The sequence below is a fragment of the Clarias gariepinus genome, chromosome 16, assembly GCF_024256425.1.
Source record: "Clarias gariepinus isolate MV-2021 ecotype Netherlands chromosome 16, CGAR_prim_01v2, whole genome shotgun sequence".
In the NCBI taxonomy this organism is placed as follows: Eukaryota; Metazoa; Chordata; class Actinopteri; order Siluriformes; family Clariidae; genus Clarias; species Clarias gariepinus.
The window spans coordinates 1,175,188-1,247,276 of record NC_071115.1 but is presented as its reverse complement, the minus strand read 5'-3'; the positions used below and the strand labels follow the sequence as shown (position 1 = coordinate 1,247,276).

The 72,089-nt window shown below is 39.6% G+C and overlaps 4 protein-coding genes and 1 pseudogene across 4 annotated transcripts in view; 3 read left to right on the top strand and 2 right to left on the bottom strand.

Moving 5' to 3' along the window:
- The window catches only part of coro1a (coronin, actin binding protein, 1A), an 11,355-nt gene extending 7,319 nt beyond the window's left edge, over window positions 1–4,036 (bottom strand). The window contains exons 1-2 of the mRNA XM_053514642.1: window positions 3,876–4,036; window positions 821–1,024 (exon numbers count right to left, since the gene is read on the bottom strand). Coding sequence (XP_053370617.1) covers window positions 821–1,018 — 198 coding nt within the window. The 5' untranslated portion in view covers window positions 1,019–1,024; window positions 3,876–4,036. The remainder of the gene's footprint in view (window positions 1–820; window positions 1,025–3,875) is intronic.
- On the top strand, window positions 1,017–13,471 carry LOC128544914 (craniofacial development protein 2-like; annotated as a pseudogene).
- A 15,201-nt stretch (window positions 13,472–28,672) lies between these two features.
- paqr4a (progestin and adipoQ receptor family member IVa) lies at window positions 28,673–44,370 on the bottom strand. Its single transcript, XM_053514954.1, has 3 exons — window positions 42,590–44,370; window positions 35,418–35,636; window positions 28,673–29,389 (listed from the first exon to the last, which is right to left on the bottom strand). Exons 1-3 carry the CDS (start codon window positions 42,894–42,896, stop codon window positions 28,956–28,958), a joined length of 960 nt encoding a protein of 319 aa, XP_053370929.1. The 5' UTR covers window positions 42,897–44,370; the 3' UTR covers window positions 28,673–28,955.
- Window positions 44,371–48,007: 3,637 nt separating this feature from the next.
- LOC128544622 (perforin-1-like) lies at window positions 48,008–53,206 on the top strand. The gene is made up of 5 exons (XM_053514855.1): window positions 48,008–48,077; window positions 50,911–51,466; window positions 51,583–51,721; window positions 51,888–52,102; window positions 52,207–53,206. Exons 2-5 carry the CDS (start codon window positions 50,937–50,939, stop codon window positions 53,084–53,086), a joined length of 1,764 nt encoding a protein of 587 aa, XP_053370830.1. The 5' UTR covers window positions 48,008–48,077; window positions 50,911–50,936; the 3' UTR covers window positions 53,087–53,206.
- Window positions 53,207–68,628: 15,422 nt separating this feature from the next.
- LOC128544733 (perforin-1-like) lies at window positions 68,629–70,932 on the top strand. The gene is made up of 4 exons (XM_053514980.1): window positions 68,629–69,161; window positions 69,252–69,390; window positions 69,551–69,768; window positions 69,947–70,932. Exons 1-4 carry the CDS (start codon window positions 68,647–68,649, stop codon window positions 70,824–70,826), a joined length of 1,752 nt encoding a protein of 583 aa, XP_053370955.1. The 5' UTR covers window positions 68,629–68,646; the 3' UTR covers window positions 70,827–70,932.
- Window positions 70,933–72,089: the final 1,157 nt, after the last annotated feature.

Below are 72,089 nucleotides of genomic sequence, written 5' to 3'. Positions count from 1 at the left end.
ACGTACAGGAACAAGTGCAAAACCCGACCTAGGAGCAGCACGATATACCATGTGGCACTTTATTAGGAACAGCTGTACATTAATGCAGGGATCTAATGACGTGACAGCAACATCAAGCAGAAATTAAACCCAAGAGTTTTATTTAGCGAACATTCACATCAAGCAAAAATGAAGAAAAAGTCTCATATGTGTGATTGTCACGGCTGCTGGTGGAATGAACTTCCTCTAGAGATCTGAACAGACACTGGCACTGACACGTTTCCTCAAATACATAAATAAAATGTCAAAACATCGTCCCACATATGTTTTAGGCTGAACCTTCTCTCAGTCAGTCACCCAGTGGACGGGGATCAGGATGTGTTTACTGCCAAACACCAACTCAACCAAACTGCACAGGTGAAGCTTAGAGATAAATAATCACCCGGTCTGTTCCATGAGTCTGGATTGGGCACCTCAGGCTGCTGTTCTGGTCTGACAGCAGAGGGACATGATGTGGTCTCCAGCTCATCCACCTCAGTGTGTCTCATGTGGTGTCTCATGTCTCAAGCTGAGATGCTCTTCTGCTCACCACGGTTGTGAGTAAAGAGTGTGTAAAAGAGCTCAGACTGGCCTGAAATACTCAAACCATCACCAACTGGCACAAAGTCACAGAGATCAGACTTTTCCTTCAATTCTGAGGTTTGATGTGATAAACCTTGATTTTATGCCTCATGCAGCTGCCACATGGTTGGCCGATTAGAGATCTGTATGACTCAGCAGGTGTAGGGGTGTCCCTAACAAAGTGCATGCCAAGATGATATATTCTTATGTGTCGACTCACCTTGCCGAGTGGCAGGACGATGAAGGCTCCTCCTCCGCTGGCGTCCACGATCATGGCCACGAATTTGGGGTTGACGGAGCAGAAGTTGCTGTCCCACGTCATCTGGGAGATCCTGATGTCATCGTAGCACTGGTCTGCCTTCACGGCCTGGCCGAAGACGTGGCGGAACTTGCTGGTTCTGACGACTTTCCTGGACATGATGAGCTGCGGAGACGGAGACGAGGCCGGAGCGTTAGAGAGCAGGAGAGCAGATCAGATCTTAAATCTTAAATCCCTTTCTCACACGTGTGTGAGCGGTATGTTCTTGTCCTCAATTCAGTTCTTTTCTCATCTGAGAGAGAACTCAAGGATCTCATTCTGCATCTCAGTTCACTTTTAAGCGAACTCAAGTGACTCTGATTCGACTCACTGAAGCGAGTGAATGCTGGTTATAAAACTAAATATGATACAACTGTTATATATAAATTATGATTGAATCATTTCTTGAGTGATTCTTCTATAAACTTGATGCTGCTAAGATTTCTGTGCTGTTTACACACATTTCATATACAGTAGATTTAACGTTCTTTTTTTTTTTTCATTTGTATATTTATAACCAGGGAATTAAAGAATGTTTTTTTAGAAGACATTTTAGCTCTTAGAGCATTTTTGTTCAGTTGCATTACAATCGGTGTGAAACCAAACAAATCAAAAAAATCAATTCGACTCTGATTCTGACTCAGATGAACATAAATGAGCTGATTCTCGTGATAAAGCGCATCAGATCTCTAACACTGAATTTTTTACACTTCAAAGATCTAAACGTCTACATTACAGCAGCACTGTGGAGTGAATGTCATTTGCAGCGTCGTTAACATCCTTTAATGGTTTCATGGTTTACTGTCACAATAGAATTCACCTTTGAAAGACATTCAGATTATTATAACAGTATAGATAAGTGTGTGTGATGAAAGCCACAGGCTAAATCATTAAAAACAGATCTACACTAATAATCTGCTCTTTATTTTCATGCATGTAACCAGTGATGGGACCGCAACCCACAACGGGTTCTTTAACGGTTCTTTAAAGATATGTAAGTGTTTATTGCTTCCAAGGAAATAAAAAAAACGGAAATCAGTTTTAGGGTTCTGTGTAGACCTTAAGGCTTCTCTTAGAGGAACAGAGCAACTTGTAATTGTGCATGAAAGACAAGAGACAGGAGGAAAATGGTATATCATGGTATAATGGTATATAAGTTTTTCAGTATTGTCTTTGGGAGGGAACGAGAATTTGTTTTGTGATTATATCGAAGGGTGCACAAACTTCCGGCCACACTGACAGTTGTATAAAGTAAGTAAATGGTGGACCAAATCAGGTTCATTTTAGTTGCAGATGCACTTGATGCATGAATGTGCTGTTTTTTTCTGCTCAGTGCGGTAAAACTGTTACACAGGAAATGTCTTAAAAAGGAAGCGCACCGTCAAGATGGCCGAAATGTTAATGAGGGGAAGGAGGACGTGCGGAGCAGGGCGAGTCAGTCTTTTTCACATAAGACTGCAACAGAAAATTCTTTAAACACACTTAAAAACATTTAATGAGTTTTATATGTTTAAAGGCTTCTTATCATGGATTGGTTATCCAGAGAGCTTCGTTCTGCTTCATCACAACTGCATGAAATAGAGGAAGGAAAGAGAAAGAGGATGCTGGTGCATTTAGTTTTTTTTTTTTTTTTTCCTTTGCATCCTCGTCTCTCTTTGTTCTCGCAGTAGACTCTTGTCTCTGATCATGGTGTTAAACGAGGTCTCAAGAGAACTTCCGGACGTCAGAGAAGAACGTGTTCTTCTTCATCGTCAAAGCTGGAACAGTCACTGAGAGAACAAGGTCATGCAACACCTCCACGATGTTCAACGTTTTGCAGACAGAACGTTGTTAGGATGTTGTTAGAACGTTGCGACCTTCGAATAACTTTCTCTGCGAGCTGATCTCTATCATCTACATATAATAATTCTCACAAGATACAATAAGGTGCTAATAAAGGCGAGTGTGAGATTTCAGTTAAACCACATCCTACTGAACAATCGCGCAAACGAACAAACCGAGACGTGTCCGCGCGTCCTTAACAGCATGATCATGCTAATGGCTGATCTTTAAACCCTTAAAGCATCAGGTACATCATTTTGGCTAAACTTCACTGCAGCAAGAGTTCTTCTGGTGCTGCTATCCATAAGAATGTTCTCTTGATGTTCTTATCATGATGCAGATATTATCTAGGTCTTTCACCACAGCTCTCACTTCAGGGTTTTTGCAGCGTGACCTTTAACGTCACACCATTTTTGGAAGCATTAAGAGTTAAAGAAAAAAGGCGAAGCTCGAAGGAGGTCGTGTCATTGATGATTGTTTGTTTGCAACTACAATTTTTCTTCAAATGTAGAGCCATGTATCCACTGACCTGTTGACTATTAAACTCGACACTTTTACACAAATTAATCAGTTATTTGGTTATTCTGCCAGCACTCTCAGAACTAAAGGAACCAACTGGTACCTTTTCTTGCTGCTGACATGATACCATCAAAAATCCATCATGTTCAAATTTAAGGTTCCTATGTATACCTTTAAGGTACATGATTGACTTCTAAGGGTACCCTCGATGGTACTCATGGTATCATGTAAACTATATGCAAAAGTACATTCTGGTACCTTGAGTTACTCTCCATCTTCCAAATGGAAATGTAGTTATATTGAACTTTAAACTGATTAAACTCACAGTATTATCTTTCACACGCACCGTTCAAGGTATGATGCAATAAAGGTACTACAGACACATTATTTTCTGAGAGTCAAAAACGTAACCTATGTACCGATTTCACAAACAGCGCATGACTCTTGGCTGTTCACCCTAAAACCTAAAAATATTCACCAGTAAGACTTTTTTAACACCGAAAAACATAATTTCTACACATTTTTAATTCAAAGGTTTTAAACATCTGTTAGTCATTCATTTGCAGAATTCTTTCACGTCCAAATAGCTGATAAGGCTTTAGATGCCCTCACAGCGGTTTACAGAGGCTCACTGTACCTGCAGCTGGAGGCGGGGCGGGGTTCGGATCCGGTTCCGGTTCGAGCTGCTGATTAAGTGGACAACAGGGGAGAAGGAGAAGAGAAAGACAGAGCAACGGACAGAGAGAGAAGTGTGTATGAGCTGGGAGATTTCAGCTTAAATGGTGGAGGAAGTGAAAGGTTTAAAAAGTGGGCGGAGTTTCGCGTTCTGCCGCTCTTCTGCTTTTCTTTTTTTCCTTTTAAAGAGTTGCTCGAGATGGTAAAAAGGCTGTACCACGTGACTTCAATTTAGTGACAAAAAAAAACACTCAGGGTCTTTGATGGCTCATTTTCAAACATCGATGCACCAGAAAAATGCAAAACCTCATTTCTTCATTGAACAATATTTATGTAAATGTGTGTGTACAGTAAGAGAAGAATCCAGGAAGTAACTACCGTGTACTTCAGTTCAGATTGTGGATGCAGTAAAGGTGAAGCACAGTACGCACAACTGCCAGAGAAACTGGAACTTTAGGAAGCAACACTATTTCTGCATCCTGTTCTGTCAAGAAACTTTGGGTGCTAATTTAAATTTTCAACAATTATAGACAATGTGACCAAAATTATGTGCACCCTGACCATCACACCTACACTATGAGCTTGTTGTTCCTCCAGTTCCAAAACCATGTTGTTCTCATTCATCCCCAAGTATTAGTGAAGTCAGGAACTGATGGACCTGTGGATCAAAAGTGTTCAGTGCAGTTGAGGTCAGAGCTCCCTAATAAGAAACCTCTCAAATCATGTGCTAATAGAGTTGTTGTCATGCTTGAACTAGAAATTACCTTCCTTAAACTGTTGCCACAAAAATGGAAGCATGCAATTGTGTAAAATGTTCTTGGATGCTGTAGCATTAATATTATCAAGTCACCTTTGGGTAAGCTAAGAAGACCAGAGGTTCTGTAGCGTTCCCCTGGTTTTCAACAAACCCGGATTCATTCATCAGACTCACAGATAGTGAAGCATGATACTGTATATCACTCCAGAGTCCTGTGTCAGTGCTTTACACCAATCCAGCCCACCCTTATCATCACTGCACCCTGGAGCAGCTAGGGTTAAGAGCTTTGCTCAAGTGGAAGCCTGGTGATGCTGGGGTTTGAACCCCAGACCTTCTGGTTAAAAACCCATAGCATTTAATGCTCAGAAACACATAGCCCTAGCTGTTCAGAGTCCCACTTGGATCTGAGGCAGGAGCCAGCTCGGCTCTTCAGCACACTGACTAGTACATGTTACTCCAACAACATGAAGCAAAAGTGACTGGCTATATCAGCTAGTGCATTGATGAAGTTGCTAAATCCAACAGCTCCACTACATATACACACTGGGACGTGCTATGACATGGTAAGGCATTAACAACCACAACCTGTGACGGTGTGACGAATGATATGTCGACAAAAAAGAGACAATGCCATCACTACCACCCTTCTTCTGGCACTCACACAAGAAGACGCATGAGAAGAATTTGCATGTTTGAATGCTGATTTCAGTTGAAAAACTAAAGAGGTTGACTTCAGAAGAGTATGAAATGTCCACTCTCTGCTGAACATCAACATCTCCTCTGTGGAGTTCGTCAAGAGCACCAAATTCCTTGGCGATCACCTGGAGGAGAAAATAAAAGTTTGCTGCTGATTAAATACTATAACCAACATATTGTACTCACCTGCACAGCTGGTCGTGTTTATGATTAGGTTTACTATCATTACTATATTATAATATCCTTCTGCCCTTGTTCATAATAGGAACGTCTACACTTCGGCACAGACCTGTCCTGTTTTTGGTAGTAATTTTGCACTTTGCACACATGCACTTTATGCTATCTTATATAGCCGTTAAATTTAGCTTTGTGTGGTATGTTGTGGTCTTGCTCATGTAGCACCGCACACCTGGGGACCGCGTGTACTGTACCAGAGGGATAGGTTACAAATGTTAATAAAACCACTTGACTTGACTTTTGCCTGTATGTATAGAGTATAAATGTACATGCATGTCTACTTACTGCAGATTATAGCTGAAGATACAGACACACAATATGTATGTGTGGTTTATTTATTGATTTTTGTTTTAGTACATTTTACCGTCTAAAGTCTGTTACTGTGTTATTCAATTCTGCTGCAGAACTGCAATTTCCTCCATAAAGATCTACAGTGTCGTACAAAAGCATTTCTGAATTTGTGTATTTTTTGCATATTTGTCACACTTAATTGACTGAGATTATCAAACTCATTTTAAGTAAAGCCAAAATGCAATTGAAATGATGATTTCATTATTAAGGGAAAAAAAGCTTTCCAAATCTAACTGGCTGAATGTGAGAAAGTAATCCCCACCCCCAACTTAATCATATATAAACTGTGATTTTAGGAAAGCTGAGTTAAATTACTTGCTGAATTGAAAACTTGTCACAACCAAGTCGGACATGTCCTGGGAACGTATTAATTAAGCGTCTCAGAATGACTCCTAGGAATCACACTCAAAGTTAATTTAGGACTGAAAATATTACTACCTCAGTGTGGACATAAAAGTTATTTATGAAGCTTCCTACTCTTACTTTCAGTTAGGAGTGAGACTGCTCCTAGGAAAGAGTGTGACCTCACTTTTCATGACACTGGGAATAGGCTGCACGTTATAGTGGGTGTTGCTACAGATTTGTAGTTTCAAACGGTGGAAAAGTGAAATGGTGAAATCGGCGGCAGTTATGTGAAAGCTTTATACACACAGACACACCGTGTGACTCACTGCATGACGTTATCCTAAGCAGACTGCTCCAATCACAACTGTTTAAAGCCCCTTTAATAGAGCTGTGTAGGACCGTCATAATCTGATCCGAATTATTTTGAAAGGAAAGAGAAACTGGAGAAAAGATGAGTGTGTTTTGCTTGTGGAGGAAGGAGTTAAATGTAAAGCAATAATTAAAAGAACGATATGTTACCTGAGGAGACGGCATACGAAGTGTTTGTTAATGGACTAGTTACATACAAAAAAAAGGATAATTTTTTTGTCCAAACGTATCTTTTATTAACTCCATGTCAAGCAATGTTACTAAAATGTCTCTCATATGTGTGTGTCTCAGTCTGAACGCCATTTCCTCACTTTTCTTAACCAGTTAAGACACCTCCGGAGCTCTCCTACATTTTGCTGGAGGTAGGAGTCCAACTCAGTCGGGTGGCACTGGCTGGGTTAGGTTTTGGGGAAATGACCGTGGCTCCAGGATCCCGCACAAAGCCCGAGTAGGGTTAGGTTTAGGGTAAAAGTCAACGTTGTGTGCGGGCCTACCACAACTTTACCAAGACCCCTCAAATCTCCCCTGTAGCTCTGAAAAACATCCCTCCCCTTGGTTAACACTTTGAGCTCTTTGTTTTTTATTTTAAGAATGTTAAATTGCTCTTACTCCTAAAAGTAGGACCAAAATTTAATTACTTAGTGTTAATTTCCTACTCTGACATGCTTGGCCAATACTGGCACAGACTGATCCTATTCCAGAGTGATGGGCGTGTCAGGGTAAGAAGGGAAGGACATGAAGCGATGCTCCCATCATGCATAGTGTCCACTGTACAAGCCTCTGGAGACAGTGTTATGATCTGGGGTTGATCATAATATAATTATAAAAAAATAAAAATAAAAAACAATTATGAAAAAAATCTTCATGCTCCTTATTGTTTGTGCCACCAGAAATATATTTTTACAATTTAGACTCATATTTAATCACTAAAAATCAGACTAAATCTTTGAAAAAATAAAAACTTGTGACCTCATTTTGACCTTTGACATTTTGTAATACATTATATTATTTTGTACGACAAGATGATCTGTGAATGATCTCTGCAAAACTCTTAGAGCTTCATAAATTTGTAAATATTTATTTCATATCTTCTGAAATTTTTCAATAATTTTTTTTCACAGAAAGTAAACGAGAGGGAAATTTTCTGCCTGCAATAATGAAAGGATTTTAAGTAATTGGGTTCTTTACAGATAACACGAGATGTACGAGAGGTTTGAGCCCTTTTTCAGACATGGGATACGCAACATTTTGGGTCATCAATCCATAAAAACTTTCTGTCATTCAGAAACGCCTCCATTCTATGTAAAAGATCCTTACGGCTTCATTCAGACAAACGCGTGACTGTGAGGGAGAAAACCACGAGAATATCTACCATTTTTGTGAGATTCTACTCTCTTGTGCGTCTTATGACATACAGTGTAGTCCAGGGTTGCCAGATTGATTGGATATAAAAATTAAATAATTAATTCACCAACCGTGACTGAAGTATGAGAATTCACAAAAATGCTTTTCCTTCACTAACATGGCAGATCTTACAAGCACATGCTCTCTCTCTCTCTCTCTCTCTCTCTCTCTCTCACACACACACACACACTGTTTCACACACACACTGAGTTTCTGACAGATGCTTTAGTTCTGTTGTGTTTGCTTTTAAGTCCTCACTAACAGTCACTATCCCGAGACACATGTTCTGTGCTTTTTTAATACAAATGTTTGACAAAACGTCAACAGCATTAATAACGTAAGACATGTTCCATACGCAGCTGTCCCTATTTCACCTCACTTTTGGTTGCCAAACCTAGAATTCGTTTCCTGCTTTTTATTACAGTATTTAAAGTCACCCGATAGGAGAAAAGAAACTCCCAATCTGGCAACACGACCTGCGGTTTCTCCTGTGCCGTTTCATGGACTGACATGATCATTTGCCTCCGTACAGTGTACAGTAAATGTAGTACGTGCCATGGCAGTACATTGTAATGGTGTGCATGCTCATGTGTAAATGTTCCTCGTGCTCATTCAGACTTGTTTCCTATGATTTCCGGATTATTTTAAAGAAATGACATTCAGACACAACCCCGACCCCGTGCATGTCTAAAAGGAGCATTGGAGAACCGTAGCAGAATCATCATCATCATCATCATCTGTACACAGGATCAGAACACAAGCAGGCAACATTAAACCCAAGTGATCCATGAGTGAAGATAAAAAGCAGGAAGTACTAGACAGGAAATCACAACTCAGACTTAACGACATGGAGTCACAATAAGACAATGGTGCAGGAGAGTGTGAGACTAACGAAGGGTTAAACACCTGCACACAGTCAGGAAACACAGTCACAAGTGGCAGGGCGGGAGCGGAGACAAGGGTTATATCAAAAACATGTCAGTGTAAAGAGAAGACGCACATGGGAGGAAATCAAACTGAAACATGAGAACAAGCGTCATTGCAAGTGAGAGACCCTGAACTCCAGAGAACTGGTCTCACTTACACACAGCTACTAATAACGGTCCCTTTTCACTGGTGGATGAGATACAAGGGGGGAAGGGGGGGGGGCAATACTTTTATTTGCAAAGTAGTAAATGAACTGCAATCAGCAATTGTACACAAAGGAAATGTATGGGATGTGGAGTCTGTGTAAATAGAAGAAAGGTTTTGTCTGTACAACTGTCAGAACTCTCTGTATCGTTATGTTTCATCAGATAAAACTGGCTGCAAAATACTTATGCTAGTTTGGGTCTAATGAAATTACTATATTAGTATATATACTGTACAGTATATAAGGGCACATAAAGCCATATTACAAAATTAAGGGGAAAGAGCATCATCTAGTGGACGTAGTTTAGTACTGCAGGACTCAGGGTAAGGCCATGTCAAGGCAACGGGCTAATGATTTAAAAAGAATGTTGTGAGCCGCTTGAGCATCACACAATCATGAAAATAAGCAGACTTCATCACAACTAATTGTTCTTTCTAGGTACAACATTTTGGAACATTAGGATTTTCCCCTCTTAACATACAGTATAAAAACATTAACTATTAGTTCTTCTATTATGTCCTTATTTTAAATCTGCACCATTGCAACAACATTAGAGATACCACTAATTCTTTTACAGTTTAAATCTAGAGACTAATTTTAAATCAAATCAGCCAAACATCACAGACAAAACATTTGAGATAAAAGTAAAGACTTTCTGCTGCCAGTTGGTGGTGATATGGCTGAAACTGACACTAGTCGTGTCCATGTGATCAGGTTTTTTTTCGTAACATAAAACTAAAAAAAACAAAAACAAATAAAATAATTGAACATTTAAAAATTTGAGTTTAATTACTCAATTTACACAGATTTTTATCAGTCACTTTCCCTTTTCCATTTCACCATAGGTTTAAGGGCTCCCTACGCATCCTCAGTGTCTTTAGATCACGTAGACCCACTTTGGTGACGATCGTATACATTTCTTGGGACGAGTATATCAAATTCCATTGGGTGCGTTTTTCAAACAACTTAACTGACTTTCTGTGAATTAGACCAAATGACATGCAGCGCGAAAATTGTTCTAAATGCCGGCCAGGGTTTACATGTATACGTGCATTAGTGTGTGAGCTGTGCAGCAAGAGTTATCCAGGGGGCGCTGTAAAGAGCATGTGCCACTTCCAGGGCCCAGCTGCTGATTTTCATTAGAATTTGAGCATGTTAAGACTAGGGTTGGGTACCGAAAACCTATATAACCGGTATGTACCGGACCGAAACAGAACGCGAATTTCGGTGCCACTTAAATGCCTGAACTGTCGATTAAAATATTTGTTCTCTGGATTCATATATTTTTTTAGATTAAAAGTTTTAGATATATTATATTAGATATTATAAAAAAATTAAAAGCACGAATCATCAGGAAATAAGACCATCCGAGATGCGCGTGAATGCAGCAGCTAACTTTACACTTGCTCTGATGGCAGCAAGCGGTCTCTCTCTATCTTGCTAGCTTGCTAAATTAAACTTTCATTAAAATGCCTAAAACTGAACGGTCGAAAGTGTGGCTATATTTCACAAGAAAGGATTCGGACACCGCGATGTGCAGCAAATGTTTTACAGCCGTTCCGTGTAAAGGGGGAAACACGTCAAATCTAAGGAAACATTTAAGAGCACAAGAAATAAACTTAAAAGCAGAGGGATGCACCGTGTTTGACAGCCTGCAGACAACAGCTGGCACTATCTGGCTAATGTAATGTTAATTGCAAAATGCAAATCTTGCATTCATGCTAACAAATGGTCAATTTGTAAAATACTAATGTAACATGAATTCTGTTTATAATTATAGCTTTCCAGCTACTACTAGTAGTACTACAACAGGACTTTGTTACACTTGTCTCTGGTCTAGGGTCAGAGAGGAGGTAACAAAGAAATCGACAAAAGCAAACTCTTAGGGAAAAAAACAACAACAAATTAACTGTTTCTCCCCAGTCCCAGCTCTCCAGAAAAAGACCACACTAACTTGGTAATTAACAAAAGAGAGTTTTATTTAAGAAGTTCAATGATGAAGGGGAGCGAATCATACTTCAGGAGGGGAACCAGGCCAAAATAAACATAACAGAGCTAACTTAACAGAGGGACACTATCTAGTCTCACAAAGAAATTAAAACAAACGACAGAAGTCTTACCTTACTCCCTTTCTAACCAAAAACAGGAGAAACTTGGGTCAAAAACAAATGGCGTCCACCTCCCTACTGCTCCAACAAAGTAAACCAGTTTATTATAAAGAGAAGTCTTAGATTTTTGGCAATGTTTGGTAAGGTCATACAGAGTGAAATTACAACAAGGACACTGCAACACCTCTAGAAGTCCCAACGCAGGGGAACACACAAGCAACAAACCAACCAATAGCACGCACACTAAGCTCAGGGGCAGGAGAAGAAACAGTCTCTGGTGGCAGGGCAGCACAGAGTAGGCAGGAGAGAGCGCTTCATACAAAGTCTCCAGCTTTATTTCCAAAGTCTCTTCTTCAGTAGCCAATCAGGAATCAGGACAAGCCAATGGTGGATGATGGCAATTACCAACAGCTGAACTTCATTAAGCTTTGCAGTAAGGTGGACGAGAGAAAAGAGAATGAGAGAGAAAACCAAAACACGGCAAAACTCAGATTACATATACACACAATATTACAAATAAAAATAATTACGTCTTGGAACGTAACAACTTATATATTCATATATACTTTAAACTTTTAAAATATTGTTAAATATTAAGCATTTACATTTTTTGTTCAATAAAAATGTATTCTTGAGTTATCCACCATCATTTTGTGGCTTTTGTAAAGTATCGGTTCAGGCACCGTTTTGGCACCGTTACCGTTTTAAAAGTATCGATTTGGCACCGGTATCGGAAAAAAAAAAACGATACCCAACCCTAGTTAAGACCCCCAAAAAGCCCCGATTAGTCAAGAGTAAAACAAAAAAAAATAAATAAAGAAATAATAATACTTTAAAAAATCCATAGAAGAACAGGAAAAAAACTTATTTGCTGATGGAAATTTAAACATAAAAGCACTCTGTATTTCTTTTTTGAAGTATGAAACATATAAACACAATCTTAAATATATATGAAGATAAATTCATGTTAAATAAAAAAAGAAAGCTAAAAGTAGTTTAATATTTTGCGGTAGGAAACTGGATATAGAAGATCAATGACAGACACATACTCTCAAGTTTCTTTGTTTACTGAGAACTCACACTCACACAAAGGTCACATACATACAAACATGTGGGCATGGTTTAAAATGTAAAGGTCTTCCTGAACAACAGAAAAACCTCCAATGGCTACCAAACATTTAATATACAGTATTACAAAACATAAAATAAATTATTATTATCATTATTATTATTATCATTATTATTATTGAATAATAATAATAATAATAAATATTATTTTTTCTCGACTAGCGACATGGAACGTCCGAACTCTTTTTCAAACAAGAAAGTTGGCACAACTGGCGAATGAATTCGACCGATGCCGCTTAGATATCCTCGGTTTCAGCAAGGCCTGATGGACAGACAGTGGAAACATGACCATTGATGGCAAGACCTTTGTCTACTCCGGACACGCCACCGGCCACGTCCGCAGGGTTGGCATTATGCTTTCATGTCAAGCAGCGTCGTCCCTACTCGGCTGGTGTCCCGTTTCCAACAGAATTGTCTCTGCGCGACTATAAGGTTCACATGCGAAGTTGATGTTCATCCAAGCTTATGCTCCAACGGAAGATGCCGCCGACACGGATAAGGTCTCCAATTACGACAACCTGGCAACCGGGCTTCGCTGTACCCCGCGGCACGACCTTGTCATCCTCGCTGGCAATTTCAACGCTCAAATCGGCCCTGAGAGGCGAACATTTGAGCACATAATCGGCCCACACGGTTCGGCGGCGGCAACTAAGCACAACGGTATGCGTCTTATGACCTTCTGTGCAGCACACGGAATGGCGATTGGCAACACCTACTTTGCGCATAAAAAGATCCACAGGGCAACGTGGAAAGCTCCCATAGCTCAAGGCATACACAACGAAATCGACTACATCTGTATCTCGAAGCGCTGGCGGTCGTCCCTCCTCAATGTGCGCAGCTATAGAGCCGCCGACGTTGGCACCGACCACTTCCTCCTTGATGCAGCCTGTCATATCCGCCTCAAGCGCCAGTTTGCCCTTGCCCCACGGCTAAAACCGTTTGATGTCGCCCGCCTTCAAGACCCGGACGTAGCCCAACAATACAACGTTACAGTCTTTACAGAAACGTTTCGACCTGCTTACCCCATCTGACGACCTTGAGTCACAGTGGGCACAATTTCGGGATACACTCGTTGCCTCTGTGGAGGCAACGATTGGTCGCCATCGTGGCACCTTCAAGGAGCGTTGGATCCAGGGCCGATCCTGGACACTGATTGACAAACGACACCGCGCAAAACAAGACCGGGACCAGGCGTGTGATGATGCAACTCACCAAACAACAGAGGCGAGGTACAGCGACCTGGACCATCGAGTCAAACGAAGTTGCAGACGAGACAAACAAAAGTGGATAGACCGCAAGGGTGTCGAGGCGCAGAAAGCAGCCGAAACGACTATACCATTTATATTATAAATGCTATACCACATAGTTCGAGAGCTCGCTTGCTCCGTTATGGGATGAGGGGTGCCGATTAAAGACCTAGACGGCAAGCCACTTTTTACGCAAGAAGCACAGGACCGATGTTGGGTGGAGCACTTTTAGCAAGTCCTCAACCAACCAGAGCCAACCACAGTCTTTGACCCCGGCATTCTCACCCCTTTGTCTGATCTACCTGTCAGCCTCGACCCCATTACTACAGCAGAAGCGGAACTGGCGATCTGTACCCTCAAGAGTGGTGAAGTGGCCGGCATTGATGGGATTCCACCCGAACTACTCATGAACAGCGAACACACCGTTGTCAATGCTCTGACAAACCTTTTTAACACGTGCTGGTCGGCGGCAGCGGTACCCGAAGACTGGAAACGAGGCTTTATCGTCACCTTTCCGTTGTCCTTTTAAATCGCCTGCGACGAGCAGTGGACGAGCGCCTCCGCAAGCAGCAGACAGGCTTCTGAAGTAGCCGTTCCTGCATTGAGCAAATCTTTGTCCCCAGGGCAGGTGATTGAACAGACACTAGAATACCAGCAAAGTCTTTCGCTAAATTTTGTGGACTTTGTCAAGGCCTTTGACTCGATCCACCGCGAAACCTTGTGGAAGATTGCCTGAACATACGGAATACCGGCCTGTTACATCAATCTTTTTCGCAACCTCTACCAGGGCTCCCAGTGCTGCCTGTGGACAGAAGAGGGGACGACAGATTTCTTTAACATAGAAACAGGGGTAGGGCAGGGTTCAATCATCAAGGGGTCATTCAATCGACCAAGCGATGCTGGGAGTTACCTGGGCTGATGGACAGCTTCTGGCTGATCTCGAATTCGCTGACGACATCGTTCTACTTGATCCGACTTAAAACGCCCTCAATAACCTCACCGCAATCCTGGAACAACAGTCGGCCAACGCCGGGCTTAGAATAAGCAACCAGAAGACTAAGGTTATGCGGGTTGGCAACGCACATGCGCAGGTCCCACTCATCGTCAATGGCCACTGCATGGAAGAAGTGATGGAATTCACATACCTCGGTAGTGTAATCAGCTCGGACGGGGACACGGTGCGTGACTTCATGTGTCACATCGGCAAAGCGTCTGCCGCGTTTCAACGTCTTCGTCCCATCTGGAACTCCCCTCAAACTCCGTCTTCTTGACTCCATCGTAACGTCCATGGTGACGTACGCGAGTGAGACGTGGAAGATGACGGCGGCTGTCGCCCGAAAGCTAGACGCTTTCCATCAGCGGTGCCTGCGACGCATACTGAGGATCAGTTATCTGGACCATATCACGAACTAAGAGGTTTATCGTCAAGCCAACACTCAACCCCTCTCGGCAACCTTCAATGAACGCAATCAACGCGGCTGCCAATCGAACACAATGGAGAACACTCGTTGCCCTATGCACCGATCGGTGCGGGAGGCCTTAAGGTTAAGGATTATTGAAGCATTAGCAAAAGAATATCTCCAATGCTGTAACTTAATACTCCAGTCTTTTTGGAGCAGTTTGGATCTTTTGAGGATATCTCTGAACAGTTTCCCTAACAGGGGTCGCACTTCAATTCAATTTTATTTATATAGCGCTTTTAACAATGGTCATTGTCTCAATGACTCACTTCCTTAATCTTTTCCTGCCAAGTTCTCTGTGTTTTCAGGGCTCTCAAGCTTAATGACTGGCATGGAACTGTTACCAACTGTAGGAAAGATCAATGGTCCTTTGTTGTCATCTATGACACTTGCATTCGGGATCCATAACACACCATGCATAGTGGATCCTTCTGCAGCATTTCTTGGCAACATATGGTCCACATGCACATTGAGCCATCTCTGACCTTTCTGTACGAGATAACTTACAGGACCCTTTTGCTTAATCACTGTTGCATGCAACCATTTAGAACTCGTACTGGCTCTTTCTCGACAAAGGATTTTATGACTTGTCTTGCTTGGTCATGCTGTTTCTTTTGTTTTTGCTGACTTTGCTAAATCAGGCTTCAGCAGTGAAAAACCCGTTAAATTTGATGCTTAAGGAACAGCTCGGCTGATGTTTTTCCTGTTACAGTATGAGGTGTACTCTGATATATTATCAAGAAATTTGCCAGTTTGTGCTTAAGCGAAAACATCTTCTTTCCCTGTTTCTCGCAAACACCCTATAGGAGTGAGTGTTTAAGTATCTGAACAGCTTTTTTTGTTTGAGGCTGGATGATAGGCAGGGACTCGAGTATGTTTTATTTCCTTTCCCTTTAAGAAATCAGTGACCTCTGCAGACACCAGTTGTGGTCCATTATAGGAGACCACCTTCTTGCTTGTCTTTTTCTGCAAAATCAATGTGGATCCACCCTGACAGGTAACTTTTGCACAACCCCTACAGTTGTGCACTCCCTCCTCAATGCAGCCATCCAATCCCGGCCATCAAAGGTAGCTACGAGCAAAAACCTTCATACGGCAGATTCCTGAGCGCTCACGGTGGAGCTCATCAAGTAGTCTTGATGGGTATTTGGGTGGATTTATAGTACGCATTCCCCACAACACACAGCCATGGTCTTCCGACAGCTGTGTTTACATGTGAAATACGGCTTTAGATTCTCCTCCGACAAATAATTGGGCCAGCCATTCATTGTCTAATTCCACACTTTACATAGTGTATTTAATTAAATTTTCACCCCTCATTTGGGTGAAAATAGATAGCAGAGATTGATCTGCATCATACTGTTTGAGACTGGAAGTTCAGTATAACAGGAGATGTGTTTAGGTTTAAATGTCCAGTTTGTTCCTGGAGGCTCACGTAGACTGTATGAAACTTCAGTCCTAAACTATTAAGCGACTGAAGTCCTTAGAGAACAGCTGTCTGCATCATCCAAGGAAAGGACCGTCTTTGTGGAAAAGTGAAACTGTCCCCAGTCACCCCAGTCACACCACACGAGGCATCCATGCAACGAGATCTCCAACCAGAAGCCGGACACCAGGATGAGTCAGACACACCCTAAAGAATACTGGGTTAAAAACAACCCAGACTGGCTGCACCATAGCTGCTGGGTAAATATTAGACTAACTACATACTGGGTTAATTTAACCCAGCAAAATGGGTTATTTGTTTAACCCAGCAAGATGGGTTAAATATTCAACCCAAATGCTAGGTCATATTTAACTATAATGCTGGATTAATTCTACCACATAAATTGGTCAAATGTTCTACCCATATGTTGGTTTATTTTAACTAGAATGTTGGGTTAATTATATCTCACAAATAGATTATTATTATTTTCATGTTTTACAGTGAATCTGTAAGAAAAAAAAAAAAAAAAAAAAAAACCTACCCATGTCTATTAAACAGTTAAATTACTTTTATATACTGGTCTATTACAAAAAAACTTCCAGGTTTTGCAAACCATACATACATGCAATAAACAACATCCTATTAAATGTTCTTCAAAAAAACATTTATTTTTTCAGAAGAACAAGAACAGATAATCAACAGCGACATCATTACTATACTGTTACTCACAAGGGCAGAATAGAGTAATAACACAAATAGACTGAGGCAGCTGCTACAGAGCAGGATCTCTCTGTGTCTCCAGTATCTTACGAACCGCCACGCCTACTTCGATCAAAGGATGCAGGCTCCTTGTCAGTACCGCGTATTATGAAAAATACAGCTGGGGGCAGAGCTGTTTCTTACAAAGCCCCAAAATTATGGAATAGTCTTCCAAATAGTGTTCGGGACTCAAACACAGTCTCAGTGTTTAAGTCCAGGCTAAAAACCTATTTATTTAGCCAAGCATTTTTCTCTCTGCCCTCCGGACCTGTCTGACCCATCCTGGTGCCCCGCTTCTGGCTGAAGATCTCGTCACATGGATGCCCAGTGTGTCTCTCTGGGATGCATCTGGTGTCTGGGGATGGTTCTCTCTACCTAGAAAATGGTTCTGGCCTTGACTGGTGTTGGCAACTGTTTCTCTGGAGACTTGACAGTTCGATAGTTCTGGACTGGAACTTCCTACAAGTCTACCTGGGTCGTCAATAACTACCTGGACTCCATATTAACATCAATTAACATCAGCTATTATAGCTGAACTGCCTCCCACCCTACACACTGTATAAATGCAGATCATTTACTGCTTTTTGTTTCACCCAAATGAGGATGGGTTCCCTGTTGAGTCAGGTTCCTCTCAAGGTTTCTACCTATTACCATCTCAGGGAGTTTTTCCTTGCCACTGTCGCCCACAGCCTATTTGCTTGAGAAAATGTGTCGGTACAGGATCTACTACACAGGTTGATGATTTTGAAGAGGAGATGAGTGAAATCAGTTCATTCTCTTCAAGGGGAGTAAAGTATTCTGGGTTCTGATGTGATGTGATTAATTTATCATCTGTATTAATTAAATTGTCTGGTTTCAAAGATTGAATTTTTTGCCTAATATTTACGATTTTGTTATTGAAACAGTTCATGAAGTCTTCACTACTGTATGTTGCTGTTGTGGAGATTTCTGCAGTGGTCTTGTTTTTAGTTAATTTGACTACGATATTAAATTAAAATCTAGGATAATTTTTGTTATTTTCTATAAGAGTGGAGAGATACAACGATCTAGCAGCACTGAGAGCTCTTCCATAGTTCAGGATGCTCTCCTTCCATGCTATTTGGAAAACTAACAATTCAGTTTGATGCTAAGTTCTAATTTCCGATCGCTCTGTTTTAAAGAGCGTGTGTGGTCGTTATACCAGGGAGCGAGTTTCTTATCTCTAATAATTTCCCTTTTAACTGGAGCTACATTATCTAAGGTATAATGAAATGTTGACTCTACGGTGATATTCAGTCGCCTGATCGAGTTCTGTGGGGTCAGACGGTGATCCAATCAAAGTTGGTAACTCTGGAAGATTACTGATAAAACTCTGTGTGGCAGTTGATGTGAATGTATGTTTAATACCGTAGCACGGTGCTGTGCGTTCTGATATAACTTCAGACAGTGGAATTGTGAGTATATTTCTTATACTTAATTCAAAGGATAATATTAAATCTAAAGTGTGACCTGCTTTATGAGTGGGTCCTACTACACACTGATTTACTCCTACCGAGTCCAGTATGGACATAAATGCTGTTCTCAGAGGGTCTTCTGGGTTTTCAAAATGAATATTAAAATCTCCAGCAATTAACACTTTGTCTACAGAAACGACTAGGTTTGAGAGGAAATCTGCAAATTCACTAAGAAACTCAGAGTACGGCCCTGGAGGTCTGTAAATGATAATTAGTAGGATCGACTGAGCTGACTTCATATTTGTAGCTACACTTTTTACTGTATGTTACTACTAGAGAGCTTCAAATGCATTAAATTTATATCCGTGTTTTTGTACGATAGTCAGATTATCATAGTAAATAACTGCAACGCCTCCTTCTTTACCAGTTAGCCAGGGCTGGTGTATGTAGCTATATCCAGGAGGACTAGCGTCATTTAGAGCTACAGTCAAGCAAAAAAATATTTAGTCAGCCATCAATTGAGCAAGTTCTCCCACTTTTAAAAAAGAGAGGCCTGTAATATTCATCATAGGTATACCTTAACTATGAGATACAAAATAAGAAAAAAAATACAGAAAATCACATTGTAGGATTTTAAAATAATTTATTTGCAAATTATGGAGGAAAAGAAGTATTTGTTCACCTACAAACAAAGAAGATTTCTGGCTCTTACAGACCTGTAACTTTTTCTTTAAGAGGCTCCTCTGTCCTTCACTCGTTACCTGTATTAATGGCATCTGTTATCAGTAAAAAAGACACCTGTCCACAACCTCAAACAGTCACACTCCAAACTCCACTATGGCCAAGACCAAAGAGCTGTCAAAGAACACCAGAAACAAAACTGTAGACCTGCACCAGGCTGGGAAGACTGAATCTGCAATGGGTAAGCAGCTTGGTGTGAAGAAATCAACTGTGGGAGCAATTATTAGAAAATGGAAGACATACAAGACCACTGATAATCTCCCTCAATCTGGGGCTCCACGCAAGATCTCACCCCGTGGGGTCAAAATGATCACAAGAACTGTGAGCAAAAATCCCAGAACCACACGGGGGGACCTAGTGAATGACCTGCAGAGAGCTAACACACTGTGCCGCCAGATGTGTCCCCCTGCTTAAGCCAGTACATGTCCAGGCCCATCTGAAGTTTGTTAGAGAGCATTTGGATGATCCAAAAGAGGATAGGGAGAATGTCATATGGTCAGATGAAACCAAAATAGAACTTCGTGTTTGGAGGAGAATGGTATAACTACTATAAAGCATGGGGGTGGAAACATCATGCTTTGGGGCTGTTTTTCTGAAAAGGGACCAGGACGACTGATCCGTGTGAAGGAAAGAATGAATAGGGCCATGTATCGTTAGATTTTGAGTGAAAACCTCCTTCCATCAGCAAGGGCATTGAAGATAAAACATGGCTGAGTCTTTCAGCATGACAATGATCCCAAACACACCACCCGGGCAATAAAGGAGTGGCTTCGTAAGAAGCATTTCAAGGTCCTGAAGTGGCCTAGCCAGTCTCCAGATCTCAACCCCATAGAAAATCATTGGAGGGAGTTAAAAGTCTGTGTTGCCCAGCGACAGCCCCAAAACATCACTGCTCTAGAGGAGATCTGCATGGAGGAACGGGCCGAAATACCAGCAACAGTGGGTGAAAACCTTGTGAAGACTTACAGAAAACGTTTGCCCTCCGTCATGTATCAAAGTGTATATAACAGTATTTAGATAAAATTTTGTTATTGACCAAATACTAAAAAAAAAAATATTTTCCACCATAATTTGCAAATAAATTCTTTAAAAATTATTTTAAATTACAGGCCTCTCTCAGCTTTTTAAGTGGAGAACTTGCACAATTGGTGGCTGACTAAAGACTTTTTTGCCCCACTGTACAAATGTAAGGGCGTGGTTTAAAACATAAAGGTCTTTCTGAACATATATTACAAGTAACGAAGAGTAAACGCTACATCCACGGCCGCTTCACTTGAGTGTAACTCAGGCCTTTTCCACTAGATGTAGCCAGAGGAGAAGAAAAGACTGAAACTAGCGCTTCCTTTACTGGAGTCTGCAGCATTAAACATGCTGTAAGTGGCTATAAGTAGAAAAAAATATTTACATGGTGAAAATAAAAATGAGAAACATAAGCATAAAAAAAATAGTATCTAAGAGCTTTTAATCCACAACTGTGTTATAAATATGGTAGAATATTCATTTTAATTGATCTAAAACATATATCTTTACCCCTTATCCTGTTACAAGGGCGCAGGGGGGCCTGGAGCCTCTCCCAGGAATCTTCAGGCAGTTGGCGGGGTTCACCCTGGAAAGGATGCCAGAGTACACACACAATCATACAATCACACAATATGGGCATTTTGTGAACGCCGACCATCGACCCTTTAAAAAAGGTCAATGCACGTAAGGTTCTCTGCATGTCAGTGATGAAAAGCAGTATATATATATATAATCATGAAATAACTTCACTATTCAGCTAACATTGTCACCTTATTCATAAACACTGCAAAAAAAAAATTCATTAGATTTAGGTTAGAGGCCATACTTGGATTTACAGTAATAATTTGAAGATGTCTGTCAAGAACTTCAAATTACAATTCTTTAAAATCCAGAACAAAACAACTTACGGATAAAGGTGTCATTTTCTGTAGGAACCCAGTTCTTTTCAGGAGTTTCCCCTCCCTTAAAAATCACATATTATACACAAACGAAATATTAATAAATTCCCATAATGTTCCACAATTGTTTTTGACTGGTTTTAAACAAGCTGATTAGATTCACCCTCTCCAGGCTTGTTGCTCAGCTCTGGTCTCTCAGGGGCGTGGCTTTGTTCAGTGTTCAAAAGAAGACTAAATTAAAGGGAGTTTGAGGTATAAATAAAATGGTATTTATTATTTTTAGGTCAGCTTTGAGACCCGTGTTAACAAATTCAGGAAGAAATTTAAAGAAACACATTAAAGAAACAGATAAATGCCTTATGGTTTGATTCTTTCTCATGCACACAGTTTAGTGTGGGTGTCTTCGTGGTTCTTTATGCAGGCAAGACCACAGAAATCTCACTCGGGTCCGAGAGCACCTGAGCGAGGTCGCCTACTGTAGGTCTGGCTCTGATCTCATGGCAGAAACAACCTTTAGGACATGCTGTTATAGGGAAATAATCAACATGAGCTTTTTATTTGATTATTATTCCATAACAGCATGCCATGAAGCGACCAGAAAAACAACAGGTCAGGGCCTGCAAAAATGTACATTCCACTTACATTAAGTCATTTGGCAGATGCTCTTACCCAGCTTTGAAGGATTTGTCATAGGACAGATACTTACACTGGGTTGATAGGTTACTAACTAAAAAAATCCATAGTGGGTGTTAACTGAAAACGTGTACTTTCTTACTGTACTTAAAAACATTCAGTATTTCACATATCTGTATTTTACCTGAGTAGGTTTTTTTTATTAGACTTTTACTCAGCAAGTTTAGCAAATATCTGCAGTTCTACTTAACTACATTTCTGCATTGTGTTGTTTTGTGTAATATTTGAAGGGGAAATTTCACAACTTGCTGAATATTATGTGCAACTTGACTTGACAACGTGACTTGCCTTTGCTTCGAGACACACCTAATAACGCAACAGGCATTTCAAATTAGAAAAGATAAAAGGAAGAAGATCAAGTCAGCATTTTTGATAAAGTGAAAAAGGTCTGAGGTTCTTTTGCTCTTCACACTTTGCTACAACCCCAACGGTGTGACCACACCAAAATGTGGTTTGTGTTTCTCGGTTAACATAACAAGTCAGCACACACACACACACACACACAAACCCACATCCTGCATTTAAACTGAGAAATGCATTGCTGTCTCCTAGAAGCGTGTTTGTATTAACAACAGAGGTTTAATAATATCAGAGTCCTGAGGTTTAAACCCGAGTGCACAGCGCGAACTGTAGGCATGTGCCGAGCAATCGCTTTTATATTGAAAAATTGAACATTAACAGTGGATAATCATATTATGACGGAAATCAAATTAGCACCACTAATTATCACCACTAGAGGTGCTAGTACACCACATTTACAAAATATATACACCCCCACAAGCCCCCCACCCCAATCCCCGGATTTTATGATTCTAAATCTTATAGGTTTTTCATTTTAGAATGAAACCAAGAAAAGAACGACACAGTTCAGAAAAATAAAGTTTATTGGTCTTTAAACATTATTGTTTTTTTTTTTTAATATATATATATATATATATATATATATATATATATATATATATATATATAAAAGGCTGTAATAATATTATAACAATTATCGTTTATTTCATCATCGGCACATGCCTAGTCATAACTACGCTCCATACGTCTATGTATTATGACATCACACTGTTATAAATGATCGGTATAAACTTATGGCGCTTCCTTCGTCGTTGTGTTGTTTTTGTGTGTTTGTTTTTTAAAATCTATAAATGCCCGTTATTTTCCCAAAACACATTCAAGTTCCAAACCTTCATTTTATATCTTTGCTTTATATAGTAATGCGTATAAAAACATATCTGTGTTTGTGTGTGTCGTGAGCACACTGTATGCATATACACATATCTAGATTAGCATATTTACATTATTCATTAGGTTTAATAATGATATTCACATTGATCCAAAGCCCTTTGTTGTTAAAAATAAATGTAATAAATAAATAAATATATATAAATCATAAACTAAGTAAAGAAAGAAACAGTACAGTTTGTTGTGATGGTTGGTGTTCTTGTATTGCCTCCATTTCGTCCCACACTCACACACACACACTATTGTTGAAGATGTAAGCTTGATGCTTTGCGTACAGTGTATTAGTGTTAATGGGCACAACGCGCATGTGTAACGAGAAAACGTGACGCTGTAAGCGGCCGCTGGGGTTTAGTTTAGGATTAGTCCGGCGTTCCACAACGTGAGCTCACAAAGTAATCCAGGCTAATTTTAATCAACTTTCTATTAACAAAATAAGCTAATAGTAACTAATAATTGTTCGCGATATTGGACAAACTTAGCTTAACGTAGCTTCGTCTTGTAAGGCTACAACAAAGTCTCGTCTTCCTTATTTTTACGACTGACTATTTACTATATGTAAATGATTGTGTAGATTTTCGTGAAATATTTAGTTTATTATAAGTCGATATATTCACCATGGAAGTGTGTTTTATTTGCTTTAGCGTTTAAATCCAGCAGGTAAACAAACTATTTAACAATTTATTTAATTAAGCTGGAATTTAGTCCAGTATCTTAATCCCTCAGCCATTTTAAGTTCAAGTGTTACGTTTAATTAACTGCTGTTAGCTTAAAATCTAGAAGCAATAAACAGCTTACAATTTTTTCTACGCATTACATCACTTCTCAAATTGTCATTTAACGTAAACCAATTGATTGAACAGCAGCCATATTTTATCGCTTAACTATTCATGATTAGTTTTTCTGTCCAAAATCTTTTAAATATATATAATTGGATTCTCTCGTGCAGCAACAGACATATTACCACACTGACCCCAAAATCTAATTTTTTAAATTTATTTTATGTTTGCATTTCAGGTGGCAAAATGTTGCAGTGTCTCTATAACCCACTCAGATGGTCACACCAAATTATTCACTTATTGGTTTAGAATTGTAGCAAAATCTAAAAAAAAAAAAAAAAGCTTAATATCGATTTTGGGATATTTATAAAATCATGATAACTATAGAATCGCAATACAAACTGAATCGACACCTGAGTATCATAATAATAATAATCAGTTTATAAATCAAAACTGTTAAAGTTGAATAAAAAAAAAAAAAAAAATCTCAATCTAAACTCCAGTCCAATCAGCTGCCTTCGGCCAAATATTTTTTGCATAGATGTGCACAATTAGCTGCTATAGTCCAATTCATTTTTATTTGTATTGCGCTTTTAACAATAGACATCGTCACATATCAGCGTTACAGAAATATAAAGTTTAATAAACATTTATCAGTTGTGTAGCTTTTTCTCAACCGCTTTCCTTTTTATTGGATTTATTCCTTCATACACTTTAATGACTTCATCAAACAAGCTTGGATTATGCGAGCTCGCCTCATGGAATCCCCTCGACCCAGATAAAGTGCGCAGGTTCTGACGGCGGAGAAACATGACGTAGTCGTGATGAAACCTGATGAGTGTGTAAGGGAAGTTCAGTGTGTAACGTAACGACGTTAATTGAGGCCCTGAATCTTTCATTTGGCAATCGGTATATAAACGAGTCGTGTGTCTACAAATAGCTATCATGCATTAGCTGTTTTGAAATTCTCCACCACCCACGCACCCCCCACCCCACCCCCACCCCACAAAAAAAATGAAGTGGTTTTCACTAATAGAAATCTTCAAACATGCATTCAGTTATTATTGGTGAAATATATATATTACATCTAAAAATAAGATAAAGTAGTACACAAACAGTACGTATGATAGGAGTAAACTAAAGAGGAATTTTTGTGCAAAAAAAAAAACACAAAACAAAACAATGAGTATGATTGCAAATCAAAAAGTGATATGCTAAGCTTAGTGGTGATGAACGTTGGCTAGGACGATGATAAACGCTTAGCAAAGTGAAGGGATTCAGTCGTCCTTAGCATGCTTTTACTTGTGTTTTTTAATAACACACCCGATATTCAGGCATTTACAAACATCTGATGTTTATATCAGCAGAATGTTTTCAATTGTGTGTTGTCATGGTGTTGCACTTTATTAATCTATTGTAATAAATAAAATTTTCTTTTTTTTTTCATATATATGGCGCTACAGTGCTAATATTTGAAATAATACGCAAAATTCCATGATACAAATGAATATCAAACTTTGGTGCATGACTGATTATAAGCACAAGAAGAAGTCTGATCTCAATTTAAATATAAACGTACAGCTAAAGTGATAGTTTGGGTTTTTCCAAGTCTGTCTAAATATTAGCGTGAAGGAGGATATAAGTACATTATTCCAGTCTTAGCCGTTATAAGTTTTCCTGCTCTGCTCACCGAGCTTGATGTCGGTCACCCGGTGTACAATGTAAGTAATTGGGACCAAATTCCACAACCCTCGTTTGTACAAAAGTGCAATCCAAACTTGATTATGACTATGATTCGTTTCAAAAGTCCCACTGAGCTAAATCAAGCTGGTCTTTAATTAAAGAGAAATTTAACTCTTTTTTCCTTCCTACCTGCTACCCAGGTGACAAACTTCACAGTCAGTGTGCAGAGCAGGAAAAGGTATGTGGTAATGTTCTCATACGCACCTCAATTCTGATTTAACACAGATTTAAAAAAATAAGTAAATGAACATTTAAACTGTCCCTTTATGTTGGTCACTTTTTTGCTGTGGAACATGCGCCATTCTCATCACCAATGATATTAATCCTACTGTAAAATCAGTGCTTGTGTTTAGCAAGAAAAGTTTGCTAAATGCATAGCGTTTCCTATTATTATTATTATTATTATTATAATACGCAAAAGTCATCGAGCGTGGTAAATTTTCCACCAAATGACCCAGCATCAGGATGTAAACTTTGGTTAAACCCCAAACAGACACCGACCTTAGAATACTGCTCATGATTTTGGCAACTAAACATCAAACACGCTGGACAATTTTTTCAAACTTAGATTAAACATCTGGACCTTAAACCAGAGAAAAAAGCCAGCGGATGTGCAAACGGCAAATCATGAATCAAATGAAAATAAGAACCCGAAGCTACGTCTTTAAACGGGGAAATAAAAAAAATTAAAAATAAATAAAGTGAACCTGAAACCACAACCCAGACATCGGCATTAGTGGTGTGGTTCTGATTTAGACTTAGTAGTCGGGTAATATTTATGTACTGGATTTTCTGGATTATATGAGTCTAATGTAATAACTCTGTACTATATGTTTTTGTATCTGCTTTGTAACAGTAATAACTGCTGCAGTGGAGCTCAGTGGTTAAAGCAGTGGACCTTCCTACAGTCCGGAAGGTCCCAGGTTCAAAACCCCACCACCAGCAAGTTGGGCCCTCGAGCGAGGCCCTTAACCTTCAACTGCTCAGGTGTATAATAGGATAAAAATGTAAGCTGCTCTGGATAAGGGCGCCTGCTGAATGTTAAATGTGAGCAGTATTTACGGTAGGCGCTTTACTCGTGTACTTACGGTAATTAGTCAATAAATAAACATGGGAATTAATGTACAGATTATTATTACCATTATTATTATTATTAAAATCAAATACGGTAATAGACCTTTAAATTCCACTTTAAACTCTGTGACTTTACTTTGGTGAAGTGAAGCTGATTTAAATAAGAAAACACATTTTAAATTAAATAACGCCTAACATGTATTACCATCAATGTGGTTTCTTATGGTATGTCAAGATAAATGATGTACAGTTAGTGTTTACTCCACAAACTTTAATGATAAGGTCATAGTTTGATACTTTTTCACCAAGGATTCGGTCTAATCATCATTAAAAGTTGCGTTTTTAGTGACACGCCACGTCCTTAGGTGAGTAATCACCAGACCAGACCAGAAACATACAATAATAATAAAAAAATAAATCTAAAGAAAGCGTTTCCTTTCTCAGATTCTGGACCTAGACTCTAGTTGGATGAGCTGCTTTTAGATATTAAAATTAGAAATGCATAAACTATGATTTTTAAGGTTCTCCAACTTTTTTCGCTTCTAATATCGCGTTGTTAATCACAGAGACGCCATGTCTATATATCAGTGTAATAAACTAGCGTAGCTGATACGATTTGAAAACAAATAAAATCAGCTAATGAGGTGAAAACATAAACGGCTAATCTTTCTGCAAAGCTAGCATAATAAATGTCAATAGCAAGACGACATGTTGGCATTCTGGTTAAATAAGTGCTCTATGGCGACATGTGAAAACAAACAAACAAAAAGTGCTGAACATAAGTAGGATTTAAATAAAAAATAATGCCAGGTATAAAACAAGGGGAAATTTTGTGCGTCTTGTTTGGCATGTAGAATAAATATATATACTTCATATATTTCAGATTTGCTTCCTCGTTAGTGTAAAAAGCACCATAAACCTTGTAAACCTCACGGATCAAACAGCAAACAAAGGAGGAGTGACCGCTTCTTTTTGCCTCAGATCGAACAGAAAAACGTATGAAGGACGGAGAGACGTGATGATAAAGTAATAATGAGAAAATGAGAAGAACTAAAGGTGGACGTGTCTAGGTATTTTTCTTTATGCTTAAACTCAAGTGAGGATTTTACCAGTGCAGTGAGTGTGTGTAGCCTCAGAGCAGTGTGTGCATTAACAAAAGCCATGCTTTCCATCAGATGGTGTGCGAGCGACAAGTGGTTGTGCAATGCTAATGCATGGTGTGCGATGCAAACGTTTTAGTTTTTTTTCACTCCAGAGCTGCGTGTTTGACGACTCGACCGCACCTCTGAGTTTTTCATACATGAAAGTCAAAACCATAAACCATGTTAATGCTCTGCAGGCTGGTGTAAAACTGTGATATATGATATCTTTGATATATAATATATAGTATATATGATTAATGGCATGTTTGAGAGTGTGTGTATGCAATCTGTTGGTCTCTCGGCAACTCCAGCCGCACACTCGTGCACTTGAGGACACGGACACGAAGAAACATTCTGACATACATGACCATCTGTCAGGTCTTTAACAAAACAGCCCATACCCGAACAGCCCCCTCCCCCACCTCACCAAAATAATTATAAATTAAAACTATCCCCAAAAACTGAGGTCAGAGGTCAAACGTTGTTACACCCCCCTCCCCCCCGACATATACATATACACAGTCCCTGCCCCCACCCTCGTCAGTGCTTAATGCATGTCAAACTGCAAGCAGTGAACAATAATCTGCACCCCGAGGTCAAAGGTCAGAGCTCTACATAGGAATCCAAGTCTGCAAATGAATCCTATGGATTTTTAAGCCCCTGGATAAAAAAAAAAACAAGAGTCAGAGGTCAGAGGTCAGAGCTCGTGACCCCTCCCTGAGTCTAAAGAAAACCTGATGCATGTCAAATTCTTAAAACGTAAAACAAACCTAAAAAAAAAAAATCTCAAATCGTGTCCAAGTCACATGATTCCTTGAAAAACCCCGCCCCAGAGGTCAGAGGTCAATCTGAGATCAGTACGCCGGACAGTCGTAGGTGTCGATCCATAGCAAGTCGTCCAGGACGCCCCAGTGCAGCGACAGGATGGAGCCGACTACCATGACGTGCATGATCTGGTGGCTGTTGCACCAGTAGTCAAAGAGCCCGGGGCAGAAACGCTCGGGCACACGGGCGATATTGATGACTCCACCCGACACGGCGAGCGCCTCCATGGTAAGGAAGTGGCGTAGCGACGTTGGGCTTCCCCCTCCAACACCCAAGCATCGCAGTCCCAGGAAGAAAAAGCGAAAGAGCGCCTGGCCGGCAAACGATCGCAGACGGCGCACGCTGCTCCTCGCAGTCACTGCGCAGTAGATGGCGTAACTAGAAAGAGCAATGTAGGTCAGCAGGGCGGCGCCGCGCAGCAGCGGGTAGCACAGCAACGTGCTGTAGACAATGGGCAAAGCGCCTATGGAGAAAAAAAAGAAAAAAATAATTACTAATGCAGGTTCAAACGGGATTGATCCAGTACGGAAGTAAAAAACGCTGCTCACTGTTTCCATTAAGAATCTATTCATTATTCATTAGTGTTACCACCATATGGTACACGCCCCACGTCCCACAAACTTTTTATTTTAGGAAGTGACCCAACCAATCAGAGACGTCTCTGTAACCACGTACTTGATGGCACGTTAATTGATGCATGTTTTTAAAAAGATCGCTTTGTAAAGTATGACATCACTAAAATCTGAAAAAAAAAAAAACACTAAAATGAATCAGGAGAAAATTAATACACAACAACAACAACATATGCGGTTAAATTACACTATTTGCTGTGCACTACAGGATTGAAATTTTGGGTTGTGACTCCCTGGTTTTCTTTTGTCTTATCTTGTTTAAAGATGTCGTTTTAGACCAGCTGTCATGTGATTTCTGTAAGCGCTGCCAAGGGTTCCAGGATTCAATCTGAAAAGCAGGCTCGTATTTCAAAACACATAAACCAAAGTGATTTTTCCCATAAGAAATAATGGAAACTTAAATTATTCGTTCCACAGCCCCAAAAAAATAAATACATAAAAACAATTAATACAAAATATAAAGTAAAAATAAAACAAATTAACCTGCACTTTACCTTAAAAAAAAGTAAAAATAAATTCCAACAGATAAGTGTTTCCATTTCGGTTTTGCACGCAGGCGCTGTGTGTGTGTTTGTGTGTATGTGTGTGTGTGTGTGAAGCTAAAGTAAGAAGCCCCTCCCCTCTCCTTCTCGTCTTACATGGTTACCCTTCCTCCACTCTTTTTACACCACATACGCGCACACAACAGAAACTCTGTTTTATAGTAAAAATAAACAAGAAATCTCTTTAATGACACTTGATTGAGCAACACACTAACGGCATCACCACTGTAAAAAGAAGTACAAAGAAAGTAAAAAGAAAACAAATTAACCCAAACTTTACGCAACAGCAGTGTTTCTGCGTAGAGCAGAGAGAAAGTGTGTGTGTGTGCGTGACCTGGTGTCTAATGATGCGCGCGCACACAGACATAGAGCAGGCTGATACAGAGAGAAAAAATGGATCTTTAACCTCTCTAATGAGACTTGCTTTTTCTTTACACCGGCTGTACACACACGCATACAGACACAAAATAAAATATGTCTCACACACACACACAAACACACTTGGTCACAGTGTTATAGTAAACAGTACACACGTCCATGGATGTTGATGATACCAGTAAGAGACGCGCACTAAGACGATTATCCACAATTCCGCAGCGCAAGAAAGAGAAAAACCGTTGGCTCAGTTGTGATCACGTGATGCTCTGTGTCAAAACAAGAAACGCATGCATAATACTTGGTACTCATAAACCAAGACTTGATCATTTTCCAAGTCAAAATTTATTAAGAATTGTTGCTTGTCTTGCGGAACAATCCGAGGTTTCATTATATGAACATTAAGATTGTATAGGCTTAGTTTTACTGCTTATGGCTGTTTTCACAGAGCAGAGTCCCAGGTGCTCCAGCTTGGTGGTGAGTGTGGAGGGAATTATGGTATTAAATGCTGAGCTGTAGTTGATGAAGAGCATTTTAACATAAATCCCTTTCCAAATGTCCAGGTGAGTGATGTGTGGAGGAGATACTGTAAGAGATTGCATCGTCTGTGGAGTGGTTCGGACGGTATGCAAACTGTAGTGGGTCCAGTGTGTCGGGTAGTGAAGAAATGATAAAGTCTCTGACCAGCCGCTCAAAGCACTTCATCACTACTGAGGTGAGGGCTACAGGGTGATAATGGTGCTTGTGAAGCAACGCATCACTTGTATTATCTTGCAGACTTATTATCTTTCTTTATTTAAAATCCTTCTTCCATACAAACTTTGGCACGTAACTAGTCCCGTACCATTTGTCGTAGACCCATACAGGTAGGGTGAAATCGTGAGACTTATTCTGGAATGGGGTGCTATGACTTTTCTAAGAGGTGGGGGGTCAGGGTGCAATTTACTGCCCAAAAATCCCATAGACATTGAGACCAACTTTAATGGATTCTACAGCAGAGCAAAAGTTTTGTAGAAATCTCAAACTTACCACATTTGAAAAGGCCTGCAAAGCTGTTTCGAACATACCCCACAACAGAGTACAAGTTGTACTCCTGGGACGCAAGAGGTGCTCAAATTTGCCCCATTGACTTATTCGGCCAATTCGGATGGGACTAGTATTACAGGGGGTAGAAAAAGAAATTTCTGTTTCACAGACGTACTTTGTGATTTTAATCCCGTCTGAATCTGCCATGTCTGTTTTTCTCTCACACGACCTCTGTAAAAATTCCAGAGCAAATTCTTCTTCTTCTTCTTTGTCTTTCGGCTGTTCCCTTTCAGGGGTCGCCACAGCGAATCATTTGCCTCCATCTAACCCTATCCTCTGCATCCTCTTCTCTCACACCAACTAACTTCATGTCCTCTCTCACTGCATCCATAAATCTCCTCTTTGGTCTTCCTCTAGACCTCCTGCCTGGCAGTTCCAACTTCAGCATTCTTCTACCGATATACGCACAATCTCTCCTCTGAACATGTCCAAACCACCTCAATCTGGCCTCTCTGACTTTATCTCCAAAACATCTAACATGGGTTGTCCCTCTGATAAACTCATTCTTGATCCTATCCATCCTTGTCACTCCCAAAGAGAACCTCAACATCTTCAGCTCTGCTACCTCCAACTCTGCCTTCTGTCTTTTCTTTAGCGCCACTGTCTCTAAGCCGTAGAGCATCGCTGGTCTCACCACTGTCCTGTACACCTTTCCTTTCATTCTCGCTGATACTCTTTTATCGCACAACAAACCTGACACTTTTCTCCACCCATTCCAACCTACCTGTACCCGCCTCTTCACCTCCTTTGAACACTCTCCGTTGCTCTGGACTGTTGACCCTAAGTACTTAAAATCCTGCACCTTCTTTACCTCTGCTCCCTGTAGCCTCACCGATCCTCCTGGGTCCCTCTCATTTACACACATGTATTCCGTCTTGCTGCGGCTAACCTTCATTCCTCTGCTTTCCAGAGCATACCTCCACCTCTCCAAATTTTCCTCCACCTGTTTCCTGCTCTCGCTAAAGAGCACAATGTCATCTGCAAACAAGAGCAAATTACCTACTGTTTTTCAGCAAACTCTGAGGTCCTTTGAGAAACCTAATCCCGTCCGAATGCGAATGTCTATGATTGCCGAATTTTTTTCCCCCCAAAACTCGTTTTCTTTTAACTCGTTTGGGTTAACGTGAACCACCGTACTATCTCTAGCAGGCCGGTATTCAAGTTTGCGCACCAATAATGGATGTAGATGTAGACATGTGATTTTGTGCAACGGCCACATGTAAAACACAGACACTCCGTGGTTTACCTCCGTGATAAGAATGGAGATGTTAGTCCCGTTGTGCACGTCCACTCTGAATACGAGAAACTTTACTTTACGAGAAACTGTTTCCTCTTTTCCTTTAAATATTAATAAAACTTTAAGTCACTGACTTTGATCTGACCACATAACCAGTGACAATAACAATTGCTTAAATCAAGCAATTGTTGTGAATCATTGCGATTAAGAAATCATTGTGTGTAATTGTTGTGAATTCTTATGAATTGCAACGTCCTCAATCTGTTCACAACTTTATTGCTTCACCCTGTTAGCGAGTTAGCTAGCTAATGACTCAGAGGACGGAGTGTGAAGAAAACTGAGTGTAAATCTCTATGGAAATCTCTTCTGCTACACTGCTGCAGCTTCCAAGGTCGAGTGCGTCAGTGGTGGAAAAGTCCGCTGACGATACACACTCCTCCTGTTCTGCTGTAAGGCATGGTGCAGAGGGAACGTCAAGGAAAGACGAAAAGGAACAAAAAAGAAATTAAAAAACACACATATATGGTCCTCCTAATGAAAAGAAAAATAAAACAATAAAGCCCATGACGCTAGAGGAGAATAAAACACTCAAGGGGGTTAACAGTAATGTCGCTTCATCACACCACACTATCTTCTTCTTTGTCTTTTGGCTTTTCCCTTCCAGGGGTCGGCACAGCGAATCATTTGCCTCCATCTAGCCCTGTCCTCTGCATCCTCTTCTCTCACATCAACTAACTTCATGTCCTCTCTTACTGCTTCTATAAATCTCCACTCTGGCTTTCCTCTAGACCTCCTGGCTGGCAGTTCCAACCTCAGCATATACCGATATATTCACAATCTCTCCTCTGAACATGTCTAAACCACTTCAATCTGGCCTCTCTGACTTTACCTCCAAAACATCTTACATGGGTTTTTTCTTTGGAAGAACTCCCAAAGAGAACCTCAACATCTTCAGCTTTGCTACCTCCTCTACCTCTGCCTCCTCCTGCGTCTTTTCTTCAGCGCCACTGTCTCTAAGCCGTAGAACATCGCTGGTCTTACCACTGTCCTGTACACCTTTTTTTTTTAATTTTCGCTGATACTCTTTTGTCGCACAACACACCTAACACTTTTCTTCACCTATTCCAGCCTGATCGCACATGTTTCTTTACCTCCTTTCTACAATCACTGTTGCTTTGAAACATTGACCCTAAGTACCTAAAGTCCTGCCCCATTTTACCTCTGCTCCCTGTAGCCTTACCATTCCACTTGGGTCCCTGTCATTCACACACATGTATTATCTTGCCACGGCTAAACTTCATTCCTCTGCTTTCTAGAGTGTACCTCCACCTCTCTAGATTTTTCTCCACTTGTTCTCTGCTCTTGCTACACAGCACAATGTCATCTGCAGACATCATAGTCCATTGAGACTCCTGTCAAACCTCATCTGTCATCCTGTCCATTGCCAGAGCAAACAAGAAGGGGCTCATAGCCGATCCCTGATGCAGACCCACCTCCACCTTGAACTCTTCTGTCACACCTACAACACATCTCACCACTGTCTTACATGTCATTTATCCATAGTTTGTTTATTTTTAACGTTAATATGTTAAAAAAAAAACTTGATTTGCTGTTGCTATAGAAACAACCCCGTAGTAAAACTAGTACATTCATTATGAATAAAGCCGTTATGTGCAGCTGCACCACCGTCCCGGCTGCTGTTACAGAGAATTAATCAACACCTTCTGACCTGGAAATCAATAACGCTCCACTGCCTCTTTATTACAATATGTAATTATATAAATTTTGACTTGGTGTGCGTTAACTTGTTATTCTGATTATGTTATTTAGATTTCTTTTATGTTTTAATTGTTTAATTGTTGTAAAAGCAGGCCTCAGTATGTCGTGTGATGTTTAAATGAATGAAGTTAAATTGGATTTCAGGAGTCCTGTATTCTGTGCTGATGATTCAGAGCTGATCTATTTATTTATTTATTTGTTTGTTTGTTTATTTATTTCTATTTATTAAGCTAACCCTGGAGAGCAGCTGCAGCACTGCGCTGATGATAACAGATCCGCGTTTCCTGCTCTGACTTAACTGCATCAGGGCTTTTTTCCCCCCTGCATGCGGATTATGCTGAGCGAATCCCAAGCTCATCACTTTCTCGTCCTGCTTATCAGGGAGGACGCTTCGACACGGTCGGAGAGAAACATCCTGGAATCGGGGAAGACAAATCAATCGGTGCTGGAGAGCTAAAACCGGGTACGCGATGAGGAATCGCTAACAATAGGCCATGAGAGAAACGCGCGCAGAAAGAGGGAGAAGGGGTGTGGCTTGGTGGTGTGGTAAGCGTGCGTCACCATTTGACATGGCCAGTGCGACTTCTGACTCGATACCCAGCATCAGTATCATCGCCATGATTAGTATCATGATAATTATCATTCACTTTCACTTTGCCCTCTAGTGGAGAATGAAGGAAATGCAGACACGGCACAGGTGAGACAGAAAACATTAAAAAACAAACTTTGGACTTTTAATTTGTTTAATAACAGAACAGAAATATGCCGGTTTTGATGACTGACACGTGTTTTGTAAACAAACAAATAAATAAACACCAGGGCTGGTGTTGAGGCTCTTACCCAGCGTGGTAATCATGCAGATTCCACACATGTCTAAAGTGAGCAGTCTTTTGTAGACGGGTTCTCCGCCCTCATGGTTCATGAACAGGTGATAGAGGACGGAGCCAAGCTGCGGAGACAAACAGGCCAGGAAGTGGACCACGCCCAGCCACGTCACACTGATCTGAGTCCAGGGCATGTTGAGGGGGAGCAGCACCAAGAAACACAGCAGAGGGATGCCTGCCAACACACACACACACACGCACACGTCAGATCATGAGCCTTGAAGAAAATCTAGCATGAAAGAAAGAAAGCAGAAGAAAATACACACTAAGTTGTAAGGTGTGTGTGTGTGTGGATGTAGGAGCACATAATGATTAGCTTATGCTAAGCTTTATGGCTTAAGATGAACAAATTTTGTCTGTTACGTATTGCGAATCCTTTGTGTCCTTTCATGAGTCGCCACACTGACTCCAAAACCCAATGAGGTGCTAAACTGTTGCAGTTCCTCTAGTACAGTCTGCACCAAAACACACAGTACTGGAATGAAAAGATGAACAATATTACCGCGCTGTCATCTGTGAGTTTATTTCTCCTGAAGTGTGCGTGTGTGTGTGTGTGTGCGTGTGCTGCCTCGCTATAGACGGTGTTCACGCAGATTCTCGGCCCAGATTCCCAGAACAAAGGTCGCTGCTGCAGACTCACGCAAAAGCAGACGATCTGCTGGTGTAACGCGGAAACAGTTCTTGGCGGGTCTTTACAGGTGAACACACTACCCTTTTACGTTCCCCACAAGTTGGCACCAGGAGGTGTAAGATCAGGGGAACGGGACGAGTACAGGAAGGAATGTGTCCTGCCACCTTTCTTAAACTCGTATGAGTCTATAAACACCTTTTCCTCCGTCGAGAGAATTATAAACAACAACAACAACAACAGCACAGCACAACTTCCTTTTCACTCCTGTATAAATAATAATTAAAATATCCCTTATTAAAAACAAAAGAAAGGCATGGTTTGTGTTCTGTGCTCTGGATATACAGTAATGTGGTTAATGTTCTTGAACAGTGAGGTGTGTGTTTTACATATTTAAAAAAAAGTTAATTTTTGCTCAGACAAACAGACATAACACTTTATTAATTCCAAAGAAAAACAATATAGTTAAAGCCTAACAGCCAGTTCACAGATTACACAACAAGTAAACAAGCAACAAAAAAAAATCACAATGCAAAATAAATGAATGAAGAAATTGATTAATAAATAATAATAATAATTCTTAATGTCCAATTTAAGGTGCATTAATGAGGTGGAGCAGCAAGTTAAACCAGAAATGAAGTGAGAATGAAAGAACATTAAGGTCAGCTGATAACGTAAGGAGTCTCCAGTGTCACAATCCAGACCTCGTTGGACGGCGCCGCGTGACAGGAACATCAGGACATATTTTAGATTTCTGTAATGCCACGCTGCGTCACGCTTCTTCTCTGATCTGATCATAAATAAACGTTCCAAACTGTCTCATGGTCTACTGAATTATTTATCATCAGTCAATCTCTCGCTCTAACCCTCCCTCTCTCTCCCATAAACCCTCCCTCTCTCTCTCATAAACCCTCCCTCTCTCTCTCATAAACCCTCCCTCTCTCTCTCATAAACCCTCCCTCTCTCTCTCATAAACCCTCCCTCTCTCTCTCATAAACCCTCCCTCTCTCTCTCACTAACCATCCCTCTCTCTCTAATCCTCTCTGTCTCTAACCCTGTCTCTCTCTCTCTTTTTCTCTAACTCTCTCTCTCTTTAACCCTGTCTCTCTCTCTTTAACTCTCTCTCTCTAACTCTATCTCTTTCTCTCTCACTAACCCTGTCCATCTCTCACTAACCCTCTCTCTCTCTCACTAACCCTCTCTCTCTCTCACTAACCCTCTCTCTCTCTCACTAACCCTCTCTCTCTCTCACTAACCCTCTCTCTCTCTCTCTAACCCTCCTCTCCTAAAGCACAACGATTTTTCCGACGCAGGTAAAAGCTCACTGTCCATCAAGTGCGTCTATTTCGAGGCGTTTATTTTTCCCTGAGAGGAGAAACCCACAGCTGTGCTGCTAAACATAGAACACACAAAGAGAAACGTGTGTGTGTGTGTGTGTGTGTGAGAGAGAGAGAGAGAGAGCACCAGAGAGAGAAAGTGAATAGATATTGTTACGTTAAGAAACCTAATGAACCCACTTTATTAAGGATATGTTTGTATTAGATCTTTACATCTTTTATGTGGTGTGTGTGTGTGTGTGTCCATTAGCTCTATTTGCCCTTATTTGTTTGTACAGCGATAAAGAAACAAAAGCGGAATGCGAGATTGTGAATGGTGCCACAGACCGCAGACGTTTTTGAGGACGACGGTGATGACGTGTCGTACGGATCAGATGTCACACCAGATGGACGCTGTGCGTGGAGTAAAGCTCAGCTGAGGATTTAACACACACACACACCTCAGGGCCTCAGACCTGACTACACACTGCGCATGTGGGCGGGGTTTATGAGCTCTGATCTCGGTGTTACGCACACGTTTTAAGGCGTATTAATAAGCGCACGCTTGTCGGTGTGTTTAACGTCACTTACGTCTTTTAAAATTATCTTAGAGCTTGCGGACTTTCACATAAACATAAATAGGGTTTTGTTTATTTACTTTTTTCTTTCTTATAGTTCATTGAAGAAAAGAAACGCAGAATCAACAGGACAGATAAAGATAAAATAAACCAGAGCAAATTGTGATTGTACACTTCACATTTTCTATCCCTGTGTTTTTATTTTCCTTTAATGGTGAGTGTTTGAGCTCCACTCCTGAACACTCGCTCCACTCCTGAACACTCGCTCCACTCCTGAACACTCTGTCCACTCCTGAACACTCGCTCCACTCCTGAACACTCGCTCCACTCCTGAACACTCTCTCCACTCCTGAACACTCGCTCCACTCCTGAACACTCTCTCCACTCCTGAACACTCGCTCCACTCCTTAACACTCGCTCCACTCCTGAACACTCGCTCCACTCCTGAACACTCGCTCCACTCCTGAACACTCTGTCCACTCCTAAACACTCGCTTCACTCCTGGGCCGTGTGACCTTTTTAATAATCCAAAGTGGAGCTTGGATGGTGTGTAACCCGACTCTGAATACGAGGAACTTTCCCTGGATGAACGCTCGCACAACATTTTCAGAATGGAAAACTCATCATTTTTGTCTCTACATTGATTTTCTCTCTCTGTCGGTTTAGTTTATCTTCAGTTTAGAAAAAAACCCTGGACGTGTGGAAGTCTGGGCGCTGGAGTCCACATCAGCCTGGTGATGATGATATGGAGAGCGGATCTCAGCTTCTTAAGGGTGTGTTCAAACAAAACACATGCAAAAACACCAGGCCCGCTCACACACACACACACACACACACACACACACACCCTGAGGTTTTGTCTCATTCTTTTTTTACACATTTACAGCTCATTGTTTGTTTTTGTCCCTCATGCTGTCACTCAGTCTCGATAAATCAGAACTAAAATCACGCGAGGCCTTTCCTCGGGCGCGGACTAATCCTGCAGCGACACGCGTTTATTCACCCGCTTCCGCGTGCGGCGTCAGCGCCAGGCTCGAGTTCAGCTGCATCGCTCATTAAAGATGAGCTTCTCCTGCTCGGATGACAAAAAAAAAAAGAAGAAGGGTCACAGTGCGCAGAACAGAGAAAAGAAAACGCAGCGAATATCACGAGTTGCAGCGGAGATAAACATTAACATCATCAAAAAACACGGGACTGATACACAGCTGAGGAGAGAGAGCAGGAAATTAAAGGAATTTGGAATAAATATATTAAGAAACCAACAAATACATAATCAAACTAATGTCAAACAAATGAATTTTAATGCCTTATCTATTTATTTGATATTTATTATTTTCACCCACTTATCTCTATACCGCTTGATCCTGTATTCAGGGTTGCAGTGGGCGGAGCCTATCCCAGGAGACTTAGAGCACAAGGCAGGATACACCCTGGACAGGGTGCCAATCCATCACAGGGCACACACACATACACACACTCACAAACTACGGGCAATTTTGGGAATGGCAATTAGCCTAACCTGCATGTCTTTGGACTGTGGGAGGAAACCGGAGTACCCGGAGGAAACCCACCATGCACGGGGAGAACATGGGAACTCCATGCACACACAGACGGGAATCGAACCCGGAATCTAACCACTACACCACCGTGCCACCTGATATTTATTCATTTATTTAAATTAAATAATGTATTAATTAAAACTTTACAAAACTTTACATCTTAATTATTTCACATGTAGGACATAACCCACATTAATTTATTGATTAATACATAAAACAATATACTTAAACCAATTACATGATATATACAATACAATATGTATGTATATGTCTTACCTAAGACTGCTTTTTTTCTTTTTCTTTCATTTTTTAATATAAAAACAAAAAGTATTTAAAATGATTTTTTTTTTTGCGCTTGTTTTGACATCCAGACCAAATTTACCAAGTTACTGTAAGTGAGGGCAAATCTCTTTTTCATAATTAAATAATTCAAAAAACAAATGAATTCATTAATTAATAGGTTTTTATTAAGATTACTAATTGATTAATGAATAAGAATATTTGTTTTGTTTAATGATTTTATTTATATTAAAAAGATAGAGAAGAAGATTTACACTACTAAATTGAATAATAAAATATAAATAAAAAACACAAATAAAGACTCATGCTCAGAGATGTTTACAATAGAATAAAGTCTTTAAGGCCCAGAGTGATTTGTTGTGCGAAAATGAGGAGAGTCACGAGACAACAAATATATATATATATATATCATTGCTGTGTTACATCTGGATGATGTTCCACTTACAGTTTTGTTTTATTATATTTTAAAGAAAAAATACTGATAAAGTCACAGATAAACACACACACACACACACACACACAACCACACATAATAAGATCTTTTTTAGATGCGTTTACATGGAGAAAATAAAATAAAATGATTTAAAAGACATGAGTGTCTTAAACAAGATTTTTCTCATGTCTTCCATGGTTTAGTCGTTACTGTGATGTTCTCAGCTCACTGTGAGTGTTGATGAAGCTTTGTGGGCGTGGCTAAATGCAATAGCGTGAATGTGCCTTGTTGTTTATAGCATGATATAGTCACTTCTGGAAATGTGGTCAGGACGGTTTTAGTTTGTTTTGACCTTAACGCATCGATGCAAAGCTTCACGAGGTCCAGCGTTTATCTGATGATAATGATGTTTGAACTCCTGCCTCTTCGTCCTAACCTGATTTAAAGATGTCCTCAGGGTTATCTTATTAAATAGTTTGACCCTCTTAAGTCTTTTGCGTACATGTGAGAAATAAAAGATATAGTTAAAAGCATAAGATATGCTTATGAAACTGTAAAGGAATTAAATAAATGCATTTAAAATCATGTTTAAAATAAAAAGCTCTGCCTGCGAGACGTGCGTGACCCGAGGCATTTGCATGAACCCGGAAGAGAAACGTATGCAAATTTCTGTAATGCAAAGTGTGTAAAAATCACATGATGTCCACTTTTCAGCCCGCTGTCCTGCGTGAAAAAAAAGTGCCACCGTACGCCTCAAACCTCGGGTTTCTAACTCGGATATTATAAGGAGTCCCGGTCACATGACTAGGCACGCCTTTCAGACAGGCTTGTGAAAAATTTGAATAAAAAAAAAAAAAAAAAAAGGAAAAAAACTTCAACTTTTATTCCACACAATTTATTTTGGAGGGTCTTCCATGTTATATACACTACCGTTCAAAAGTTTTAGAACACTTTCTAACTCCATGATGGTCCTGATTTTTATTTCTTTCTACATTGTAAAGGAATGCTGAAGGCGTCCAAAAATGCATTAATCTCCTTTGAACAGTTAATGGTGAGATGTTTCTGCTACTTCTGCTCTGAAAAGACTTCATAACGCCTCTAATCTCAGGGTCTGTTAATTGGTCATTTTTCAGGCTGATAAAAAATGAACTTCTCGTCTGAGACAGAGGTAGGTTTTGGTCTCGCCCTCCTGGGACGGCCTTCATGAGAGACAGTTTCATTATGGTGCTTGACGGATTTTGCAAATGCACTTGACACAATACTGTTCTTGCAAGAACTATTACAAAAAGGCCGACCTCTGTGGTCTTAAAATATCAACTAACTGTTGTTTTTGTTGTTGTTACGTAATTACCTAATTCCATATGTGTTATTTTATAGTTTTGAAATCCCCAGTATTGTTATAGAAAATAAATCACTAAACAAAAAAAATTAATTTGCAAGTGACCCCAAACTTTTGAACAGTAGTGTATGTTTAAAATATATACTGTATATAAAATATATTTTAATAATAATCTAAAACATATTACTAAAATGACGACACACCTATTATGATAATTTGAGGAATAAACTGAATAAATATTTAAGGACAAACAAGTTTTAAATTCACACATATGACAGTGGATTAAAATAAAACGTGATAAATTTATAGAATGAATCTGACGATAATTTGTTGTCAATAAAGTCATATTGAGAGACTAAATCAAAAATAAAAAACAAACAATTTAAAATTTTGCCTGAGTGAGGCTTTACGTCATGAACAGCTGGTGCAGTCAAATGAGTCTGGGTTTACTTTCGACGTGTGCGAGGTGTGGCGGAAAAAAATACTTTTTTTACTTGCAAATTGCGAATATAAAAAAAAAAAAAAGAAAATATGGTGGGTGAATGAACTCAATCGTTTCGAAATCGTTTTGGTTCAACGAAATCATGTCTGCTGTAAACGCACCAGGTTTCTTTTTAACTCTTTAGTTTATTTTTTATAAATATTACTCTTTCAGCTGAGACACCTCACAACCTCCACGATTCTGAGACGTTCATAAACATAAAGAAAGTATCGTGATGTGACGTTTCAGGGACATCGTCCAGCCCCTGATGAAGTGTTGAATTAAACATTAAGACTGCTGGGAGAAGCCAATCTCACCGTGTTGCATTAATTATAAATGTTAAAGCAGTGTTGACAGGGTGTAATAAGCATGCACTGGTTTAACCCTACACCTGTTCCTCACACTCTTCACACTGACAGAGTTAAAGGCTGCATGGCATTCAGGCTGCGATCATACTGTACGCTCACTGAAGTTTAGTTGCTCAGCGGACTCACCGTGTGTGTAGATGTTTCCCAGCTCATTGTGCAGGTAGAACAGGCTCCTGATGCAGTCCTGCACGGAGGAGATGGGTCTGTAGCCGGTCAGGACGTATCTGTTGAACTGGAGGTGAGGAGGAGAGCTCGCCCAGTCCAGTAATCTGGGTCCATTTAGATAGGCCATTGCAAAAACAAACAAAAACGAAAACACGCACACATACACACACACACACACAGCATACAACATGCAACATGCAACACGACACACTACACTGCGGAATCTCCTGGTCTGGGTTACACGCGCGGCTGAGCGGTGCGCGTGCATGGGGATGTGCAGCGCGTGCCTGCTGCCATGGTGAGCGGAGGAGACGGAAAAGCCGGCTGAGAGGGGGGGACAAAAAAGAAAAAAAATATCAAAATAAAACAAAATTAAATAAAGTAAAGCCGAGCTGTTTTCCTGAATTATTTCAAGTTGGCTTTTAAACAAAAAATGTCACCTAGACAGAAAAATCTGACATCCGACCTGACAGACAAATCGATCGTGAAACATCTCCACACAAGCGCAGAGCTAACTCTGCTAACTAGCTAGCGGGCTAACTAAACCCGGACGCTGCCTGTCATTTGCATAAACGCTAATGAGCGGCATTAGCATGTTGGAACGAGAAGGCGGGATTTTTAAAGGATAATTTTTTATTTTATTATCTTAACTTGGCAAGTGTGTTCATTAAAAAAAAAAACTATTTTATTTTAGTGTGTTAAAACTTAATCCAACCTCATTTCCATGTGATTCGACTCATTCCACCGGCCATGCCAATAATAATAATAATAACAATAATAATAACAATAATAATATAAGCTTCAAGTTTAATAAGTTCACCGTGACCTCAGATTCACTCGAACGGTTCCAAGAATTTTGGCGTCTCTTTAATATGGTTTTAGTGGTTGAACTCAAATTAGTTTTGATTATTTATTAATTGTTTTAATAAAAAAAAAGGAAAACTGAGTGAACGCAAATTAACTGTTGATGTAATAACACGGTAATTGACCAGCAATTATACTTAATTTCAAAAATTGTTATCAATCGATTCTGGGTGTTTGAATTTAATTATTGATTAATTTAATGTAACTGATTTATTATAAGTTATGATTTATGTCATACTTTAATCGTTCCTTCGATTCTTTTATTATTAGAATGAGATTTTCTACACTAACGCTCTCTTTTAGATATTAAAGTTTTTCTTTTTTTAATATTCAGACAAAAGAAAAAAAAATACCATAAAAAATAATGAACATTAAGCTCAGTTCAGTCACATCAGCAGACTGTGGCCGCACGCTCACAGCGCGCGCGCGCGCACGGACGGACGCACGAGCGCGGAAGCGCGCGCACAGACACACAGAAACACATAGCTAGCTAACATGTAGCCGCTCTTGCTAATCCGAAGGCAAGTAGAATGCACGTTCATTCAAATCATAATTAATATTCCTGAAAAAATAAAAATAAAAACATAAATAAATCAGAGAATGTCACAGGCGGAAGGCAGCGGTCATGGCCGGAGCTGAGCGCCGCTGTGGGCCGCCAGGAAGAGCGACTGGAGCCGGGAACAAATCATAACACACCCGCTGGCTCGGCTAGGCTTATTCCAGGGACGAAAAGGGGAAAAAAACAAACAACAAAAAAATAACCAGAATCCGACTTTTCTGCGCGATTATCCTCAAAACCAGTTCTGACATCCAACGCGCTTAAAATCCCCAGAACACCTCCCTCCTGCCATCTTCCACACCGGGGTCCATTCAGGCGGGTTTCACTCGGCGCAGCGATCAACGAATCGATACGGAGTCGGTTCGTTGTTTTATCAAGTGAATCGACTCTCAAGCACAAAACGATTCTTAGCTGATGTATTTAAGTAAAAAAAAAAAAAAAAAAAAAAAATATATATATATATATATATATATACACAACATTCTCATTATGTTTTCACGTGTACGTGAACAGACGTGTCGAAGTCGAATAAATATTCCTGAATTCCTGATCAATCTGGTGAATCGAATGAATCCACTGAATGTCCATAAAACTATAATATAATAATTTTATAAAACTACTATTTAAAGTGATTCCATACTGAAGCATAAAATTAGTCCTTGTATTTAAATTAACACCTTTTGTACTTAAAATGTAAATATGAATATTAGTCAAATAGATTGCAAATTAATATTCCCGGATGCTGGTAGTGGGTTTCCTCCTGGTACTCTGGTTTTCTCTCATAATCTAAAGACATGCAGATTGGGCTAAACGGCGTTCCCAAATTGGTCATAGTGTGGATTTGTTTAAATAAAAATACAACATCTTTGTGAATTTCAGCCTTTATTTGTTACATTTACATTACTGCACAGTGAAATTCTTTATTCTTCGCATCTGCCAGCTTTTTCTGTTTTTTTGTTAGTAGGCTGGAGTCAGAGCGCACAATAAGTCATTATGCGGCGTAAAGCTTCGCATCGATGCCTTCTGGTCAAAAAAAACTAAAACCGTCCTCACCACATTTCCAAAAGTGACTCATTTTTTTTTTTGTACTTGCTCATGCTAAAAACAACAAAGCACATTCACGCTATCGCATTTAGACACGTCCACAAGGCTTTATCAACGCTTACAGTGAGCTGAAAACACGAAACACCGTTACAACTAAACAGTGGAAGCCGCGAGACAAATCAGTATTTTATTTTAATGTAACTTTCCGCAATGTTAACGCACCTAAAAAGATTTTATTGTTTGTGTGTGTGTGTGTGTGTGTTTATCTGTGGCTATCATTATTTGCCCTCTAAGCCACCATCTGATGGAAACTTGTTAGATAAGATCGGATTCGCCCTCGTCTGTAGACCGGTTTAGATGAAAATATAATTTAAAAAATGTAAGTTTAACATACAATATATATTACATTATTATTATATTTTCAGAGTTATTTTACCAGTGTAAAGTTTTTATTTTTGATTCCTTTTTATATAAATAATTAACTATACAATAATGGCTTACAATAATAAACACTATACAAGCCAAAAAAAGCAAGCTTAGTTAAAACAAGTTTATACAGTTCAGTTTAATTATTATTATTATTATGATTATTATTATTATTATTGTTGTTGTTTTTGTTGGTATTTATTTTATAATTAATCTATCAATAAAGAATCTATTTTTTATAATAAACATTTTAATTGCATTTTCTAAAATAATAATAATAATCATAAACATTAGTGAACAAATAGCATCATAAAGCCCAAGAAACACAGCAGACAAATCAGGGATAAAGTTGTGGAAAAGTTTAAAGCAAGGTTATTTAAAAATAATATTGTATACTTTAAACATGTGCTGATCAATCATTATCTGAAAATGGAATAAGCACGGCACACCTGCAAACATACCAAGAGATGGACATCCACCTAAACTGACAAGCCTGGTGAGGAGAGCATTAATCAGAGAAGTGGCCAAGAGGCCCAGGGTAACTCTGGAGGAGCTGCAGAGATCCACAGCTCTAACAATTAGTCGTGCACTTTACAAATCTGGCCTTTGTGGAAGAGTAGCAAGAAGAAAGCCATAAGAAGTGCGGTTTGCAGTCCCACATGGCTCGTCACAAACTGCTAACGGTACTTCTGCATGCCACACTTTTCAGATTTTGATTTGTAAAAAATCTTTTTCCTTCCAGTTCACAATGATGTGCCACTTTGTGTTGGTCTCACACATACAAGCCAGATAAAATACATTCACGTTTGTGGTTGTCACGTGCCATAATGTTGAAAAGTTCAAGCGATATGAATACTTTTGCACAGCACTGTGAATGATGTCAACAGATACTCTATGAATCACGATGCAGTTGCACATCGAGGCTGCACTGCATGTTACTTCATTTCCTTTTATTAACATTATTCATGTTATTTTTTTAAATATATATATTTACTGACTCTTTTGATACGTGTTGTTGCGTTTTGTTCTCAACAAGGTGCAAGGCGACAGTGCAAGGCGACAGTGCTAGGCGACGGTGCTAACCACTAAGCCAACATGCCACCACCTATCTATCTAACTTATATACATGAAGTATAAATCATCTTTATGGTAATGAAAATAATTCTTTCTGCAATCTTATCGTACACTGTTAAAGGGACAGATTGTTTACCGTGATCTATCAGTAAAGAACGAGGAAGGAGGAACTGGTGTACAAATATGAGGTTCAAAGGCGTGGTACATGTTTATTCTTATCGGAGTGGCTAATCATGGGTTCTGAAGTTATTGGTACACCAGAGATCAAAGATCAAAGTGATACGGAAAGTCATAGTTTAAAGGGTTAAATCTTTTTTTAAAAGATAATGCACTTGTTAAGAAAACAAGTACAAACCCGTATACACTCTGGATGAGGTGCCAACTTATGTCCAGGCACAAGCATGCACACACACACACACACACACACACACACACACACACACACTAGAGGTGATCTGGAAAAACCAGCCAGCTTACATTACATGTTTTTGGACTGTGGGAGAGAAAAAGAGGACTTGGAAGAAACCAAGCATGGACAGAACACGCAAACTCTATACACACTCACACACACGCACACACACACACACGCACACTAACCACTAAGCCGCCGTGTCAACTGACACGTCTGATAAATTTGTTACAAGTAGCCATTCTGTTTTTACAACTTTATATGTTTTGACATGTGTAATGCTAAAACTGTAAACTGTAAAATCTTCAATCAATATAATTGTAGTTGTAGAGCATGTTTACCAGTGAACACAAAGGAGCTTCACAGAAATACCTATCTAAATTCTATATACTGTACAGTATAGATTTTTATTTTTCTATTACAAATGTATCCCCAATGATGAAGCCAGAGGCAACAGTCGTGAGAAAAAACTCCCAGAGGAGGAAATCGCGAGAGGAACCAGGTTCAGAAGGGGAACCATCCGCACCTGTGTGGCACCAGATAATGCGCTCATGAATCATTCCCTTTTTTACCCGTCTGCTATGTCATACATAATTGCACCTGCTTAACTGTGTTCCAGTTTTAACACAAAGTATATTCTGATTTATAACTGTAGGTTCTAAATATTCATTTAAAATTCTATTCTATGGGCTTTAAGCTAAGTTGATTATATGAAAAAAGTCCTCAGAGTTTTGATGCTCAAATGCTTAGTCACGTCCTGTCTCTGCTGTAAATGAGGTCATGGCAAACCGCTAGGTTTCAAAAACACCGTGTTCATTTACACCGTAATACTTCTCACACTTACATATGTACCATCACCTCACACCATCCAATCCATAAGCCACAAATATATAATTATAAAATTGATAACTCCTGCCCCATACACCCCCCCCCCCCCCCCCATTTCCCCCCACAAGTATAAATACTCCCCTGCGAATTGAAGAAGAGCGCTAAGAAGGTTCGAGGGGTTTCATATAGCGCGCACAGGTTTTATCTTCTCTCACACACACAGACACACAGACACACACATCAAGGTAAGTGCAACAACTCTTAAGTTTGAATTCCATCCAATTAATTCAAATAAATATGATCATATTATGAATATGAATTCTAAGCTGATATAATTCAGAATTTAGACACAGAGTAAATGTAACACACCCATGCTCTCTACGTTTATTCCTGGATAAAAGTTCCTCAAAATAAAGAGGTGTACAGTATTACACACTATTAATTACAGGCTGTTAATTAATGATGTTTTGTGCGTTTGTCTTGGATTTACAATGCAAGAATCACAATCACTGCTAAAACAGGTGCAGCATTGTGGAGCAGAGGAGAAAATGTCAGTCTGGATTTAAGTATGATGAAACAGATCTGTTCTGAGTAGGACACGCCAACTATTTATTTTTTACTATGTTCTACTTTGTGAAACAATACGGGAGGCATCGACACTATAGAATAACACGCAAGGAAACATGTAGCAAGCAAAAAAAATGTAAACAAAGTAAAATGTTTTATTATTTAGATCCTTTAATGTAGCCAGCTTTTGCACTTCATGAGGTCATTACCTGGAAGGAATTTACGACTGTCTTAAAGGAGTGGCCGAATATCTTACGCACTTGTTACCTGCCAGTAGTGTACAAAGCGTCATGGAGCTTAACACTATTTTTGAAGAATCTAAAATTGAAAACTGTATTTCGTTTGTTTGTCTGTATTATTTGTGAGCATTTGTGTTAATATGTAGTTGTGATGTTTTCAGTTTTGCTTAAGAATGTGGAAAAAGTTTATAAAGTACAAACGTCAGCAGCAGTTACAGGTTTAGCTAACGGTGTAATGTCCGGTTTTTTGTGATGGCGTGACATTCCACAGTGATACAGTAGGTGGCGACATAGTCTGCACACCGGGGTTAGAAATGGAGACGAAGTAGTTAGTAAAGGTTCAGGTTCTCCCCATTGAGAGGTTTTATCCCCCACTGCTTCAGTTGGCTGATGTACAGGAGACAGAAAGTGCTTGAGGGTTTAACTTTGTTACATAAAACGCAGGGAAAGTAAAAACTGAGCAAGTGATAACTCATGCAGGCGGAGTTTGCTACAGTTTAGTTCTGTGTTAATTGATTTGCTTTACGTTTTTAATTGACTGCACTGTTTAATGTACTGAAATCTGTGACTGCTCATTATAAATGATTAATATACACAACAGTGCTTTATATATAAAGACCTTTGACACACAGCAGCCTTATACTCCTCTGATCCGGCTGGATCGTGAAACCTGGTTCTCAGCACAAATGAAAGTGCTGTGGCAGCACACAGTCTTTTACCCGCTTTTTTCACACACCTGCGGAAGGGGAGGCCGCCTATGTAGGGAGCCTTCAGAGTGAGTGAGGAACAAGTTTATATACACAAGTCCAGTGTCAAAAGCACTGAACAGGGATTGTAGAAGTATGTTTTAGACCGATGGAAGACGCTTCGAGTATGTCAGAGTTGCTCCGTAGTGACACACGGCTGGACTACTTTAACTCAGCTATCTACTGTCATGTGTCTTCTTTCACAGATGTGCTCAGTTTCTTTACACAGTCATATTGCTAAAGTTTCAGGTTGTCTGGTATTTCTATGTCTTGCATCTGTCTTGTTTTTTTGTTTCTGCTTTTGGACATCTCTCAGTTTTTGTACTATTTGATTTCTGCTTTCGAAAACAAATGACAAGGCGTTATACTTGTTATAATCTTTAAAATATTTGTGTTATAATTGCCAACACATATCCTTTCACACCTGCTGCAACTAACTAACCACAACTGGCAGATCTGACGAGCGTAATAAACAGGAAATTAAAGCAATTAATTGTGTAAATAACGGGAGTAAAATTAGTTTTAAACTCTTAGCAGTACTCTCTAGCCAAAAGGTGTGGAGAATAAACCATGGAGGTGGTGGACAGTCCTAAGAAATTTACCAGATTTACTTTATATTTCCACTTATTACACTTTGGAATATCAGCTCTGTTAATGTCCAGGTCTTGGGGTCGAATCCCAAATAGCATTAAATGGGATGCTAGTGCTTTATGTTTGGTGTACGATCCCTTGTTCCACACACCAAGTAGTGCCCTTGGTCAGGGTTTAGGGAGGGATTTGGGATGCAGCCATGTGTTAGCAGCTAGTTTGCTTTGTAGCCATAAATAAAAGAACAGGGATGGTTCTGAACAACTTAGAACCAATTACTTAGGAGACAGCATGTTGTTTAAGATGACATAACATTATCAGATTATCAGTGTGTTCTTGCTAAAAGTGCTTCTGTGACTGGCTTTTAATGTGGGTTTTGGCAGGCAACTGCTCTCTCCTTAGCACTGAGGACCATACAGACCTCATACTTTCACCAAACAATTAGTGTAATAAACGATTGTAGAACAACCGGGATGCCGAGCAATACATTTAGTTAAACATCCCAGTGCTGCTATTGTCTATTATCAGCACTCGTGAAAAATCTCTCGTCTAATCAGATTACTCTCTCACACTTTTACTCTCTCAGAACTGTCGTATGATGTGAATAGATGGTATTATTATTATTATTATTATTATTATTATTATTATTATTATTATGTAGTTTACATAACATATCAACAATGTCAAAGATACTTAGATGGCATTCTGTATTATGCTTAGACATAATGTCTTGGGATTCATTGTATATTTTAAGTTTTCACCTTGCATAGTTGAAAAAAATCTTAAGAATAACATGGCATAGAATGTTGATCATAAATATGTGTTAAATTTTGCAGTTTTTAAGTTTTGCCATATACAAAAAGTTTTTTTAATAAAGTTTTGTAAGTATTCATTACAAGTCAGAAGTGAAGTAGCTTTAAACAATTCTTTGATTACAGGAACTGGACATAAAACATATCTGGCCATGTTTCAGGGAATTCTGTTGTGGGTTGTTTTTGCCACAACTCTCCCTCCTTGGACCAGCCAGAGTTGCTTTAAAGCCAATGAGTCTCAGTGTGCCAATGTGGATTTTGCTCCCGGATCTGACCTAGCAGGAGAAGGCTTTGACATCACCACCATGCAACGGAAAGGGGCCTATGCCCTTGATATGAGCTCCTGGCTCCAGAAGGACAAGACCTGCACTCTGTGTAAAAACCCCTATATGGGAGATCAAACGCAGAAGCTCCCAGTTTCTGTGGTGGACTGGAGACCAAATCAGAAGTGCAACATGAAGTTGTCAAGCTCCGTATACCAGTCCAGTGAGGCCCTTGTCAGTGCCAGCGCCTCCTCCATTGAGAACAACTGGAAGGTGGGCTTGGACATATGGACACCACAGGTCCAGGGATCAGTGATGATGGCAGGCAGTAACTCCAAGCTGGCTGAATATTCAATGAAAAAAACCAAAAAAGACAAGTTTAGCTTCACCAGTCATGCTGTCTCCTGTGGATACTACAGGTAGAGTGTGAGAGTTTCTGTCCTGACTATGATGTCTCATCCTTTTTTTATGTAAGTATATAAAGACAACATACTTCATTATTACTCTGAGTCCTACTTTATGATCTGTCTTCTAGATATCAGGTTTCGAGCAGTCCACTCCTGCACCCAGAGCTAATCAAAGAATTTAAAAATCTCCCTGATGTATTTAATAAGGAGACACAGCATATTTATTACAAACTAATTGACAAGTATGGTACTCATTATTTCTCAAAGGTGAATATGACTATATATTTTTATAAACTTTGCAGCAGCCTTATTCATCTCATTTCTAGAGTAATCTATTCTTGAACCATTACTAACTTCACAATTTAAAAAATGAATACAAGTGTGCTTGTACAAGTGTGCTTTTGTTCACTGGCCATATTGTGGCTGAGTGCAGGTGACTTTGGGTGGAGAGGTTCACTCTGTGACCAGCATCAAAGAGTGCCAGGCGTCCCTTGAGGGTCTGACCGTGGACGATGTGAAGATGTGTCTGGACGTGGAGGCTTCTGTCAGTAAGGGACCTGCTTCACTGAAAACAGAAGCTCATCATTGCAAGCAGACCAAGGACAAGACTCTGAACAGAAAGAGCTTTGCTAGCAGCTTTAGTGACAGGTTTGTGCAGCATCTTTCCCTCCTTCTCTAACAAACTTACTGTCAAAAATATATTTAAAAAAATATATTACTCTAAAAATGTGTGTTTTTATTATCCTTAAAAGGGAAACCAATGTGATTGGTGGCCACAACCAGAATGTCGACCTTCTCTTCTCATCAAACACTGACCCAAAGGCCTACAAGGATTGGGTCTCATCTCTACCTGCTCACCCTGATGTGATCTCCTACTCGCTCGAGCCCCTTGATGAGTTGTTGCCAAAGAACAAACCAATCCAAGTGAACCTGCGCAAGGCCATCAAGGACTACATCCTACAGAGGGCTCTGCTGAAAAACTGCACAAGCCGATGTAAGATCGGTGTGAAGACCAACTCTAAGGAACCATGCAGTTGCAGCTGCCACAACAACCCGGGTGTGGCCCTCAACTGCTGCCCTACTCAGAGAGGATATGCTCAGATCACCATAGTTGTGATCAAAGCCACAGGTTTATATGGAGATTACTGGACTGAGACGGATGCATTTGTAAAGATCCTTCTTAATGGACACATCAATAAAGGCGAGACATCTGTGATTGAAGATAACAACTCACCCCATTGGAACTGGGATTTTCATCTTGGAACTGAGGACATTACTCATTTCAGCAGTGTGACACTGGAGGTCTGGGATAAAGACAGTGATTCAGATAACGACCTTCTGGGCACGTGCAACATTCCACTGAAATCTGGAGTGAAGGAGGATGTCTGCACACTCAATCACGGAGTCCTGTACTATAAAGTGCAGGTGAAGTGTGTTCACGGTTTGGCTGGTCCATCGTGTACTGAGTACATGCCCTCTCCTATGGATGCACAGCTAGAGAAAGTGTACGTGTCCCGAAATGCTCGCCTGATTCCCACAAACATGTTGCTGGAGATGGGAGTGCTCCTCGATGACCGCATTCCACGCTTCAACCAGAGCAACATCCGTGAAGCTGCGGGTTTTCAATTGTAGACCATTAATGTAGCTTGTGACCCTATCGCATAATCCACCGGGGTTTTATAATGTTTAAAATAGAAAAATAAAATATATGCATGCACTTTTTCCTAATTATTACTAAACCATTCCTGCTCGTTTTTGCTGCATTTACCCTTTCCAAGCTGAATAAAATCTCATTGAATAACCTTTATCGTCTTTCTTTCCTTTTAAATGTGGTCATAGATTATGCTGTGACAGTATGAATGAAACAGCATTAAAGAAAATAAAACAAAAAGAGAGTAACACAATCGACTTATAACTTATACTATGACCTGTACTAGAGACTAGTAATTAACCCTATTGCAGGCATTTTAGTGTCAACAATATACTGTAAGGTCATACAGCATATAGTCTAGCACCCTTTACTTCTGCAGTTTAAGAAATACTATTCATTCATTTGTATTTGAAGCAATTCCACTAACTTTAAATGCTCGGCATCAAAAATACTTCAAAAATCCACTACCATATCTCATTGCAATACACATTATGTTAGAAATGGTCCTGTACACCATAGGCGCAGTGTCTACTATAATACTTTGTCTCTTTTGTAGAAAATATTTATAAGATTCAATTCTGTTTATTTGCTGAATAGTTAAAAATATATTTTTCAGTCATTTAAAATGTTATACTAACAATAAAAATTAGTTAACCCAATTTTTACATTTACATTTAGGCAGACGCACTTATCCAGAGCGATTTACTGTACAAAAGTGCTTTGTGATTGGTAAGGTCACTTATTAAGTACCATCAGTCAAACACTGTTGGGATTTTTTGGGGGGGAGGGGATTACCCCAAATACTGAAGAAACAGGTTTGTCTCGTTGTTTAAAGACAGACATCTAGAGGAAGTTCATTCCACCACTTAGGTGAGTCTAGATGCATGTCTTCCTCAATACCTGAGAGATGGTGGGACAAGCCAAGCAGTGCTGGAGGATCAGAGGGAACGTTGTGCGAAGTGAGATGTGATTAGAGCTGATAGGTAAGTGGGTGCTAAGCCATTTTTAGCTTTGTTGGGAAGCATTCAGGTTTTGAGTTTGATGCGAGCAGCTACAGGATGCCAATGCAGGGAGCAACGTGTGGAGGAAACAACAGCTGATTGTCCAGCGTTACCCCAAAATTGCGGGTGATGGCTGAAGAAGTAATCTGAATGTTGTTCAGGGAGATCACAAGTCTTGACTCGGGATGAACAACAGTTTGGTTTTACTGAGATTAAGCTTTAGCTGAAGAGCTCCCATCCGAGTGGAAACCTGAGTGTCTGATGGAGGTGAGAAGAGAATAAGTTGCTTTTCATCTGTATAACAATGGTATGAAAAGCCATGTAATGATATGATCTTACCAAGAGGGTATAGAAGGAGAACAAAAGAGGGCCCAGTACTGAGCCCTGCTAGACACCTATAGAGAGTCTGCGTGGGGCAGACACGAGACAAGATCTTCATCAAACTGTGATTTCTTTCATCTTCTCTCTGCAGTTTTTAATTCTTCTGTCAACCTCAGATAACCAAGGGACAGGACAAGAAATCTTCCTTGGTTTAGAGGACAGAGGGCATATGAGGTCAATGGATGAGGAGAGAGAGGAGAGAAAAGTAGTTGCAGTCTCTACTGGTAGAAAGGAAACAGAGTCTGGGTCTGGGAGGGATGTTGGGGAACAGGAAGACACAGAGGAAAGAAAGATAGTATACAGTAGCACTTTTAACAATGGTCAGTGTCTCAAAGCAGCTTCACAAAAATTAAAAGAAAATTTTAAAAAGAAAAATTTATGGAAGTGTGCATGTGTGAGAAAAATGTGTCTAGAAAATAATGAGATGAATTAATGAATGAATGATGAATGAAATGTCTCTGATGAGCAAGCCAAGGGTGACGGCGACAGTGTCAAGGAAAAACTCCCTGAGATGGCAATAGAAGGAAACCTTGAGAGGAACCAGACTCAACAGGGAACCCATCCTCATTTGGGTGATAACTGATAGAAATTATATAACATTGTTTGTTATGCAGCTGGAAGTTCGATATAACAGAAGTTCTTTAAATTAACATGAAGTCTAGTTCAGCACAGGGACGAGTCAGTAGGTGCAAAGGGCAGATGGGGTCTGGATCACTGGGAGCACAGGAGCAGCATGTGTAGCTCCAACCATCATAAAGCAGAATCTGGATGCTTCTCTGGATGGCTTAGGAACCTCACAGGGTTTGCCTTTGTCTACTGAAGCTGGCACAATCTCCAGATGCCTCGAGATAGGTAGAAAAATAAAGAACATATGGAAGGAATTAGCGTAGTTGCCATTTAGGATAAATGTACTGGAGTATGAGGTTATGGGATGAATTATGTTTATGCCAGATTAAAGAGATGCGTCTTGAGTCTACTTTTATGCTGGGAAACTGTGTCTGAGCCGCTATTGTCTGAAAAGCTATTCCAAAGCTTTGGAGCTAAATATGAAAATGCCCTACCCCCTTTTAGTTTTAAAAAATTCTGGGAACTACCAGTTTTGTGATCTTAAGGAGCGTGGTGGATTATAGCATATCAGAATACAGGTTAGATATGTGGGAGCTAAACCATTAAAAGCCTTGTATGTAAGTAATACTATTTTGTAATTAATTCTAAACTGAACGGATAGCCAGTGCAGGGATGATAATATTGGGGTTATATGATCATATTTTTTGGATCTAGTGAGAACCCTGGCGGCTGAATTTTGGACTAACTGAAGCTTGTTTATTGAGGATGCAGGACAACCACCTAGTAATGCATTACAATAGTCCAGTCTGGCGGTCATGAATGCATGAACTAGCTATTCTGCATCAGATACAAATAAGATGTTTCTAAGCTTGGCAACATTTCTAAGATGGAAAAAGGCTGTTTTTGTGATATTGGAGATATAATTTACAAAGGACAAGTTACTGTCTAATATTACACCCAGGCCTTTGTCGAGCTGGTAGTAACAGTAACAGTTCTAAACGCAAGCTAAATTGTGAGAGCTGTTGTGTACTGGTTTTTGGGCCAATAAGTAATATATCTGTCTTGTCTGAATTTAGTAAAAGAAAGTTATCAGTCATGGGGTATCTAATCCAATGTCTTCTAATGATGTTACCCAAGGGAAGCATGTATATTGAAAACAACAGAGCTCCCAAAACTGACCCTTGTGGGACCCCATATTTCACTGGCATTACACCAGACAGTTCTCCATTTAGATCTACAAAATGGTATCAATCAGACAGGTATGATCTAAACCATTTTAATGCCAGTCCCTGAATACCTATATGATTTTCTAGGTGATCTTTAAGAATATTATGATCTATAGTGTTGAATGCAGCACTAAGATCAAGTATGACTCGTATTGTTTATATAAAAGGAAGGTTCTGTTACAGAATCGGTCTGTAATTTGTTATTTCATTTGGGTCTAAAATAGATTTTTTAAGAAGAGGCTCAGTAACTGCCAACTTGAAAGGTTTAGGGACGTGACGTAGATATAATGAGGAATTAATAGTATTTAGAAGTGGCTCTCCAACCATATGCATCACTGCTTTTAAAAATCTGGTTGGGATTGGATCTAATAAGCACGTTGTTCATTTAGCCTGGATTATACAGCTCTTCCTGTTCTATACCTGTAAAGCACTGAAAATCTAAATGTGAAGCTTTAGACTGAACTGGATCATGAGATGCTATTAGAGGTTGAACCTCCATTATTTACTTCCAGATACTATCTTCTTCTAAACTATGATGGGATACTCTCTGCAGGCATCTTAGGTTTTGTTAGGCAAGCCACTGTACTAAATAAGAAGCTGGGATTGTTTTGGTTTCTTGCTATCAGTTGGCTAAGATGCTCAGTCCTAGCAGTTTTTAGAGCCTGTCTATAGCTGCACATACTGTCTTTATACGCATTCCTCAAAACTTCTAATTTAGTTTTTCTCCATTTTCGCTCGAGGGTATGGGTTGCTCTCTTTAGGGCGTGAGTATGACTGTTGTACCAAGAAGCAAGTGTTTTATCTCTGACTTTTTAATCTGATGGGAGCAACAATGTCTAATGTACTGGTAAAAATAGTGGCCATGCTGCTAGTCACTTCATCTAGATCGTCTGCATTTAGGGGTCTAATAAGAATTTGGGACAGATCCGGCAGTTTACTTGTCAATATGTCTTGAGTAGTTGGATTTATGTTTTCACCAAATCAATAACATGGGGAGACACAGCTAATCTGTTCTATGGGTAGAGTATATATCAGGAGATGATGATCTGTGATATTACTTTGAGATAAAATCTCTATATTAGAGACATCTATACCATGGGATATAATTAAATCTAGAGTATGATTCAAGCAGTGAGTTGCTCCATTTATATTTTGTTTAACCCCACAGGAATTTAGTAAATCCATAAATGCGAGGGCTAAAGCGTTGTTAGCATCATCCACATGAATGTTAAAGTCTCCTACTATCAACACTTTGTCAGGGTTAATCAATAAGTCTTAAAGCAGATGTCCAAATTCTTTAAGAAAATCGCCATGCCCTGGGGGGTCTGTACACGGTGGCCATTGTAAAATATACAAGGGTTTATTATGTATTTCACTAAGTGCAACATTAATGATAATGAGTTAAACCTGGGCCTTGTTTTCTGACTAACAGTGGGTACATCATTGTAGATAGTTACAACACCACGCGACCAGTTAGACGGGGCCCGTGCTTATAGAAATATCCTGATGGGGTAGACTCATTCAGACCAACATATTCATTTGGTTTAAGCCAGGTTTCAGTTAACAGAGTGCGTCAAGGCAATAATCTGACATCATTTCATTAACAATAAGTGCTTTAGGTGCAAGGGATCTGATGTTGAGAAGTCTAAACTTTAGAGGTAGATTTTAAATTACTTATTTGGCCTTGGCCCTGGTTTTCTGGTTATTAGGTATTAGGTTATTAATTTTTTTTTTCTTTTTTCTCACTATTCGGGGAACAGACATTTAGAGGCAGACACACAACCGACATGGTGTTTAAAAACGGAAATAATCAGTGTAAAAATGCGTAGGCAAAGTTGTGATATCCGGGCTAATGGGCTAGCGATGCTAATGGGATAGCCGGCTAGAAGTGGTGTGCTGCAAAACTACTAAAAATTAACAATATAACAGACACTTATCTGTTATATGTTCAATCTTCGTAAGAGGACAAAAACATTGGCAAATTGGTCAGTCTGGCGGAGCTCAGAAAAGCAGCATCTCTGTCACTGAAGAAACATCTCTGGATCTCTCTTCCCAGCTTCTTGTTATTAGCATAACAGTGTATCATCATAATGCTTACATATTACAGTGAAACCTTGGATTACAAGCATCCGGAAGCATTGTTTGTTTGTGTATGTGTGTAAAGCTAAAGTAAGAGGAAAGTTGAAGTGAGATATGCGCACTAAGACCAAACAGTGGAGATGATTACCCACATTTCTGCAGCACAAGAGAGAGAAAAACGACTGGCTCAGTTGTGATCACGTGACGCTCAGCATCAAAACAAGAAGTGCATGTGTGATATATAATACTCTGTACTCGTAAACCAAGTATTGATCGTTTTTCAAGTCCAAATTCATTTAAAAATCTTTGCTCATCTTGCGGAACACTCACGTGACTGCGTTGCTCACAATCCGAGGTTCCACTGTACATATTTTCTTAGTTTGTAATTATTTTATCACATTTGCAGATAAATTTCTGGAGATATTGTATGAGTGTTTTCTTATTATTGGTGATGATGAACAGTAGCTAATTTAATTTCCAATTTACACACCTTGTGAATATCTACTGAACCAACCTATCTTTGGCAAAATGACGCTGGGCCAACCACTGATGCCAACATTGGTCCAACATATGCACTGCCGCTGGCCCAACGTTGGCCCTTTAGCGGTCTGCTATCTGGAATTTAATTGAGCGCTTTACATGGTTCATTTAGAAGAACCATGTAAAGCGTTCAAATTTTTTCAGATCACACACATATCAAAGTAAGTAAAATAATCTTAATGCATGAACGGCATTCATTTTCTATAAACATCTTTATTTATATAAGACATACAGATTAGGCTAATTGGCTTTCCAAATTACACATAGATGGTCGTTTGGAGAAGGAAATGGCAACCTACTCCAGTATCCTTTCCAAGAAAACCCAGCATCTAGGAAGACTTGGCATACTATGGTTCATGAGGTCAGAAAGAGTTGGACACAACTTAATGACTAAAAAAACAAACAAACAAGAAAAAATTTGAATTACTGTGGAACCTTGGATTACAAGCATAATTCGTTCCAGAAGGGTTCGTATTCAAAAACATTCGTAAACCAAATAAAATTTTCCCATAAGAAATAATGTAAACTCAAATTATTCGTTCCACAGCCCAAAATCCACACTACTGTTCAAAAGTTTGGTGTCACTTTCTAACTCTGTGATCGTTCCTGATTTTCATTTCTTTCTACATTGTAAAGGAATGCTGAAGGCGTCCAAAAATGCATTAATCTCCTTTGAACAGTTGATATTGAGATGTTTCTGCTACTTCTGCTCTGTAAAGACTTCATAACGCCTCTAATGCTCTAATGAGGTGCTGTTAATTGGTCATTTTTCAAGCTGATAACTCTAAATGAACTTCTGGTCTGTGGCAGAGATAGGTTTTGGTCTCGCCCTCCTGGGACGGCCTTCATGAGAGCCAGTTTCATTATGGTGCTTGACGGATTTTGCAAATTGACTTGACAATACTGTTCTTGCAAGAACTATTACAGAAAGCCTGACCTCTGTGTCTTAAAATAACAACTAACTGTTGTTTTTCTTGTTGTTATGTAATTACCTAATTCCATAGGTGTTATTTTATAGTTTTGAAATCCCCAGTATTGTTGTAGAATGTAGAAAATAAATCACTAAACAAAAACAAAGAAATTTGCAAGTGACCCCAAACTTTTGTAGTGTAAGTGTTTCTGTTTGTGTGAGCACGCGCACGCGTGTGTGTGTGTGTATGTGTGTGAGTGTGAATCTAAAGTGAGCTCCCTCCCCTCTCCCCCTTCTCGTCCTGCACAGACCCTTCCCACACACAAGGGAAACATATCGGAAAAATAAACAAGGAAAAGGATTAAGAAAGACATGAATCTGGACAATGACCTTCCTCCAGATGTCTATACTGTATAGTTGAGTCATTGGCAATCTTTAAGCAATGACTAAATACCTATCTGTATCCCCCCACCATAAAAAAACCTGACGTTGGTTGACCGGTACTAAGTTGCGCAGTGTAAAAATCTATTCAATGATGAAAACTTCAAGGCACTTTTGTAAGTCATCCTGGATAAGAGCGTCTGCCAAATGCATAAAATGTTTTTTTGGATGGTGAGCTGTATTGGATTTCTGCCAGACATACAGTTTGGTGTTATGGCCAAATAATTACATTTTAGTCTCATCTGACCACATGTATTTTTGCAAAGCTCAGTCGTGACTGCATGTGGCATTTCTGAGGAGTGGCCTTTTTCTAGCAACACTCCCATACAAGCCATTTGTTTGGCCAATAATTCAACCAATAATTAAGAAACCTGACCTCGACCCCTGTCAGCTGTCCAGTTACAGGCCGATATCAAACCTCCCCTTTATCTCTAAGATTCTGGAAAAGATAGTAGCGGAGCAGCTATGCTCATATATACATAGAAATGGCATACATGAACTGTATCAGTCAGGATTTAGGCCTCATCACAGTACAGAAACAGCGCTCGTTAAAGTAGTAAATGACATTCTATTGGCCTCTGATCAGGGTTGTGTAACTATGCTTGTACTACTTGACCTCAGTGCAGCTTTTGACACCGTTGATCACGCTATTCTTCTTCACAGATTAGAAAATGTAGTGGGAATTAAGGGTACAGCCCTCTCCTGGCTCAGATCCTATCTGACCCATCGTTATCAGTATGTAGACTTAAATGGTGATTATTCTGCATGTTCTCTAGTGGAGTTTGGCGTTCCGCAGGGTTCAGTTTTAGGTCCACTGCTTTTTTCCCTTTACATGCTTCCTCTGGGCAACATAATCCGTAAGCATGGTATTAGTTTTCATTGTTATGCTGACGATACACAGTTATATGTCTCAGCAAAACCTGATGAGAAAAAACAGCTTACTAAAGTTGAGCAATGTGTGCAGGACATAAGAAATTGGATGCTAATTAACTTCCTTCTGCTTAATCCAGATAAGACAGAAGTTCTAGTCATAGGACCGCATACAGCTAGAAGTAAGATTTTAGATCACACCGTAACTTTAGATGGCCTTTCTGTTCCATCAAGTGCGACAGTGAAAGACCTTGGTGTGATTATAGATTCCAGCCTTTCATTTGATGCTCATGTAGATAATATTACCAGGATAGCATTCTTTCACCTCAGAAATATTGCCAGAATAAGAAATTTATTGTCGCTAAACGACGCAGAAAAACTAGTTCATGCTTTTATCAACATTATGAATATTAACAATGCATTTTTAATAACTTAATCTTAAGAACTGTATAAACCTATTTGCCAACCATGTAAAAATCTGACAATTGTTTGACAAACGAAGTGACCAAAATTTTATATTTTACTGTCAATAAGCTTTACGTTTCCTAAATATTTTCTACAGGGCCACAAAAGTGTGTTTGAGTTCACCAAGATAGCGCAAGTTTAGCGCATAGTTGAGGCCAAACCACATGGAACGTTCATGTGTGACTGATGGAAACTCAATAAGTCACAATCCCGATTACATGTGGTGGCTGAAGACAGTCTTCTTCCTCCCTGAGGACAAACAGGGTTATTTCTGCCTGAGCTTCATCTTTCTGAACAACCTAATAAAAGAAAGGACATTTGTTAAACAAGTTGCTCTACTTGGCAAAACAGTGTCTGATGTATGAATGTAAAAATCACTTAATGCTCCCTATGAGTGCAAAAAAACACCTAGGATTATGGTGCATCAAGTTAAATGTAATTATGTCAATGAATAGGCCAAAACTACTGGCATACACACACACACACACACACACACACACACACACACATTATATATTACATTATATTGCCAAAAGTATTGGCTCGCCTGCCTTCACATGCATACAGTATAAACCTGAGTAACATCCACTTCTTAATCCAAAGGGTTTAATATGATGTTGGCCTTTTGCAGCTCTAACAGCTTCAGCTCTTCTGTGAAGTCTTTCCACAAAGTTTAGGAGCATTTATGTAACTAATGTTAATACATACTATGATTAAAAATAATGGCCCTGTGTAAAGGTTGTGCTGCAGCTGATAATGCAAATGACCTCATATATGTGAATATAAAGGGGCAGAGGTAGTTTTTGGATGTTGGTACAGTATACTGATTGGAGGCTCACAGGTTTAAGCCTGAGCACATCCAAGCTGCCACCTGGACCGTAGAGCAAGGCTAATTATTAATTCAGTAATATTTTTCAGTCCTAAGGTTGAAACACTTACCAGTGCTTAATCAGTTGGTCCACACCTTCCACTAAATACACCATAAGACATTTCAGGAGATACTCTCTTCATACATTCACCTCCAGGATCTGGGCATGTAAAAACAAACATAGTACTGTTGGTTATGTTAGGCTTGTGAAGCGTGATCAAATAAACATGGCAGACATTGAAACCTGTATTCAGACAGCATTCACTAACCTATGAACAAGTTAAACTGAAATGTTTTATTCTGCTAGTTATGTTTTAATTTAGTGCGTCACAGCCAACTTGATTTGGATGCCTTGCTCAGCTCCTGTGGCTTCCATTCACAATATTACATTTTAACTCCAAGCTAATTTCTGTTATTTTTGAGTGAGTACATACCAGATCAAGAACTTGAAGATGAAGATTATATCTCTGGTCTTCTCTCTGATCATTCCTCCCTTGATTCTGATTATTTCAATTAGTTTGTAGTGTTGCTTGTTCAAGGAAACCAGCAATCTTGCTTAAAGTGGAGCAGTTATAATTCTCAGAAACGTATTACTGATCTAAAAAAATAAATAAATAAAAAAAATGGACTGGCTCAAGTTCTTAGCAAATCTTAATTACAGTATGTATAGAAAGAATCACCCCCCCCCCCCCCACACACACACACAAAGACCTTTAAAATAACTGCATTCTGTTGCTATAAGTGCTCACTACTGATAATACAATAAACCCATGAACATAATTCAGTTTCGCAGGATAATTGAAATTATTCTCCGATATCATCAGATAATTCAACTTCATTCATGACACAGTAATGTCTAACCTCAGCTTTTTGTTCTGTGTAAACACTAGTGGACAGTGGGACAGTGCTCCGCCCATTAATCCATGCTACTACTACCAAGCAAACTGGAAGTTTTTTAATAATTATATATATAAATAATTAACTGTTGTGTGTTTTATTTCACATTTAATTTACATGGTTAATTTAATCGGTCGACTTGTGGACTGTTGTACTTTTAGTCCAGAAGGTTTTAATTCAATTCAATTTTATTTTATTTGTATAGCGCTTTTAGCAATTGTGATTGTCGCAAAGCAGCTTTACACAGTCAAAAAAAACTATTTAAGTTTGTATGAAATGTAAATTTGTATGAATCAGAATGGTCAGTTTGTCCCTGGTGAACAAGCCGAGGGCGACAGTGGCAAGGAAAAACTCCCTGAGATGGTAATAGGAAGAAACCTTGAGAGGAACCAGACTCAACAGGGAACCCATCCTCATCTGGGTGATACAGAAAGCAGGGATTGATCTGCACTCATACTGTGTGTTAGTTGGCCGGCAGTTCAGCTATAACAGTTGATGTTAATTGATGTTAATATGGAGTCCAGTTACACTTTAAAATTTAACTAGATAGATGTTGAATGAATTAATAGTGGATTGTTGGCCCAACGTCTTACAGTGGTATTACAGAACTATATTTATTTGTTTATTGCCTCTTTTCTATTTTTCTATTTCTCATTATTATTTCTATTTATTATTTCGCCTCACTGAAACCTGGCTTAAACCAAATGAATATATTTCTGTCTAATCAGAATTAAGCAAAAGAAAGTTAATAAGCACCCAGTGTCCAATGTCCTTCACACATTCACACACAACTTATTAAGCTGATGTTTCTCATCTGGCTTTGTCCAAAATGTCTTGCAGTGCTGAAGCATTAACACTTCCTTTTACTGGAACTAAGAGGCTGAGCCCAATTCCTTAAAAACAACCCCACCATAATCATAATACCCCCACAACTTTACACTTGACAGTCAGCCAAGTACTGTTCTCCCGACAAGCGCCAAATCCAGACTCATACATCAGATTGCCAGACAGAAAAGCTTTTGACTCTCTGCCTACATCACTTGTCAGCTATGTGTCTAATTCTGACTTCTGCCAACACTCATCACTCATTTAAGCATTCGACCTGGGGGTTTCACCAGCACTGAATCAACCTTTTAATTAAAAGTTCTATTAAGCAATCAACTGTGCAATTTACCCACAATCCATTAAGCAATTTTACCAGTATTTGGCTAAGCAAGCCTTCTTTGCTGTTTTTAATGTTAAACTTTATCTTCCCCTTTTTTGTTTTTTTTTGTGAGTCAAAAAATATGCCTGCTTACAGTAAGCAACAATTACACTTTTTATCTTAAAACATGATTATAATGTTGTAACTTCATAATATTCATCGAGCAAATGCATATTTAATGACTTTGTAGTATAGAAGGATATTAGGCCCGAAACAAATATCTGTTAAATAATAGTTGATCTGAAATAATTTTGTCACAGATAGAACTACATAATATTAATTCTAAATCAAATAAGTATTAAAGTAATTATAAAACAAATAAGCACATCATAATAAAATAGTTTATATATAAAATTACTCTTAATATCAAGAGTAATATATAGTATGATATTATATAATAATAATATTTATGAATAATAGTAAATATTATTATAATACTATTATAATATTAATATAATAATATATTCCACAGTTTCCTGTGGAAATGACTGTGAAAAAAAGGTAGGATTTAATTCAATAAATTCAACTTAATTTGTATAGCACTTTTAACAATTGTAATTATACACAATTTACACAATCAAATTTAATTATAAGTTATAAGTTTATATGAAATGTGAATGAATTAAATTGATTAAAAGGTCCCTGATGAGCAAGCTGGGGGTAAAAGTGGCAATAAAAAAACTTCCTGAGATGGCAATAGGAAGAAACCTTAAGAAGAACCAAACTCAACAGGGAACCATTTAGTGGCTCTAACAGGGTCCTCAAGGGCACGACCACTGATGCAGCCAACATCAGCTATTGCTCCTCTGGTAACCGCGGAGCTGATCCCGACTTGGGAAAGTGACCTTAATATCGATTCAGCTGCCTTTTTTGGTGGCTGAGTCGCAAAGGCTGGCTCTTGGCAAACCTGAAACTGCTGGGGGTAGCTTAAGCAGTCCATCAGCAGCTGCCTTTTGCCTGCAGCACATGGGGCACATGGCTCTGGGGCACATGGCATCGCCCGCTCCCATGCCACTTATGCAGTTAATGTCCGCATGCTCTTTCCAGACTTCCAAACCCCAAGCTAAAGAGTGGAGCAAGCCCAAGGTCCTTAGATGATACTGTGCCATCAGCCATGCCAGGTTAAGATGCCCTGCCCTTCACACACCTGCTGGGGCCAAGGGGGGCCAATGGCAATCACTGTATTTATTTCCATTTTAATACCCACACATTCATCACTCACACACGCATTCACACACTACAGGCAATTAGGTCACGGCACTTAGCCTAATCTGCATGTCTTTAACCTATAAGAGGAAACCAGAAAACCCAAAGAAAACCCAAAGAAAACCCACCAAGTACAGGGAGAACATGCAAACTCCATGGGGAATTAAACCCGGCGACAGTGCTAACCTCTAACCCACCATGCTGCCTTTATGTTGCAATACAACATCTTTTTATATTCTTAAAATTATTTATTGGTTCAGTTTTAAAAAGCATCAAGCCTTTACTAGCTACTGTATTTTCTCTTTGCTACTTAATAATTCTTAGAGAAACATAAGTACTGCACAAACACAAAGACAAATGATTGTCCATTAAACTACTATTAAATAATCTGTATATGCTAATGAGTAAATAGGCAAATCATAATGAGATGTGCACTGAAGTCAACCTAATGACTGATCTGCTGAGTATAACAAAGTTCAGGTGAACACAATGAACAATTATGAGCTAAGGATCACATGCTAAAGTCTCATTGATGGATTAGATGACTGGTGAGTATAGTCATTATATCACAAAGGTAAGATAAAGGCTTTTTCACATATTGCACTGTGAAGGCACTGTGATTGCCTACAAGCAGTGGGTCTCATCTCTGCCTGCTCACCCTGAAGTGATCTCCAACTTGATTGAGTTCCTTCACAAGTTGCAGCTAAAGAAAAAACACCAGAGAAAATCTGTGCGATGCCATTAAGAACTACGTCCTTCAGAGGGCTCTGCTGAAAGACTCTGCTACACATATTGTACCACACTTTTTTCAGACCTCTTCCAGTTTATAGACCTATTTATAGACTGATTAATGGTCCTGCCCCGTGTCAGGCATGTGTATAAATACAAGATGCAGAACTAAAAGGGAACATTTTACAGGTTGTAAAAGGTTCAGTAAGAAGACCTCTGTAAAGTGCAGATTATATTTGCTCTCACACACATCACGGTAAGTGAAATGACTTTTAAATCTGAATTACTTTTCCTTTTTAATGGTGTTTTTACAATTTGTTTTTAAAACTACATATATGCTGATTCTGGGCACAAATTCACACAGCACACTTCTAAACCTTGTGGAAAACGTTCCCAGAAGAGTTGAAGCTGTTGTGTGTGTATGTGTGTGTGTGTGTGTGTGTGTGTGTGTGTGTGTGTATATATATAATCAATCATGGAGGGTCTACAATTTTCAGCATACCTGTAGGTGTATTTCCACTGTGAGAGACCGCATATAAAAAGAAAAATCTGGAAATCACATTGTATGATTTTTTAACAATTTATTTGATACTATCAGTTCGATAGTTCATGACTGGAACTTCTTACAAGTCTACCTGGGTCTTCAATAACTACCTGGACTCCATATTAACATCAATTAACATCAGCTATTATAGCTGAACTGCCTCCCACCCTACACACTGTATAAATGCAGATCATTTACTGCTTTCTGTTTCACCCAGATGAGGATGGGTTCCCTGTTGAGTCTGGTTCCTCTCAAGGTTTCTTCCTATTACCATCTCAGGGAGTTTTTCCTTGCCACAGTCGCCCTCGGCTTGCTCACCAGGGACAAACTGACCATTTTGATTCATACAAATTCACATTTCATACAAACTTAAATAATTCTTTTGATTGTGTAAAACTGCTTTGCGGCAATGAAAATTGCTAAAAGCGCTATACAAATAAAATTGAATTGAATTGAATTGAATTTGTGAATTACTGTGTCAAATAAGCATTTGATCACTTGCTTATCAGCCAGATTTCTGACCCTTAAAGACCTGTTATTCTGCTTTTAAATAGTCCAGCTACACTCTGCTCATGATTCTAAATCAGTAGCACCTGTTTGAGGTGGTTAGCTGTCATAAAGACACCTGTGCACCCCACAATCAGCCAAAGTCTAAATAGATACATGGGGTATCAATGATGCTAAGAATGGTGAAGAATCAGCCCAGAACTACACGGGAGGAGCTGGTCAATGCCGTGAAGAGAGCTGGGACCATCGTTTCCAAGGCTACCATCAGTAATACACTAAGACGTCATGGTTTAAAATCTTGCATCGCACGGAAGGTTCCCCTGCTTAAGTCAGCCCATGTCCAGGCCCGTCTGAAGTTTGCCATGGACCATCTGGATGATCCAGAGGAGTCATGGGAGAAAGTCCTGTGGTCAGATGAGACCAAAGTAGAACTTTTTGGTCTTAACTGCATTCACCGTGTTTGAAGGAAGAAGAATGTCCCAATAATACCTACAGTGAAGCATGGGGCTGCACAGGGGACAGGACGACTGCACTGTATTAAGGAGAGGATGAATGGGGCCATGTATTGTGACATATAGGGCAAAAACCTCCTTCCCTCATTCAGACCATTAAAGATAGGGTTTAATGGGTCCTTTCCTTAAACACCTCAAACAGGGGCTACTAATTTAGAATCATAAGCAGAGTGTAGCTGGACTATTTAAAAGCAAAATAACAGGTCTTTAAAGGTCAGAAATCTGGCTGATAAGCGAGTGATCAAATACTTATTTGACAGTAATTGACAAATAAATTCTTTAAAAAAATCATACAATGTGATTTCCGGATTTTTCTTTTTAGATTCTGGAACTGCAATCCAGAGCTTCAAAATCAAAAGAAAAAATGAGGAATGGAACATTTTTGGAATATAAGTTTTAAAGTTTCACAAATGTTAATTAAATCGTCAAAACTTTTTACAATATTAAACAGAGCCAAATTTTATTATAAATGCAAAACCCAATAGAAACTAGTGTAACTACACTAAATCTATGCTGTGATGTAACTCCAATTATTTGATAATTATAAAGATAAATTATTTTAACCCAAAAACAGGACTTACCCCAAAGCCAGCCATGCTGCGGACACTTCTGATTGGGGTCGTCTTTGCCACAACGCTCGCTCCAACCAGCCAGCAATGCATCAAGGCCCATCATTCTCAGTGTGCCAATGCAGAGTTCATTCCAGGATTTGACCTAGCAGGAGAAGGCTTTGACATCACCAAAATGCAACGGAAAGGAGCCTACGTCTTTGATATGAGCGTCTGGCTTAAGAAGGATGAGACCTGCACACTGTGTAAAAACTCCAACATAGGAGGTAAAGAGCAGAAGCTTCCTGTTTCTGTCGTAGACTGGAGACCACAGTCGTGCAATATGAAGTTGTCCAGCTCTGTCTACCACTCAAGTGAGGACCTGATCAACTCCAGCACCTCCTCTATTGAAAACGACTGGAAGTCAGATTTGCAAATAATGGTCAAGCAGTCAGAAATAATTGTAGGCAGTCACTCCAAGCTGGCTGAATATTCAATGAAGAAAACCAAAGAAGACAAGTTCAGCTTTGCCACCCATTCTGTCTCCTGTGGATACTACAGGTAGGTCATGATGTTTCATGTTGACTTAAATTTAATTTTACAACACAATTTAAAATTTATTTGAGTTCTACTTTATGGTCTGTCTCCTAGCTATAGAGTTTCAAGCACTCCAGTCATGCACCCAGAGCTACTTAAGGAACTCAGAGGTCTTCCTAAATGTTATGGGGAAAAAACAAAGCAGAGATATTTTGACTTCATTGACAAGTTTGGAACTCATTATTTCAGACAGGTGAATATTATAAAAGGTCTCCATGGAATCCGATGCAGCCTTTTCCAATCGACTTTTAAAGTTTATTAGTTTTTATTATTGAACAATCAATAAAACTTTACATTTTTAGGGTGAATATGAGTGTGCTTTTGTTTATTGGACAAATTATGATTGTATGCAGGTGACTCTGGGTGGAGAGGTTCGATCTGTGACCAGCATCAAGGCGTGCCAAGCATCCCTTCAGGGTCTGAGTGTGGACGAGGTGAAGATGTGTCTGGACATAGAAGTTACCCCCAGAAAAGGACCTTCTGCAGATTTTCAGAATAAGGCTAATCACTGCAAACGTTTGAAGCAGAAAGTTTTGAATGAAAAGAGCTTTGCTTGCAGCTTTAATGAGAGGTTTGTACAGCTCATCTCTCTCTCTCTCTATCTCTCTCTCTCTCTCACACACATGCTTTGTAACTAATAACAAACTAACAAGTGGGCCAAATGAACACTTATTTTAGCTAGCTAAAAAATACAAACATATATAAAATCCTATGTTATTACAAAACATTTCTTTTATCACCTCCAAAAGGGAAACCAATGTGATTGGTGGCCACAATGAGAACATCGACCTGCTCTTCTCATCCAATACTGACCCAAAGGCCTACGAGCAGTGGGTCTCATCTGTGCCTGCTCACCCTGATGTGATCTCCTACTCACTTGAGCCTCTTCACAAGTTAGAGGAAAAGGAAAATATCAGAGAGAATCTACGCAAAGCCATCAAGGACTACATTGTACAGAGGGCTCTAATTAAAGACTGCTCAAGCCCATGTAAGGCCGGTCGGAAGTCCAACCCTAAGGAACCGTGCAGCTGCACCTGCCACAACAACCCGGGTGTGGCCTTCAACTGTTGCCCCACACAGAAAGGATATGCTAAGGTTACTGTAACTGCAATTAGGGCCACAGGTTTATTTGGAGATTTCTTTGGTAATGAGGCAGATGCATATGTCAAGATTTTCCGCAATGATAACATCTTCGCTGGAAAGACCCCTGTTGTCTGGAACAGAAACCAGCCAACATGGAACTATGATTTCAGTTTTGACAACGATGACCTTAATCAGTTCAAAAGTGTGACATTGCAGGTGTGGGATGAAGACAGCGGCTGGAATGATGACTTACTTGGAGAATGCAAGATTAAACTGAAATCTGGACTGACGCAAGATACCTGCTCCCTCAATCATGGAACACTGTATTATAAAGTGATAGTAAAGTGCATCCCTGCTTTGACTGGTTCATTGTGTATGGAGTACCAGCCCACTCCCATGGACGCACAGTTGGAGAAAGTATACGTCTCCCGAAATGCTCGCCCGATTCCCATAAGCGTTCTGCTAGAGATGGGAGTGCTCCTCGATGAGCGCATTCCCCGCTTCAACCAGACCAACATTCCCAAAGCTACTGGTTTTGAATTGTAGACCAACTGTATAGATTGCGACTCCATCATGTATTCCTGCCAGCTATCATAATGTTCAAAGTAGAACAGATGGTTCTAGTAGAACAGATCATTTTGGTATGTTATTACAAAATTTTCCTGTACATTTGTGATGCTTTTTGTGTTTTGGAAGCTTAATAAAAATCGCTTTAAGCAAAATGCCACTGAAATATTCTTGATACTGTCGAGGACTGCCCCTAGAGGGCACTGTGGCCGTGTTTGTAGTTCTGTTGGAAGACCCAGTTTCCCAGAAGGCACCTCGGTCAGGTGATGATGAAGCTTTACCTGAGCCGAGGTGGCTCATTAGAGACGTTATAAAAAGCTGTTAGTTCTGAGAAACTCGGTCGAGCATTAAGACTGTCTAGTGGGCATTTGGTTTGTATTTTGCTTATTAGGGAATTTATGTTTAAACTGGCTCTGAAGGCTTGGGCTCTGTTATATGTAGATATGTGTATTTACTTTAACTTGTGTATGATCTGAGTACTGTTTTTTGTGTCTTCTGTCCTTTTGTTTTTAGGTTTTAAGTTATGTTTTGTTCTAAGCCTGGGTGTGCGTGTGTCGTTCGAAAGGGTGTGAATGTGTGGTACGCCGCTCGTAGGAGTGCAGGTGTGTGTGTGTCGCTCGTAGGAGCGCAGATGTGCGTGTGTCGCTTGTAGGAGCAGGAGTACGTGGGGTCAGGGGTAGCTCAGTGGTTAAGGCATTGGACTACGGTTCGGAAGATCCCAGGTTCAAACCCCACAACCACCAAGTTGCCACTGTTGGGCCCTTGAGCGCGGCCCTTAACCCTCAACTGCTCAGATGTGTAATGGGATAAAAATGTAAGTCGCTCTGGATAAGAGCGTCTGCCAAATGCCTAAATGTAAAGTAAATGAGTATGTGGGATGTTGCTCATGGGAGTGCAAGAGTGTGTACCAGGCTTAGAAGTCTCTGTGTATGTTTAGTGAGGAAGTGTGTGTGTATGTTTAGTGAGGTTATGTGTGTGTAACGGTATGGATAGAGAACCTGGGTGTTAGATTTGTGTTAGATATAAGGATCCTGACTGTGTGTGTGACTGTGGGTACAAAGATTGTGAATGTGTGTTAGGTCAAAAGAACCTGAGTGTATTATCTGTGAAGAACCAGAGTGAGTGAAGTTTAGAGAGCCTATGTGTTTGTTAAGCCTCCGTAGGTGGTATTTTGGTTATTTAGTTTTGGGGAAGTATTGTTTTTTTGGTTGTCAATAAAAGACTCTGGTTATCTGACAAGAG

What these genes read in the sequence shown, in the direction of transcription:
- LOC128544733 (XM_053514980.1), top strand. Translation starts at nt 68,647, where the DNA reads ATGCTGCGGACACTTCTGATTGGGGTCGTCTTTGCCACAACGCTCGCT. An exon ending in GAACTCATTATTTCAGACAG is followed by an intron (nt 69,391 to 69,550) that starts GTGAATATTATA and finishes GATTGTATGCAG; the next exon opens with GTGACTCTGGGTGGAGAGGT. An exon ending in GCTTGCAGCTTTAATGAGAG is followed by an intron (nt 69,769 to 69,946) that starts GTTTGTACAGCT and finishes CACCTCCAAAAG; the next exon opens with GGAAACCAATGTGATTGGTG.
- paqr4a (XM_053514954.1), bottom strand. Translation starts at nt 42,896, where the DNA reads ATGCACGCGCACCGCTCAGCCGCGCGTGTAACCCAGACCAGGAGATTC. An exon ending in GGGAAACATCTACACACACG is followed by an intron (nt 35,637 to 42,589) that starts GTGAGTCCGCTG and finishes GTGTGTTGGCAG; the next exon opens with GCATCCCTCTGCTGTGTTTC. An exon ending in CTGCATGATTACCACGCTGG is followed by an intron (nt 29,390 to 35,417) that starts GTAAGAGCCTCA and finishes TTTTCTCCATAG; the next exon opens with GCGCTTTGCCCATTGTCTAC.
- LOC128544622 (XM_053514855.1), top strand. Translation starts at nt 50,937, where the DNA reads ATGTTTCAGGGAATTCTGTTGTGGGTTGTTTTTGCCACAACTCTCCCT. An exon ending in GTACTCATTATTTCTCAAAG is followed by an intron (nt 51,722 to 51,887) that starts GTGAATATGACT and finishes GGCTGAGTGCAG; the next exon opens with GTGACTTTGGGTGGAGAGGT. An exon ending in GCTAGCAGCTTTAGTGACAG is followed by an intron (nt 52,103 to 52,206) that starts GTTTGTGCAGCA and finishes TATCCTTAAAAG; the next exon opens with GGAAACCAATGTGATTGGTG.